Source organism: Theropithecus gelada, chromosome 6, assembly GCF_003255815.1.
Source record: "Theropithecus gelada isolate Dixy chromosome 6, Tgel_1.0, whole genome shotgun sequence".
Taxonomy (NCBI): Eukaryota; Metazoa; Chordata; class Mammalia; order Primates; family Cercopithecidae; genus Theropithecus; species Theropithecus gelada.
The window spans coordinates 66808397-66879751 of NC_037673.1; the positions used below are offsets into that span (position 1 = coordinate 66808397).

Below are 71355 nucleotides of genomic sequence, written 5' to 3' on the forward strand. Positions count from 1 at the left end.
TTGTGTTATTGGTTCCAACAATTCCATCTTTCCTTTTTTTTTTAGTTTTTTTAACTGCATATTTGACACTATCTTTTCCTTCCTGCCTTCTTTTTGATTACTTACTTTCTACCATTCTGTGTTTTTCCTCACTAGTTTGAAAATTGTATACTTTGTTTTTATTCTTTCATTGGTTACCCTAGAAATTACAACAAACAAAAATTACAACAAGAAATTACAACAAGAAGAATTTCTTTTTTTTTCTTTTTTTTTTGAGACAGAGCTGGAGTGCAGTGGCACGATCTCGGCTCACTGCAAGTTCTGCCCCCCAGGTTCACGCCATTCTCCTGCCTCAGCCTCCCAAGTAGCTGGGACTACAGGTGCCTGCCACCATGCCCGGCTCTTTTTTTTGTATTTTTAGTGGAGACAGGGTTTCACTGTGTTAGCCAGGATGGTCTCGATCTCCTGACCTCGTGATCCACCTGCCTTGGCCTCCCAAAGTGCTGGGATTATAGGCATGAGCCACCACACCTGGCCAACAACAATTTCTTAAGTCCCCTAGAAAGTAGAACCTGAGGCAAAGACGAAAGTATTGTTACTTTATTAGGAAGGGGCAGATCTAGGGGGGTGAGAGTGTGGAAGAAAAGGGAAAGCAAGGCAAGGAAAAACGTGATGCATTGCGTTACTGCAGTGGCTGGACTTCATGACAAGCTGTGACGAGATATAGGAGCCTCCCAGCAAGTGTGTTCACTTAGAGTGTGGGGCTTCTCCAGAAGGTTTATAAGGAGAAACTGCCCCTCTGAGCAGTCCGTTGAAGGGAGGAGGGAGAAGTAACTTACTCTTCTTAAGTTCTTCCATTTCCCATTGATCCTAGTTTGCCCACAGGGCTGTGTCATATCCTTTGGTAACTGCTCAGGAAGCCAGATCTCGTGCTCAGTGGTGTGGCATTGCATCCGCCTCTAGAAGGATTTCTCAATACTTTATAACTTCCTCATGTTTGTGGCCATGTCTGTGTTCAGCTGTATCTCTAGAATGGCTGGCAAATTCATAGCATGAAATGATTTCATGAGTGGTGACAAAGAAAGGGTGCAGTCAGCCCTTGGGGAGTGGGTGAGTGGAACCCCAGTCTGGAGGCCATTAGTGGGTGGCAGAGTTTAGGAGAAAAGGTAAGAAGTTTCAGTCCTTGGGCCCTGTAGTAAGGAGAAAAACGGTACAGGAGGTTGTCACATTTCTGAGAAGTAGTCTTAGAGTGCCCTAGTACCCGCTTTGGATCCAGTTCTGTAAGGGCAGAGGATTCATTATTTCCAGGTAATCTAAGTCTGTTCTGGGGAGAAGTATTACAAGATGGACTGGGAACTCAGCTGGGATCCTGAAGGGATTTAAATTATTGATTTCACCTGACTGAATTGCTATTTGTGTCACACCTCAGGACCCTGGAAACAATACACAATTTGCCCATTCATTCATTTATTAATTCACTCAACAAACTTGTACATCTGCCGTAAGTCTGACACAATCCTAGTTATCAGGAATGTAGATACTCAAAAGAAGTAAACCTAACCTCATGCATCTGTGAATCTCCCCATCTGAAAAGACACAGCCTTGTAAAGAAGCTTGTGTGAAAGTGCTAACGACATGCCAGGTGTTGTGGGGATGCAGGAGAGGCGTGGTAAAGTGGGTTGGGAGGCAGCTCAGATGTCTAAAGGGGTCAGGCAGACAATGCAGATAAGTGAAAGGGGGCCAGTTGATGCACAGTGGGGACATCTGGAAGGCACCCATCCCATCTAAAGGAGGCAGCCTCTGAGAGGCTGGGGATCAGGGATAGAAGGGAGATGTACTTTTCACTGTAGATCCTTTTGTATCTTTTAAATTTTGTTACTTAATTCAGAAAAACGTAAAAATAAAGATTTTAAAGTGAGGTAACCATTATTTGGCCCCAGCCTATTTTTTTCTTCCGGGAATGATACTTAAACTAAAAATTGGAATTTTTTTTTTTTTTTTTTTTTTTTTGACAAAGCCTTGCTCTGTTCCCCAGGCTGGAGTGCATTGGTGCAATCATGGCTCACTGCAGTCTCGACCTTCCAGACTCAAGTGATGGTCCCACTTCAGACTCCCTAGTAGCTGGGACCACAGGTGTGTGCCACTGTGCCTGGCTAATTTTTAAAAAAGGTTTTTTTTGTAGAGACAGCGTCTTCCTATGTTGCCCAGGCTGGTCTTGAACTCCTGAGCTCAATTACTCTGCATGCCTCCATCTTCCAAAGTGTTGGCATCATAAGCTTGAGCCACCATGCCCAGCCGTAAAAACTGAATTTTTAAAGTGAATTCTCCCAAGTTTGAGATGTTGGCATCTAATTTAGAAAAACACAGAGGCTAAATATCTTCAGGCCACCAGTTTACAAACTTTGGCCTGGCCTGTCTCTTCTATCACTTATCATCAGGGCAGATATTCTTATAAGTTTCAGGTGTTATACTTTCCTGGGATATACTCCTCTTAGGGGATTATTTATTTATTTTTTGTTTTTGTTTTTGTGACAGAGTCTCGCTCTGTCAACCAGGCTAGAGTGCAGTGGCACAATCTTGGCTCACTGCAACCTCTGCCTCCTGGGTTCAAGTGATTCTCCTGCCTCAGCCTGCTGAGTAGCTGGAACTACAGGCGTGCACCACCATGCCTGGCTAATTTTTGTGTTTTTAGTACTGACAGGGTTTCACCATGTTGGCCAGGCTGGTCTTGGAACTCCTGACCTCAAGTGATCCACCCACCTGGACCTTCCAAAGTGCTGGGATTACAGGCGTGAGCCACCGTGGCCGGCCTTAGGGGATAATTTAGCTTAGGTTTTTTGTGTTTCTGTTTTAAATTTAAATTTTTATTTTTTTGAGGCAGTATCACTCTGTCTCTCAGGCTAGAGTGCAATGGCACAATCAACTCACTGCAGCCTTGAATTCCTGGGCGCAAGTGATCCTTCCAATTCAGCTTCTCCAGTAGCTAGGACTACAGGCGTGCACCACTATGCCTGGCTGATTTTTTTTTTTTTTAAGAGAGGGACTCTTGTCGTGCTGTCCAGGCTTGTCTCAATTCCTGGCCTCAAACGATCCTCTCTCCTAGGCCTCCCAAAGTGCTGGGATTACAGACTACAGACGTTAGCCACTGTGCCCAGCCTAGTTCAAGTTTTAAGCACTAAGAATTGACCTTTGGAGGACTAGGGATCTTTTAAGGATCTCTACAGTCAGTGACTCTAAATGTAGTGTTTGGATCAGTAAGTAGCATTAGCATCACACAAGAAGTCATTAGAAATGCAAATTCTTGGCCGGGGGCGGTGCCTCACGCCTGTAATCCCAGCACTTTGGGAGGCTGAGGTGGACAGATCACGAGGTCAGGAGTTCGAGACCAGCCTGACCAATATGGTGAAACCCTGTTTGTACTAAAAATACAAAAATTAGCCAGGCGTGGTGGAGGGCACCTGTAATCCCAGCTACTCAGGAGGCTGAGGCAGGAGAATCACTTGAACCCGGGAGGAGGAGGTTGCAGTGAGCTGAGATTGCGCCACTACACTGCAGCCTGGGCAACAGAGTGAGACTCCATCTCAAAAAAAAAAAAAAAAGCAAATTCTTGAGCCCCATCACAGGCCTGTTGAATCAGAAATTCTGAGGATGGGTCTGGCAGTCTTTGCTTTAACAAATCCTCCAGGTGGTCACGATAAATGTTGAAGTGTGAGAGTTACTGCCTGTAATCCCATTACAGAGGTACGTAGGTAACTTAAAAACAGGTCCTGATAAAAGAATTCTACTAAACTTAAAAAACAAATTCAGGTAACCTTATTAAAAAACAAATCTCAAACATGGAATTATTTTTTCACTTTTTTTTTTTTTTTTTGGAGACAGTCTTGCTCTATCGCCCAGGCTGGAGGGCAGTGGCGCGACCTCGGCTCGCAATTTCCATCTCCCAGGTTCATGCCATTCTCCTGCCTCAGCCTCCCGAGCAGCTGGGACTACAGGCGCCCGCTACCATGCCCAGCTAATTTTTTTTGTATTTTTAGTAGAGACGGGGTTTCACCATGTTAGCCAGGATGGTCTCAATCTCCTGACCTCAATATCCACCCGCCTCGGCCTCCCAAAGTGCTGGGATTACAGGCATGAGCCACTGCGCCCAGCCTTTTTCACTTCTCTTAATGCTCTGTAAACATTAGTGTATTTATATATGTAGTTAGAATTTTTAAAAATCAATTTTATTGAGTTATAATTAACATACAGTAAAAATGCTCCCATTTTGAGTAATTCCATGCCTTTTGACAAGTGTTCTGTACCCATGCCACGACCACCACAATCGAGAGAGAACATCTTCATCATTCCAGAAGGGCTCCTTTGCGGTCAGTATTCCTGAGGAGTTCCAGCCGCCGGTGACATTGATCTGTTTTCCGTCACTGTAGATGAGATTTGTCTGTTATATACAATTTTTAAAAATTAAATATGTATGGCTTCTTTTGCTTAGCATGATGTTTTTGAGCTTATTCAGTTGTTGCATATATCAATACTTTGCTTCTTTTTACCACCTGTATTTCATTTATGGATACTTTGTTTATCCATGTGTTTATCCCCAGTGGACACTGGGCTGTTTCTGATTTTTTGGTTATTATTATGAATAAAGTTGCTATGAACATTATTGTATAAATCTTTGTGTGTTCATGTGTTTTCATTTTTCTTGGGTAAATATGTAGGAATAGGACGGGCGCGGTGGCTCACGCCTGTAATCCCAGTACTTTGGGAGGCCAAGGCGGACGGATCACAAGGTCAGGAGATCAAGACCATCCTGGCCAACATGGTGAAACCCCGTCTCTACTAAAATACAAAAAAAATTACCTGGGTGTGGTGTTGCGCACCTGTGGTCCCAGCTACTTGGGAGGCTGAGGCAGGGTAATCGCTTGAACCCAGGAGGTGGAAATTGCAGTGAGTCAAGATCATGCCAGTGCACCCCAGCCTGGCAATAGAGCAAGACTCCATCTCAAAAACAAACAAACAAACAAAAAATTCTAGTCTGTATGGCAGCATAACATCAGGTAAAAGTACAGACTAGCCAGATCACCTGGTTAACCTTAACCTCTATGTGCTTGAGTTTCCTTATCTGTAATATGGAGATATAGCAATAGCTGATTTGGACTGTTAAAGGAATTAAGTGGACACATGTAAAGTGCTTAGAATTGTCCCTGGCAAGTAGTAGGCTGCAATATTGTGATATAATAAATATATATATTTGATCTTCATCCAGTTCCTGGCACGGATCTCCAGAAACCCTTGTAATTTCCTGAGTGACAGGGGTGATAGAAACATCTTTTATTAGAATACTTGGTCTTGGTTCCTGACACAAGAGCTTCTAAGGCCTTTGGAATCTCCAGATGATAAGAGTGTATGACAATGAGCTAACTGGTGGCTGGGATCCTTTAGACAACTTCAGGATGGCGGCTATGCCCTGAAAGACTAAGGCATGATTGGAGGTCTGGGACTTGCAGCCCCACCCCTTGACCTCCAGAGAGGGTAAAAGGGCTGGAGATTGACTAACCACCAATGGCCAGTAATTTAACCAATCATGCCTAAGTGATGGCACCTCCATTAAAAAATAAACCGCAGGTTTGGAGAGCTTTTGGTTTGGTTAACCCTAACTACATACCAAGAAGGCGATGCACCTCAAACTGCAAGAAGCCAAAAGGTCCTGTGTTCACCAGGGACCCTTCTGGACCTTGCCCTGTGTACCTCTTCAACTGCCTGTTCATCTGTATCCTTTACAATAAATCAGTAAACATAAGTACAGTTTCTGAGTTCTGTAAGCCATTATAAGAAATGATCAAAACTGGGATTTTCCTTTCGGAAGCCCCTCTCTCTCGCAAGGGAGAGAGCTGTTCTCCTTTTTCTTTTGCTTGTTAAACCTCCGCTCCTAAACCCACTCCTCGTGCGTATCTGTGTCCTTAACCTTCTTGGTGTGAGACGACGAACCCCGGGTACTGACCCCAGACAACAATGCCACTTCATATTGGGGACTTCGTCTGGGATTCCAAGGTGTATTCACTGGAAAGGTGAGTAGAGGAGCGGACCTCAACTCTGTCCTTTGATTTCGAGGCTCTGGGCCTCCATTTAGAATCAGACCAAACCAAATACTGGGCCCCCTTCTGCTTCTGTGAATGGGAAAACTGCCTTCAACAATTAGCCGTTTAAAAATGATGGGCGTGCCTGCCGGCCTTACAAGTCTCGGGGGACAGGCTTGCTGGGGAGAACATGGAGAACCCCCAAGTACCCACGGGCTGCTGGGCATATTGGCCATGTTTGAACCAGTTTCCTTTCACGGAGGACCAAGCCCTCGTGTGGGGCTGGAAGAGGTCCTGGAGCAACGGAGGATTTCTGGCTGGGGCTGTCTCCTGGTGCCATCCGAAGGCTTCTGGACTCACCCCAGCCTCCGACCACTCTAAGGGGTGTGGGCAACAGGACCTCCAACTTTCCTATCATAATTCCCTCATTTCCTGTCCACGACCACCGTGTCTCCTATCCTCCCTCTGTATGCAGTGCTGCGGGAGTTTTACAGTTCAGGGAATAATCTTGTTAGGCAAGAACAAGGAATGCTGTAGTAACCGGGGATATAGCACAGGGGCATGCTGTTGTGATTTTCTAGGAACAGAGGGTCTCCTCCCCCACCACAGTGAGCATCACTCTCTGCCCCTGCTCTGGAAAGCACATGGCATGTCAAGGTCACTCTGCCCTTTGTCATAGTAAGATTCGGGTGGGGTGACCAGCCTTCCCCTGGCGCTATGTAAACGTCACACCTGGTCAAACCAACCTGTGGGCTGTAGGCAAATCAGACACCGCCTCCTCAGGCCTGCCTATAAAACTGGTGCAGTCCACCGCGGGCCGGATTTTCCTTTCGGAAGCCCCTCAGAAGGGAGAGATCTGTTCTCATTGTTCTTTCTTTTGCCTATTAAACCTCTGCTCCTAAACTTCCCCAACCCCCAAGAAAGAAATTATTGAACCTGAGGGGGTTGCAGATGCCCTTGATTTGTAGTGAACTTGGACAGAAGTGTGGGTACCCTGGGTTTCTAATAGTTGTGGCTGGCATCCGAAGTAGGGGGCAGTCTTGGGGGCTGAGCCCCTAACCCGTGGGGTCTGCACTAACTCTGGTTACTTAGCATCAGAATTGAGTAAAATTGTAGGACACTCAGCTGCTGTCTGCGGAGAATTGGTTGGTGGAAAACTCATATATTTGATGTCAGAAATGTGAGTAGAGAAATGGTTTTTCCTTTATAGACGCTATGTAAATTTTAATTCGTGTTTTTGGTAATACACAATATTGCTGATTCTTAAAAGTATAAACCCAGGAAAATTAAGAAAATAGGAATGTCAAGTCCAACAGAGCTTACAGGTAAAAAAAAAAATAAAACAGAAATGGGACCAGTAGCACAGAATATTTTAACACATTCTTGGAAAGCAGAAACTAAACGGACTAGTAGTCATGAAGGAAGCAGCCCAAGGAAACCGCTTCCTGAGTATGGAGTCTCCTATGAGAGACTATCTGCCCTATGAAGAAGCTTGGAGTAACCGTGGACATGATGTCAGGTAGGAAGGAGCGCTGGAGTGACATGAAGGGCTGAAAATTGAGGGACTAATTGGAAGCCTGTGCGTGGGACAGTCAGTTCCCTCTACCCCATGATCAGAATATTTGACACACAAGTGTTTACCCTGGGGCAAAAAATTAAGTCTTCCCTGCTGCCCCCAAAATTGAACACATTGCTTTCTCTTAGCTGACCTGGAGAACCAGTGTGGGCAAAGTTGACACTATGAAAATAACAGAAAAGAAAGAGCTGTGGGAAATTTTAATTGCTGAAATTTTAAACTACGGTTGGAGAGCTGGAATATAAAGGAGAGGACAGCTGGGTGTGGTGGCTCACATCTGTAATCCCAGCATTTTGGGAGGCTGAGGCCGGCAGACCACTTGAGCCCAGGAGTGTGAGACCAGCCTGGGCAACGTGGTGAGTCCCCCATCTCTACACGAAATAAAATTAAAAATTAGCTGGGCATGGTAGCACATGTCTGTAGTCCCAGCAACTTGGGAGGCTGAGGTGGGAGGATCACTTGAGCCCAGGAGGTGGTGGCTGCAGTGAGCTGTGATTGTGCCATTGCACTCCAGCCTGGATGACAGAGCAAGACCCTAAGAAAGTAGGAAAATAATATATGGGGGAAAAAAAGTGATCAATTAATTTCTCACCTAAACAGTGGGAATACCAAAAGAGTAAAAAGAGAGTAACAGACAGTAGGAACTTACCAAAGAAATAATAGAAGGTAATTTCCCAGGCTTGATGGGAGACCCAAGAGTTCAGATTGAAAAGGCCCATTGAATACCCAGCCCAATGAATGTAGAGAGATCTACACTTAGGAGAAAAGATCCTAAAAGCTACCAGAAAGATAGAAACTGTTACTGTAACAGAAATAAGACACGAGCACCTTAACTGTTAACCAATCTCAACAAACTAGAAGAAAGGCCGGGTGTGGTGGTTCATGCCTATAATCCTAGCACTTTGGGAGGTCGAGATAGGAGGATCGCTTCAGTCTGGGAGCTTGAGGCTGCAGTGAGCTAGGATCGTGCCACTGCACTCCAGCCTGGGCGACAGAGTGAGACACTGTCTCAAAAACAACAGAAACAAAAAAACTAGAATAAAATACTTCTGGTGTGAGACTCCGTAGGTTTCATTACTCCCCTTGGGTCCTGATTGGATCCTGTTGACTCAAGACCTTAGAGCATTTACTGTTAACATCTATGACTGCGCAATTTGTTTTGCGTTTCAGTTCCTTAAATATTTTCTCACTGCCTCCTATTAAAGGAGGAACAGAGCATTTGTACTTCAGCCTCGTACTTTCCTTCCCCTGGCCTGCATTCTCCTCCATTAGACTAAAACTGGATAAACCTCAGGTAAGTAAATTACCATCTGTGGCAAAGGTGATTTTCTTCTACACCTAAACCTATGGCCCCTTCTTTGTCTTGCTATTATTTCTCTCTTTGGAGGCAGAATGGTATGGAGGAAACAGGACAGACACTGGAGTCACACAGACTTGGATTTAAATCCTAGCTCCATGGCACAGTTACCTCAGTGGCACTCTTAGCACTGTAGTCAAAGAATATTAGCCTGGAAAGGACCTTGGAAATTACTTCTCCTCCCCCAGAAACAGCCTCTAGACTGGCATGATTGACCACCAAGCTTTGTTGTGTCAGACAGGATCGATGTCTGCTGGTCTGCTGCAACCCTGTACTCATTCATCTCTGGGGACACCTGAAGCCTTGGTGCTGTTCCTTGGCCAAACCTAAATGAAATGTACTAGTCAGTGATTAATAGAGTCCTGTGCTGGGGTGGGAGACAGATCAGGAAGCAGCCTGTGTCTTGTTTCTTTCTTTCTTTTTGGAGATGAAATCTCATTGGCTTTGAACTTCTGGGCTCAAGTGATCCTCCCACTTCAGCCTCCCAAGTAGCTGGGATTACAGGTGCATGCCACTGCCCCAGCTTGACTATACCAGCTTGTTTCTGGTTTTGAGCCCTGGTATGCAAGCTAGTGTTGGCTACCTCATCAGAGGAGTATAAAAGAGCCTCAGATGAGGTTACGGTTCTCCTGAGACCAAGGTGTCTTGCATGTATCTAGCTGGTTCATTACTTAAAGATGAAGCACATTTTCCACATCCTTTGTGTCTGCAAAAGGACCCTAGGAACTGGGCCTGGTGTTTCACTTGACTTTTGGTTTGTTGGAGGTTTTGTTTGTTTGTTTGTTTGTTTTTTAATCTATCCTTTACCTTTATTAAAGCCTTAGGTGAGTATACTATGAAGAGTCCTCTGAGTCTTTTCAATTATCCAAACCTGTGTAATTGATGACGAGGGTACTGTGAATAGGATCATTAAATTTTTGTTTGTTTGTTTTTGAGACAGGGTCTTACTCTGTCGCCCAAGTTGAGTGCAGTGTCTCGATCATGGCTATATAGCCTCAACCTCCTAGGCTTAAGAGATCCTCGCACCTCAGCCTCCCGAGTAGCTGGGTCTACGGCACACATCATCACAGCTGCCTAACTTTAAGCAAAATTATTTTTTTGTAGAGATGGAGTCTCACCATGTTGCCTGGGCTGGTCTCAGACTCCTGGGCTCAAGTGATTTGCCTGCCTCGGCCTCCTAAAGTGACGGGATTATGGTGTCAGCAGCTGCACCGGGCCCGAGATTTTTGTTTTGTTTTGTTTTGTTTTTTGAGACAGGGTCTCACACTGTTGCCCAGGCTGTAGTGCAGTGGCACTGAAGCCTGAAACCTCTGCCTCCTGGGTTCAACCAATTCTTATGCCTCAGCCACCCGAGTAGCTGGGATTACAGGCATTGCACCACCACACCTGGTTAATTTGTTTGTATTTTTAGTAGAGATGGGGTTTCGCCATGTTGGCCCGGCTGGTCTTGAACTCCTGAACTCAAGTGATCTGCCCGTCCCAGCCTCCCAAAGTGCTGGGATTACAGGTGTGAGCCACTGCACCTGGCCCCCCAGTTTTTTACTTTATAATTTAAATGATAGCTAAGGCTTTGGGAGAAAGATGAAAAGTGGGGAAGATTTAGAGCCACCGGTGCCAGGCTGGTTGCTGGGGAATCCCTGTTTGAATTTGCTGAAGTGCTACAGCTCTCAATGGGAAGAAAGGGATGGCAATGGAACTTGAATGTGGTTGATGCAGAGCAAGAGGAAATAGTTAAATAGATTTAAAAAGAAATCCAGACACAGAGGAAGTCAGCCAAGAATCCAGTTCCCTAGCTGGTTAGGCTGCTTTGGCAAAAATGAAAGTAACTAAAAAAGAGCCCTGCGTTGCCAAATCCACCAAGTTCCTTCTGTAAAGGGAAGGAACATGATGCCAAAGGGGAGTTGGGCAGATATTTCTTCTAATGGGAATGTGACCCTCATCTGGTAGATAATTACCAAAGAAACTACAGTGGGAGGGCATCAAGAGACAACTGAAACAGGGAACTACACAAGAGTTAAGTTGCCTGTGGACTGACAGAGCTTCCTGCAGAACCACTGCTGGACATGATATACATGAATGACAAAGGAGCTCTTTTCCTTGTATTAGGTACTGTCAAATGTACCTTCAAATGAATGTACATGTATACGAGGTGTGCTTGGTCTTCATTAGCTGAATTCGTTGAAGATCTTCAATTAGCTGCAGCTTTTGCCGGAATGTGGTTAGCTGGGCAAATTCCAAATCGGTTGAGCTGGACAAAGGTGGGAGTACATAAAACATATCTTGTAAGGGGGAACTGCCCAATTACACCCATAATTATTAGATGAAATACTCCCTAGAGGTGACTGAAACATTGAGAATGCAAGCAAGCACATTGGGATTGGTTCTGTGATGAAACTAAGGTATCCCTTAATTTTATCTCTTTGACTTAAGTGATGATTGATGCTGTGATAAGAGGGCCTCCACCTTTGTGGACTTTTTGTGTGACCCTACTACTGGGGAAGCAGGATGAAGTGAGAGGCTGTTGAAGACTTACTAGCTCCTTTGCTCCAAATTGTGCTGAATGATGAACAGATTAATATCATTCAAAAGAAAGGAGGCCAGGTGTCATGGCTCACACCTGTAATCCCAGCACTTTGAGAGGCTGAGGCAGGAGGATCGCTTCAGCCTAGGAATCTGAGGCTGCAGTGAGCTAGAATCATGCCACTGCACTTGTACTACAGCCTTGGCAACAGAGTGAACCCTTGTCTCTTAGAAAAAAAAAAAAAAAAGGAAAGGGCTGCGCATGGTGGCTCATGCCTGTAATCCCAGCACTTTGGGAGGCCAAGGCAGGCGGATCACCTGAGGTCAGGAGTTTGAGACCAGCCTGGCCAACATGGTGAAACCCTGTCTCTACTAAAAATAAAAAAAATTAGCTGGGCATGGTGGCATATGCCTGTAATCCCAGCTACTCAGGAGGCTGAGGCAGGAGAATTGCTTGAACCTGGAAAGCGGAGGTTGCAGTGAGTCAAAATTGCACCACTGCACTCCAGCCTGGGTGACAGAGCGAGACTCCATCTCACTTTGTTGCCCAGGCTGGTTTCAAATTTCTGGGCTCAAGCAATCCTCCCGCGTTAGCCTCCCAAAGTGCTGGGATTACAGGTGTGAGCCACTGTGCCCTGCCAAGATTTCTAATGTATCCTAGTCTTGATGAATTAAACAAATAAACCTTTAGGATGATGCAAAAGCAGAATCTACAGTCGCTTTAGAGCAGTGTGGTGTAAAGAAAAGGGTAGCAGAGTTTCTCGGTGCTATGGGACCTAAGGACATTTACATTGGTGTGGATAAAATGCCCGGAGTGGTGAAGAACTTTGTTGTCATCATTGGACCATGGTGCGTAATGTATTGTTCTACCTGCTAATAGAAAATTAAAGGGCAATTAACTTAATTAGTTTAATATGACAATGCAACTGTAATGGAAAATGGGCCATGTGTGGTGGCTCATGCCTGTAATCCCAGCACTTTAGGAGGTTGGGGTGGGAGGATCACTTGAGCCCAGGGATTTGAGACTAGCTTGGCCAACATAGGGAGACCCCCCCAAACACCCTCCACACCCCGTCTCTATAAAAAATGGTGGTGTGCTCCTATAGTACCAGCTACTTGGGAAGCTGAGGTGGGAGGATCGCTTCAGCCTATGAGGTTGAGGTTGCAATGGATGGTGATCAAGCCATTGCACTCCAGCCTAGGTGACAGAGCGCGACCCTGTCTCAAGAAAAAAAAAAAGTGAAAAATGTCCATACAAAAACTTGTACACTAATGTGCACAGCAGTATTTATAATAGCCAAAAAGTGTAAACAATCCACATATCCACTGGGTTGAGGAATAAAATATGGTATATATAATAATAAAATGTGGTATATCCACATAATGAAATATCATTTGACAATGAAAAGGAATATGAAGTACTAAAACATTACAACATGGATGAATTTGGCTTCCTTTTTTTGTTGTTCTTTTTCTTTTCTTTTTTTTTTTTTTTTTTTTTTTTGAGACGGAGTCTCGCTCTGTTGCCCAGGCTGGAGTGCAGTGGCCAGATCTCAGCTCACTGCAAGCTCCGCCTCCCGGGTTCCCGCCATTCTCCTGCCTCAGCCTCCCAAGTAGCTGGGACTACAGGCGCCCGCCACCGCGCCCGGCTAGTTTTTTGTATTTTTTAGTAGAGACGGGGTTTCACCGTATTAGCCAGGATGGTCTCGATCTCCTGACCTCGTGATCCACCCGTCTCGGCCTCCCAAAGTGCTGGGATTACAGGCTTGAGCCACCGCGCCCGGCTTTATTTTCTTTTTTAAGCACCTCTACCAACATGAACGTTTTGCTAAGTGAAAGCAACCAGACACAAAGGACCACGTATTGTTTGATTCAATCTATATGAAATGTCCCCAGTAGGCAAATCTATAGAGACAGAAAGTAGCATAGTAGTTGCCTAGGGGTAGGAGGGTAATGGGAAAAATGGAAAGCAACTGCTAATGGGCATAGCGTTTCTTTCTGGGGGGATGAAAATGTTCTAAAATTGATTGTGGTGATGGTTCTGCTTCTTTATGAATACGCTGAAATCTATTGAACCGTACATTGTATTTACTTTTTTTAGAGACAGAGCCTCACTCTGTTTCCCAGACTGGAGTATAGTAGTGCCATCATAGCTCTCCACAGTTTCATACTCCTGGACTCAAGAGATCCTTCCACCTCAGCCTCCCGAGTAGTTAGGACTACAGGCACGTGCCACCGTGCGCAGCTAAGTTTTCATTTTCTTTTTAAAAAATTTTTTTAGAGACAGGGTCTAGCTATGTTGCCCAGGCTCATCTCAACTCCTGGCCTCAAGCAATCCTCCCACCTTGGCCTCCAAAGCACTGGGGTTATAGATATGAGTCACCACACCCTGAGTTGTTCATTTTAAATGGGTGAACTTTATGATGGGTGAATTACATTTCTTTCTTTTTTTTTTGAGATAGAGTTTCACTCTTGTCACCTAGGCTGGAGTTTAGTGGTATGATCTTGGCTCACTGCAACCTCCGCCTCCTGGGTTCAAATAATTCTCGTGCCTCAGCCTCCTGAGTAGCTGAGATTATAGGCATGCACCACCATGCCCAGGTTTTTCTTTTTCTTTTTTTTTTGTATTATTAGTAGAGATGGGGTTTCACCATGTTGGCCAGGCTAGTCTTAAACTCCTGGCCTCAGCCTCCAAAGTGCTGGGATTATAGGCGTGAGTCACCATGGCTGGCCCCGAGTAGCTGGGACTACAAGCACGCGCCACCACCCCCGGCTAATATTTTTGTTTGTTTCTTTGTATTTTTAGTAGAGATGGGGTTTCGCCATGTTGGCCGGTCTGGTCTCAAACATCTGACTTCAGGTGATCCACCCACCTTGGCCTCCTGAAGTGCTGAGATTACAGGCATGAGGCATTACTCCCAGTGAATTATATTTCAATATAATTCAATGATGCAATATAATTGCGTAATTGTTGTAATTTCTCCCTGATGTATTATTGGAACGGATACGACATCTGAATGGGGATGCCTTTGAGGAAAGAGATTTCATAAAATGAACAGTGTGTGGCATAATCGTGGCTTACTGTAACCTTGAATTCTTGGGCTCAAGTGATCCTCCTACCTCTGCTCCCCAAGTAGCTGTGCCACCACATCTGGCTAATTTTTGAAATTTTTTGTAGAGACAAGGGTCTCACTAAGTTGCCTAAACTGGCCTCAAACTCCTAGCCACAAACAATCCTCCCACCTTGGCCTCCCAAAATGCTGGGATTACAGGTGTGAGCCACCACATCGGGCCACTTACTTTCTATTTGATTCCTATTTCAGAAGAAAATCGTAACCAATTTGCATTTGTGTGAAAAGGCCACCAATGTACATTTAAGGTGCTCCCACAGGACATTTAAATTCTCTTGCTTATTGCTGCAACGTAATGAGGAACAACTTAGATTTGATTTCACTGGAAAATAATGTATCTTTTTTTTTTTTTTTGAGATGGAGTCTTACTCTGTTGCCCAGGCTGGAGTGTAATGGCAAGATATCGGCTCACTGCAACCTCCGCCTCCTGGGTTCAAGTGATTCTCTCGCCTCAGCCTCCCAAGTAGCTGGGATTACAGGCACCCACCATCATGCCCGGCTAATTTTTTATATTTTTGTAGAGGCAGGGTTTCACCATGTTGGCCAGGCTGGTCTTGAACTCCTGACCTCAGGTGATCTGCGCACCTCGGCCTCCCAAAGTGCTGGGATTATGGGCATAAGCCACTGCACCTGGCTAATACTATGTCTTATTATATTGATGATATAATGTTAATCTCTCAATCCAAATATCCAGCTAAGACTGAATTGGAAGTGCTTGTTAATCATGTAACTACCAGGGAGGGGCTGATTACCTGGCTAAAATGCAAGGCTTAGTATAAATGGTAAAATTCTTAGAAATTACTTGGGCTAGGCTGGATGTGGTGGCTCATGCCTGTAATCCCAGTGTGGGAGCCGAAGTGCCACTGCACTTCAGCCTGGATGACAAGAACAAGAGTGGGAGGCCAAGGCAGGCGGATCACTTGAGGTCAGGAGTTGGAGACCGGCCTGGCCAACATGGTGAAACCCTGTCTCTACTAAAAATACAGAAATTAGCCGGGTTTGGTGGCATCTGTCTGAAATCCCAGCTACTCAGGAGGCTGAGGCAGGAGAATTGCTTGAACCCGGGAGTCAGAGGTTGCAGTGAGTCAAGATCTCGCCACTGCACTCCAGCCTGGGTGATACAGTGAGACTCTGTCTCAAAAAAAAAAAAAAAAAAGAAAGAAAGAAATTACTTGGGCTAGAGCCACTAGAAACATTCCCAAACATCCAAAATTAAGTTGCTACCTACAAGACAGAGGAAAAAGGCACAAAAATTGGTTCAATTTCTTAGTTCCTGGAGAAATCACCTACCACATTTGGGAATTTTATCAACCCTTATTCTCTTTTTTTTTTTTTTTGAGACGGAGTCTCGCGCTGTGTCACCCAGGCTGGAGTGCAGTGGCGCGATCTCGGCTCACTGCAAGCTCCGCCTCCCAGGTTCAGGCCATTCTCCTGCCTCAGCCTCCGAGTAGCTGGGACTACAGGCGCCCGCCACCACGCCCGGCTAGTTTTTTGTATTTTTAGTAGAGACGGGGTTTCACCATGTTAGCCAGGATGGTCTCGATCTCCTGACCTCGTGATCCGCCCGCCTCGGCCTCCCAAAGTGCTGGGATTACAGGCTTGAGCCACCGCGCCCGGCCCTTATTCTCAAAGTTAAGACGGAATGGGGAGCTAATTTATATGGAGCCTTGAAAAATGAACAAATGGCAGACTCTTTGGGAACTTCGAAGAGATTCCTTTGGGGCCATAGCACCTCAGTGTTCAAATGATGTTAGCAGTGTCGGCAACCGACTCACGCTCATGGAGCTTCTTACCAAACCTGTGACTGCCCCTCAGGGATGGTCATGGGGATTTGGGACTAGAAAGTTACCTGAGGCTTCCGGCAGGTATATGTCCTCTGAAAAACAGTCATTGGCCTGTTACTGGGCTTTAATGGACTGCTTCTATAATGGAAGGACATAAAATTATTTTGAGATCTGAAAACCCAGGACAGAGAACATTCTGGGCGAGAACCAGGACTCTGACAATATGAAGGACTTCATTTCACCATTCTCCAGAGCAATTTGGTGACATATATAAAAATCTTGAAAAATATACATATGACTTGACTCGAATTCTCTTGAAACTTTGTTGTGAGGAAAAAATAATGACTGGAAAAACACTTTTTGTTATAGGATACTCAGTTATCCTATAACATTTGTTTATACAGAGAAAAATGGCAACAGCCTGAATGTCTTAAATGAGGAGATTCATGAAGCCATTAAGGAGTAATTTGCAGATATGTATTTATTAATGTGATATTATATATATATATACATACACACAGAATATATATATAGAGAGATTACATATATATGCATATATATAAAGAGACACATGTAGAGAGATGGGATCTTGCTGTGTTCCCCAGGCTGGTCAAACTCCTGGCCTTAAGCAGTCCTCCCACCTTGGCCTCCCAAAGCACTGGGATTACAGGCATGAGCCATCTCCCCTGGCTATAATTATAGTGGGACATCTGCAGCTTTGGCACAGAGCACTGGGACTTCAAACTGAACACAAAATAATGATTTTTAAAAACTGAGTAATTTGATCAAATCATTGCTGCCAGGCTATCCAATTTTGTGTATGTTTTTCTTTAATGTAAATGGTAAGTATATGCTCGTGTTACCACATTGTGTCCATAGCTAATGTCTGGAAAGCTTCGTGAATGGAGGCAGATCGGTGTCTGTCCTGTTGGTTGCTAGATCCCCAGTGCCTAGCACAGTACCTGATATATAGGAAGTGCTTAGTAAATAGTTGTTGATTAAGTAGACGAATACTGATGTTTCATAATTTTCCCAACAATTTCTCTTTTGCGTTGAAATTTCAGGCATTCCTTTAATTCCTGGTTTCTTCAGAAACAGTGGGAAATGCTCTTCTAAGAAAAATCTTACTCTAAGGGATCAACCTGCTTTATTTCCCTTTTCAGAAAATGGCCACCCAGCAGGAAGCCTCTGATGAGAGGATCTCCCAGTTTGATTACGATTTTCTGCCAGAGCTGTCTGCTCTTCTGGGCATAGATGCAGTTCAGTTGGCAAAGGAAATGGAAGAAGATCAGCAGAAAGTGCAGGCAACAATGCGGAAAGGCTACAACTCTCAAATGCGCAGTGAAGCAAAAAGGTTAAAGACTTTTGTGACCTATGAACCGTACAGCTCATGGACACCGCAGGAGATGGCGGCTGCTGGGTTTTACTTCACTGGCGTAAAAGCTGGGGTTCAGTGCTTCTGCTGTAGCCTCATCCTCTTTGGTGCCAGCCTCAGGAGACTCCCCATAGAAGACCACAAGAAGTTTCATCCAGACTGTGGGTTCCTGCTGAACAAGGATGTTGGTAACATTGCCAAGTACGACATAAGGGTGAAGAATCTGAGGAGCAGGCTGAGAGGAGGTAAAATGAGGTACCAAGAAGAGGAGGCTAGACTTGGATCCTTCAGGAACTGGCCATTTTACGCCCAAGGGATATCCCCACGTGTGCTCTCAGAGGCTGGTTTTGTCTTTACAGGTACCTTGAAATTATTCTCTGAAGTGTTTCTCTGGCGTTTTAAGTTTAGGTTTCATTTTTCAATTACTTTTGCAATATTTGGCTAAGCTTTCTTCCCTGGTTAAATGTGTTATATTAGGTATAAGGTCTAGTTTATCAAAATTCAACGTCAATATTTTTATTTTTGCTCATTTTATATTTAGTACAGCCTGTGTTAATTTGCCAAATATACATAAAATAAGAAAGTTACTTCTCCTTAAACTTGGACCTTAGAAAATACTGGCTGTATTCTTAAGGCCCTGAAAAGATTAAATAACTCATGTGGTCATCCTGATATCAGTCTCCTCACCCATCCTCCCTCTACTGCTCTTACAAGATCTTTCTTTGATTCTTCTCATTGCTGCAGTATTGGAGGGTTTTGTTTGTTTGTCCTAGCCCTGCCCTGGGGGTTATGATACGTAAATGAGAATTCTTACAATAACAATGATCATTTACTGAGTACTGTACCTACTTTATGCTAGGCATAGAGTGAGTACTAATTCTTATCCAATGAATTTACCTCTTTCTCTCCCATTTCACAGCTGAGTTCATGGAGGCTCAGAGAGTTTACGAAACATGCCTATGTTTCTACCGAAATGTCATGGCAAAGCTAAAACATAGGTTTTCTAATTGCACATTACTTCAGCTGGTCCTGGTGTTAGTCGGCTTCCCTATCACTTTGACCCTGAGAGCTCAAAGAGCAACATACCAGCTCTGGGAGGCAGCTGGGGAAGGATATTGAGTTACACAGCTTAGGGTTCTGTACCTGGAGTGCGGCCGTGGTGGAGGGGCCCATTTCGGGTGGTGGGACTGTGGATGGAGACTCAGGCCAATAAGATCGGGAGTGCACAGACACGCTGGAGCATGTCTTGCTCCTGCACAAAACAATCAACTCTGTGTACATACCCTCTGGTGCCACTGCCAGGCAATCTAAATATTTTCCTTCATATATAGGTAAACAGGACACGGTACAGTGTTTTTCCTGTGGTGGATGTTTAGGAAATTGGGAAGAAGGAGATGATCCTTGGAAGGAACATGCCAAATGGTTCCCCAAGTAAGTAGATAATTTTTGCTTCAATTTTTCTTTCTTTCTTTTTTTTGAGACAGAGTCGTGTTCTGCCACCCAGGCTGGAGTATAGTGGCATGACTTCAGCTCGCTGCAACTTCTGCCTCCCAGGTTCAAGTGATTCTCCTGCCTCAGCCTTCTGAGTAGCTGGGATTATAGGTGCGCACCACCAAGATAGGCTAATTTTTGTATTTTTAGCCCCTTAAGATTTTTAATTTGTAGATTTCCTCTTTATCCATCTCTTTTTTCTTGTCGCTTATTTGTTAAAGAAGCCATGTAATCTGTCCTGTAAAATTCCGTCTACTCTAGATTTAGCAAATGTGTTCCTCTGGCATCATCTAACATGTTCCTCTACCTTCTGCATTTCCAGGAACCTGACACTTGGATCTAGCAGTCTGGTCAGACTCAGACTCTATTTTCTTTCTCCTTCCTTCCTTCCTTCCTTCCTTCCTTCCTTCCTTCCTTCCTTCCTTCCTTCCTTCCTTCCTTCCTTCCCTTTCTTTCTCTCTTTCTCTCTCCCTCTCTCCTTCCTTCCTTCCTTCCCTCTCTTTCTTTCTCTCTTTCTCTCTCCCTCTCTCCTTCCTTCCTTCCTTCCCTCTCTTTCTTTCTCTCTTTCTTTCTTTCGACAGTCTCACTCTGTTGCCCAGGCTTGAGTGCAGCAGTACCATCTTGGCTCACTGCAACCTCTACCTCCTGGGTTCAAGTGATTCTCCTTCCTTACCCACCCAGGTCTGGGATTACAGGTGCATGCCGCCACACCTGGCTAATTTTTGTATTTTTAGTAGAGATGGGTTTTCTCCATATTGGTGAGGCTGGTCTCAAACTCCTGATCTCAGGCAGTCCACCTGCCTTGGCCTCCCAAAGTGCTGGGATTATAGGCATGAGCCACTGTGCCTAGCCTCAGATCCTATTTTCTTTAACAAATATTTGTCACACATCTACTACATGCAAAGTTGTTGGTTGGATGCTAAATTAACCACAAACCTGGGCACAGTTATTTACATTTATAAGTCATCTTGCACATGGACAGCCATGCCCACAAAAGTGAATGGAGGCCTAGCACGGTGGCTCATGCCTGTAATCCCAGCACTTTGGGAGGCCAAGGCATGTGGATCATTTGAGGTCAGTAGTTTGAGACCAGCCTGGCCAACATGGTAAAACCCTGTCTCTATTAAAAATACAAAAATTGGCCAGGCGTGGTGGCAGGCATCTGTAATCCTAGCTACTTGGGAGGCTGAGGCAGGAGAACTGCTTGAGCCTGGGAGGCAGAGGTTGCAGTGAGCTGAGATCGCACCACTGCACTCCAGCCTGGTCAACAGAGCAAGACTCCATCTCAAAAAAAAAATGGTTGGGCACTGTGGCTCATGCCTGTGATCCCAGCACTTTAGGAGGCCAAGGCAGGCAAATCACTTGAGGCTAGGAGTTCAAGTGCTGAACTCTTCTCTCCCCTCTCTCCTCTCCCATCTCCCCTCTCCCCTGGCCAACATGGTGAAACCCCATCTCTACTAAAAATACAAAAATTAGCTGAGCGTGGTGGTGCGTGCCTGTAGTCCTAGCTACTTGGGAGGCTGAGGCAGGAAATTGCTTGAACCCGGGAGGCAGAGGTTGCAGTGAGCTGAGATCACACCACTGTGCTGCAGCCTGGGCAACAGAGTGAGACTCCATCTCAAAAGAAAAAAAAGGGAATGGATATCTTTGGTATGTTTTGATATGTTATGTGGGAAAGCAATATGCACAATAAGTGCAGTGTGAGACTTTGAAAATGTTTAAGACCACTAAACTGTACATGGAGTTGTTTGAAAATACATAGAAAAACTTATGAAAATATATAAACCAAACTGTAGATACTTCTGGATCTGGATTTGTCAGGGGGTGAAGTAGTGACAGATTTTCACATTTATTTTGTTCATTGCTGTCTTGTTTAAATTTTTGGAAACAAGTATATATTACTTTTGCAGTTGAAAAGAAAGTGAGGAGATTAGGAGGGAGGAAGTAAACAAGGGAGGAGAGGGGAAAGAGAGGCAGGAAGAGGAGAAAGTTAGACAAGCAGATGAGATGGTTATAGGGACAAATGAAGCTAGACTTTTGAAATCATTTGATAGTCACTCTGGCTCCTTGACGAATCAAAACAGCCCCCCAGGCAGTCCTTGTCCGAGCTGACAGTGCGCCATTTATGCGTATGTAACAGTGAACAGCAGCCCTGGCTGGAGCACAAGCCACTGCTCGTGGGCACCTGTCTCAGCTCGGACCTCAGCTCAGGCTTCACTTAGCCTCAGGGTCACTGTGTTTAGTGTCGCTGGGTTATACACTGGACAAGTGCCAGTGGCACCATTCACACATTATCACATTATCATGTGACTAGCACCTACTAGAGCCACACATCCTGTCTGGAGGGTCCTTCATGTGCCTTCTCTAACATAGGACGGAGGGTAAGGTAATAAGTACAGGGAGGGGAGACAGCAGTCCAGCAACCACTCCTAGAGCAGGAAGGAGCTCAGGCTGTCAAACAAGGGCAGGGGGTAGTGCAGAGGCTTAGGAGATAGAGCCAGGCTTGAATCTGCGGCTACCTGACTACCAGACCCTAGACAAGGGACTGACCTTGTCTGAATCTCATATGTAAAATGCAGTGTCAACCTAAAAAAAAAAAAAAATTAGAGAAAGATATCCCAAAATATGTCAAATTTATTCAGGAATAAGAAAAGAGGGTTATGATTTGGAATGCACTATGGTAAACCCCAGGCACGTGCAGTGAGGGTAAAGGGAAGTTTTCTTGGCAAAAGGGAGAAGTTCACATAAGCTCCTTAGAAACAGAGTTCATAGCAGTGCATGGTAGCTCATATGGGTAATCACAGCTATGTGGGAGGCTGAGGCGGGAGGGTCGTTGGAGGCCAGGAGTTTGAGAACGCCCTGGGCAATATGACAAGGCTCCAGTTTCTTGAGAGAGAGAGAAGAGAGGGGAGAGGGGAGAGGGGAGAGGCGAGAGGGGCAAAGAGAATTCCTTGGTTCTGAAGGCTCAAAGCCAGAGTTGTTGTGTGTTCATTGGTGGAGATGCCATTCCTGGGCAGGTGTTCTTTTGAGAGCATCTCATCTCATCTTATCTTATCTGAATTGCTGCAGTCCTAAAGAATGTGCAGTGATAAACCTTGTCATAGAAATATGTGCATACATGCAAGCAATGCAAAGCAGGAGATGTGTGACAGGTGTGAAGGGATTTTTATGGGATTCTTAGAAAGTCTTTGGAACCATTCCTATCTTGGACATGTAAACCTGAACCCCATTCCGTCGCGCCTTCCCAGCCCTATTTTGTGTGGGTCTGACAAAAGTGATTTCATCTTGGTATCTGCAACTTCCACAGCAGATAATAATATACAGCTTGTCTGGTGGCTGTAAGGATGAGAAAAAAAGTATATGGATCAAATGCTTTGTAAAAATTACCATGTAGCCGGGCGCGGTGGCTCAAGCCTGTAATCCCAGCACTTTGGGAGGCCGAGACGGGCGGATCACGAGGTCAGGAGATCGAGACCATCCTGGCTAACAAGGTGAAACCCCGTCTCTACTAAAAAATACAAAAAACTAGCCGGGCGAAGTGGCGGGCGCCTGTGGTCCCAGCTACTCAGGAGGCTGAGGCAGGAGAATGGCGTGAACCCGGGAGGCGGAGCTTGCAGTGAGCTGAGATCCGGCCACCGCACTCCAGCCTGGGCGACAGAGCCAGACTCAATCTTAAAAAAAAAAAAAAAAAAAAAAAAATTACCATGTATAATGTGAGGATGACTGATGACCAACTGTTTTGCCTTTCATTTGTTTGTCCTCATAAGCATATGGTCAGTCAATAAAATTTAAGAGCTGGAATTAGAGCAAGAATCCCCAAGTTTCTTGCTGGTTACTCTGTTTTTAGCTTTTTGGGCTTTAATTTGTTGCTTCTTTTATAAACTCTCAACAAAATGAGTATACCCTAACACTTTTTAAAATGTGGCACTCCATAAATGTAAGCTGATTTTATGGTAATTTTTTGAGGTACTGAGTTCCTCCTCAATCCATATAAATCATGAGAACAGGGAACCACCCCGTGCATTGTGTACCATATGGATTATGTGCAGACTTAGGGCAATCTTTGGAAAGATTTTTACACCTGAAAACTGGGGACCCTGGCTGCCTATCACATAGAATCGTGACCCTGGGGAAATATACAGATCATCTGATGGCATCCATGTTCTCCTGTGATTTATTTAAGAGAATGATGGCAAGGTTGGTCACACCCCACTGGTGGAAGAGCGGGGACTAATGCTCCAGCCTTTGGGTTCACAACCCATTCTTTGCTACAGCACCATAGAAAGAAAACTGAAATTTGAATTAGAGGGATTTTTTTTTTTTTTTTGAGACAGAGTCTCGCTCTGTCGCCCAGGCTAGAGTGTAGTGGTGCAATCATGACTCACTGCAAACTCTGCTTCCCAGGTTCAAGTGATCCTCCTGCCTCAGCCTCTCAAGTAGCTGGGATTACAGGTGGCTGCCACCATGCCTGGCTAATTTTTGTATTTTTAGTAGAGATGGGCTTTCACCATGTTGACCAGGCTGGTCTCGAACTCCTGGCCTCAAGCAATCCACCTGCCTCAGCCTCCAAAAGTGCTGGGATTACAGGCATGATCCCCCATGCCCAGCTGAATTGGAGGAATTTTTAAAAGTTAATTTTAAAACTGCTTCTCTTTTATGGGAAATGAATGTGTTTTTAAAATGGTATTCAATATGCTCTTTTTTAAAAAAATCAAAAATTATAAATTAACATCCATTACTTTTTCTTTTCTTTTTTTTTTTTTTTTGAGACAGAGTCTTGCTCTGTTGCCCAGGCTAGCATGCAGGGGCGTGATTTCGGCTCACTGTAACCTCCACCTCCCAGGTTCAAGCGATTCTCCTGCCTCAGCCTCCTGAGTAGCTGGGATTACAGGCACCTGCCACCACAGCCAGCTAATCTTTGTACTTTTAGTAGAGACAGGGTTTCATCATCTTGGCCAGGCTGGTCTCGAACTCCTGATCTCGTGATCCACCTGCCTCAGCCTCCCGAAGTGCTGGGATTCCAGGTGTGAGCCATCATGCCTGGTGCCTAATATACATTACTTTCTAATGCATGGTAATTTTTTGTTCGGTAGATAAATATATTATTGTTATTTTATTTTTATTTTTATTTTTATTTTTTATTGTTATTTTAAAAAGATTTTTTGTATTTATTTTTGAGACTGGGTCTCAGTCTGTTGCCCAGGCTGGAGTGCAGCAGCCTGATCGTGGCTCAGTGCAGCCTCTACCTCCCCAGGCTCAGGTGATCCTCCCCGCTCAGCCTCCCGAGTGTCTGGTACAACAGAGGTGTGGCACCATGCCCCGCTAATTTTTGTATTTTTTGTAGAGATGGGGTTTCGCCATGTTGCCCAGGCTAGTGTTGAATTCCTGGATTTGAGCCACTGCATCTGGCCTATTCTTTTAAATGTAGTTCTCTTTACTGCCAGTAGCTTTCATATAACCCCAGGTACACCACTGCTTAATTCCAAAAATCAAAAGCTCCATCCTATATTTACTGTAAATCAGTCTCTTTGATTGTATTGTATATTTTATTTCAAGAAAAAAGTTAATCTGAAGATTTAATTTTAAATAACTACATATGTTGTCACTAATAGAAATAAAAAATAATTATATGAGAATAATGGTAATTCTCCTCAGTAAGTTTTGTGGTAAATTTTTGGGCAATTTTATTGAAGTATAATAAAATTCAACAATTCAGTACGTTTTTATAAATGTTCATCGTGATATAGGACAGCTCTATCACAGTATTGGGGTAAATTTTAATTATATTCATTAATTACAGATGTGAATTTCTTCAAAGTAAGAAATCCTCAGAGGAAATTGCCCAGTATATTCAAAGCTACAAGGGATTTGTTGACATAACGGTAATGTAGAACAGCAATTTTTTTCTCAAGTCTTTGGATTACCTACAAATGTCTGACTCTGAAGGGCGTAGGCATTCTTTTTATGTCATGGGTTTTATTTCTTTCTTCCTTTCTCCTTTCATTCCCCTGGCTCCCATCTTCAAAGTGAAACAATATCACATTCACTTGCTGACCTAGAGCCTTTTTCTTTTTCCAGAGCTGGCTTCTGATGGGCTCTGCTTGCCTTCCTGATAGTCTTCCCCTCTATGAATGAATCCACTTGTCCCAGCTTCCCTCTGCTGCCCCATCTGCACGCTTGCTATGATCTCCTGACCTATGCGCTGTCACCCACAGTGGGCCGCAGAGCTGGCTCTTCCCAACTGGCTAACTATCCTGTATCAGTACCAATTTCCTAGTGGAGAGTGATGGGAAATTGAATCCAAACTGGCTTAAATAAAAATGAGAATGTATTGATTAACATGACTCAGAAGACCAGAACTCTAGAGAGAACATGGCCTGACAGTGGGGGAAGAGAGGTGTTTCCCCAAAAAGAAATTGGGTGCAGCTTTCCCAGAAGAGTCAGTTGCTCAACATATAATACCCTGATGAATTTAGATACCATTCTATGTCTCTTACTTCCTCATTTGTCAAAGTACATCTGTGATATCTAAATGCAAGTCTGTTTTCAAGGTCAGTTTCTGGAAACAGTGACCCTGAGAAGGCTTCCTACTGAGTAGGCATAAACATTCACAGCTTGCATGCATGCGTGTGTGTGTGTGTGTGTGTGTTTGCTTGCTTGCACTGCATAAAAACAATTGCAACATCAACAGAAATCAAAATTAAAGGGATAATTCTCCTACGACCCTGCCATTCCAGCCAATGAAACTCTTCATTCTGGGGAAAAGTTCCTTCAGTTCTTGTTCACAGATAGGTATATACTTCATAAGTCGAACAATCAGGCCAGGCGCAGTAGCTCACGCCTGTAATCCCAGCACTTTGGGAGGCCGAGTTGGGCAGATCTCTTGAGATCAGGTGTTCGAGACCAACCTCAAGACTTCCAACATGGGCCGGGCGCGATGGCTCACACCTGTAATCCCAGCACTTTGGGAGGCCAAGATGGACAGATCACGAGGTCAGGAGATCGAGACCATCCTGGCTAACATGGTGAAACCCCATCTCTACTAAAAATACAAAAAATTAGCCGGGCGTGGTGGCGGGCGCCTGTAGTCCCAGCCACTCAGGAGGCTGAGGCAGGGGAATGGTGTGAATCCGGGAGGCGGAGCTTGCAGTGAGCCAAGGTCATGCCACTGCAGTCCAGCCTGGGCGACAGAGCAAGACTCTGTCTCAAAAAAAAAAAAAAAAAACTTCAACATGGTGTCTGTCTCTACTAAAAATACAAAAAAAAAAAAAATTAGCTGGGTGTGGTGGCACATGCCTGTACTACTCGGGAGGTTGAGGCAGGGGAATCACCTGAACCCAGGAGGCGGAGGTTGCAGTGAGACGAGAATGTGCCACTGCACTTCAGCCTGGGCAACAGAGTGCGACTCTGCCTAAAAAAAAAAAAAAAAAAAAGACAACAACTTGAATTTTAATTTCCCTCAGGCAGAACATTTTGTGAATTCCTGGGTCCAGAGAGAATTACCTATGGCATCAGGTAAAACCTCAAACATTTTCCAAAGGCTTTGCTTGTTTATTTCTTCTTTTGATTTTTTTGTCCCTATCTCTTTTTGTCTTTTTTCCCCCATTTGTTCTGAAGCACACTCTAGACATCATTCCATCTGTAACTGTGAAGGGACAACTTGAACACTGATACTTGCAATATCAAAGCCTACTGGTCTCTTTAATTTGTGCCGCAGCAATAGAGACATAGAAAAAAAAAAAAAAAGACTAAAGCCTGCTGGTCTCACCCTGTGCTTTTTATTCAAGCTTATTGCAATGACAGCATCTTTGCTTACGAAGAACTACGGCTGGACTCTTTTAAGGACTGGCCCTGGGAGTCAGCTGTGGGAGCTGCAGCACTGGCCAAAGCAGGTCTTTTCTACACAGGTGAGTCAGTAAGTTGTGACCACTTGCTTGCTTAACCTTTAATTCCCACATACACTTGATGCTCCTGGGCTTGCATTTAGCTACACTCAGCAATCTCCACTAGCTTCAGCATTTCTTTTTCTTTTCTTTTCTTTTTGCCTTGGAGACAGAGTCTCACTCCGTTGCTGGAGTGCAGTGGCACAATCTCGGCTCACTGCAACCTCTGCCTCCCAGGTTCAAGTGATTCTCCTGCCTCAGCCTCTGGAGTAGCTGGAACCACAGGCGTGTGCCACCATACCCAGCTACTTTTTTGTATTTTTAGTAGAGACGGGGTTTCACTGTACTAGTCAGAATGGTCTCGATCTCCTGATCTCGTGATCCGCCCACCTTGGCCTCCCAATGCTGGGATTACGGGCGTGAGCCACCACGCCAGGCCTCACTTCAGCATTTCTTATAGATTCTTTTTCTTTTCTTTCTATTTTTAGAAACATGGTCACCCAGGCTAGAGGGCAGTGGTGAGATCATGGCTCACTGCAGCCTGAACCTCCTGGGCTCAAGCAATCCTCCTGCCTTGGCCTCCCAAAATGCTGGGATTACATGTGTGAGCCACTGCACCTGACACAGATCCCTTTTCTTTCCTGCATCATAAATCCTCTCCCAGTTTTCGATTCCTCCCTTAGGTGGTAAACCTTCACATTTGAAACCTTAAGGTATGGACTAACAATGAATACAAGTATTCTATTTGTGATCATCATCGTGTCTTTTCTTTCTACACGTTACTCTCCTCACCTCTTGTTCCCTGACAAGGTGCTCCCAGAAACTGTCACAGGACACTTCTGCTTATATTTCTTTAATCAGAACTTAATTGGATGGGCCAGGTATGGTGGCTCACACCTGTAATCCCAGCACTTTGGGAGGCCGAGGTGGGTGGATCACCTGAGGTCAGGAGTTCGAGACCCGCCTGGCCAATATGGTGAAACCCCGTCTCTACTAAAAATAGAAAGAATTAGCCAGACATGGTGGGCGCCTGTAATCCCAGCTACTTGCGAGGCTGAGGCAGGAGAATCATTTGAACCTGGGAGATGGAGGTTGCAGTGAGTTGAGATCATGCCATTGCACTCCAGCCTGGGCAACAAGAGTGAAACTCCGTCTCAAAAAAAAAAAAAAAAAAAAAAAAGAATTTAGTCAGATGGAGATGACCATACCTAGCTATAAGAGGAGCTGGGAAACCTAATCTTTTTCCTGGGTGGCAATATGCCCAGCTGAAAATTGGAATTTCTATTAGTATGGAAGGATTTGAGATAGTAAGAACATGGATAGCAATCTTTGCCACATTCTGCCTGCAGGAGAAACTCAGGAAATTCATTTTCATGATTCCTAAACATGCAGCGTCTTCCACCAGATTGTGACATTTTCTCTTTAGCTGCTGGTCATTAGGAAGCACCTCTGCAATCCACAAATGATGGGCTGGTTCCTCTCAGCTAAATCTCTACCTGAGATACACGATGATCAGGGAAACATTCCTGGGTACCTTGCTGGTCTTGCTCAGACCAAACACATGCATAAGTTACAGTGGAGGTTAATGCAGATCTTTAACTGAGAGATCAAGTAACTGTCACAAATATCACAGAGCAATACAGAGAAAGAGAATATAGTTGTCACTCTACCTAGCAGACATAGTCCATTGGGAAAAAAAAAAAATCTGACTGCCTCACCATCTTAAGCCTTTGGAAAGAGTGTTTGCCATTTCTCCCTACTCTACCGTGTCTGCCTCTTGTCAGCCTTCCGCAAGACCCCTCTGACCAGTGTCCTCGCCCTCTTCCTTTCCAGTCCTCCACCTCTCCACACAAATCCTAATCATCTCTCACCCTTTTCAGATCTTGCAAGCTTTAGGATCTCATACTTCTGGGAGGCTTTCCTCTGCCCCAGCTTTCCCAGAGTGGAAGGAAGATGAGAAATGCTCTTTTTCTAGTTTGATCCTTTTGCAGAGCTAAATACCAGTTTCTTTCCAAAGACATATAATCTCACAAAGAGACTTAATCCTATTTCTGGTGTAATAAACCTGGCAATAATGTGGTAAGATGCAATTAATTCTTCATGCATTCACTTACATAAGGGTTGCTAGATTTGCTGATTTTTTTTCCTTGAGCTCTAAATATACTCTTTCCGATTCATTCATTAAACGAATACTGACTGAGTGCCACGTGAGTGCCAAGCACTCTTCTAGGTTCATGTCATTCATTAGTGAGCAAAAACCTCTACCCTCATGGAGCTTATTTTTATTCTTATTTTTTGAGACGGAGTTTCACTCTTGTCACCCAGGCTGGAGTGCAGTGGCGCTATCTTAGTTCACTGCAACCTCTGTCTCCTGGGTTCAAGCGATTCTCCTGCCTCAGCCTCCTGAGTAGCTAGGATTACAGGCATGTGCCACCACGCCCAGCTAATTTTTGTATTTTTAGTAAAGACAGGGTTTCACCATGTTGGCCAGACTGGTCTCAGACTCCTGACCTCAGGTGATCCGCTGGCCTTGGCCTCCCAAAGTGCTGGGATTACAGGCATGAGCCACTGCGCCAGCCCCCTCATGGAGCTTCAATGCCAGATTCTGGTTGCCAATCTGTTGGTTGATCAAAGGAGAATGGAGCAGAGGGATGGTGCGCATCAAAGTGCATGGTGCATAGGAGCATTCAATGACTACTTGCTGGTTACCCCGTTGGTGGACAGAGTCTTATATAGAAAATTGCCTCACTGGTAACCAGCTTCTGACTGTCACAAAACCCAGCTGGAGACTGACACTATTACAGGTCTGGTGGTTATTGGACATTAACATGTGGGCATGTGAATGGACAGATGCCCACGCCAGTGGCACTGATCAAGTTTCCTTACTTTTAGGTATAAAGGACATCGTGCAGTGCTTTTCCTGTGGCGGGTGTTTAGAGAAGTGGCAGGAAGGTGATGACCCATTAGACAATCACACCAGATGTTTTCCCAAGTGAGTGGAATGAATGTTAACTATCTGCGACTTTGGATGCACTTCAACAGTTTGGTTTTTCTCCTCCCCCCTCATTTCCTGCCTTATTTTATCTTTAGATTGAGTCTTTATCTACTCCTCTGATTCAGGCTATGAAGGATGAGTCTTCGTCTTTCATCCCTTTGCTCCATGACCCCCTTCCTGTACTAGCCTTTGCCTCTTTATAGTTATGGCATAGTTTTGGTTAGATTCATATTTTCTTTTTTTTTTTTTTTTTTTTTTGAGACTGAGTCTGGCTCTGTCGCCCAGGCTGGAGTGCGGTGGCCGGATCTCAGCTCACTGCAAGCTCCGCCTCCCGGGTTCACGCCATTCTCCTGCCTCAGCCTCCCGAGTAGCTGGGACTACAGGCGCCCGCCACTTCGCCCGGCTAGTTTTTTGTATTTTTTTAGTAGAGACGGGGTTTCACCGTGTTAGCCAGGATGGTCTCGATCTCCTGACCTCGTGATCCGCCCGTCTCGGCCTCCCAAAGTGCTGGGATTACAGGCTTGAGCCACCGCGCCCGGCCTTAGATTCATATTTTCACATTACATGTTTACATTATCATGACTATATAAATGCTATGCAGAGCTGAAGCTTGTGGTAAATTTTTATTTATTTTCCTTTCCTGTACCTCCTTTATTTTCTTTAGGAAGTAGTAACTGGCCTGTTAGTATGTTTGCTTATTTTTTTTTCCTGAGGTAAAATTCACATAGTAACCATTTTATTTATTTATTTATTTATTTATTTATTATTTTTCGTGACAGGGTCTCTCTCTTGCCCAGGTTGGAGTGCAGTGGTGCAGTCATGGCTCACTGCAGCCTTGACCTCTCTGGCTCAAGCAGTCTTCCTCGCTCAGCCTCCCAGGTAGCTGGGAATACAGGCACGAGTCTCCACACCCAGCTAATTTTTTTTTTTTTTTTTTTTTTTTTTTTTTTTTAGAGACAGGGTCTCCCTATGTTGCCCAGGCTGGTCTCAAACTTCTGGGCTCAAGCAATCTTCCCATCCTGGCTTCCCAAGGTGCTGGGATTATAGGCGTGAGCCACCATGCACCGCAATTAAACTATTTTAGAGTGTACAATTCTGTGGCATTTATCATAGTACATTCACAATGTTGTGCAACCACCCCTTCTATCTAGTTCCAAAAAGCTTTCATCGCCCCCAGAGAAAACTCTGTATCCATTAAGCAAGCCCTCCTTATCTCTCCACCCCACTCCATGCCCAGCCCCTGGGATACACCAACCTAATTGGTGTCTATGGATTTATTTGTTCTGACTATTTCCTCTATATGGAAGCATACAGTTTGACCTTTTGCATTTGGATCTTTCACTTGGCATATTGTTTTGAGGTTTATCCATGTTGTAGCTTGTATAAATACTTCCTTTTTTTTTTTGAGACGGAGTCTGGCGCTGTCACCCAGGCTGGAGTGCAGTGGCCGGATCTTGGCTCACTGCAAGCTCCGCCTCCCGGGTTTACGCCATTCTCCTGCCTCAGCCTCCCGAGTAGCTGGGACTACAGGCGCCCGCCACCTCGCCCAGTTACTTTTTTTTTGTATTTTTTAGTGGAGACGGGGTTTCACCGTGTTAGCCAGGATGGTCTCGATCTCCTGACCTCATGATCCGCCCGTCTTGGCCTCTCAAAGTGCTGGGATTACAGGCTCACCGCGCCCGGCCAGTACTTCCTTCCTTTTGTGACCAAGTAATATTCCATACGGATACACTACATTTTATTTATCCATTCATCTATTTGCAGATATTTGGGTTGTTTCTACCTTTTGGCTACCATGAGTAATACCGATAGGAACATTTGGGTACAGGTATCTGTTGGAGCATGTAACTATATTCAATTCTTTGGGGCATACACCTAACAATGAAATTGCTAGCTATATAGTAATTCTATGTTTTAACTTTTTTTTTTTCTCTCAGACAGAGCCTCACTCTGTCACCCAGGCTGGAGTACAGTGCTGCGATCTCAGCTCACTGCAACCTCCGACTCCTGGGTTCAAGCGATTTTCCTGCCTCATCCTCCTGAGTAGCTGGGATTACAGGTGCCTGCCACCACGCCCGGCTAATTTTTTGTATTTTTATTAGAGATGGGGTTTCACCATGTTGGCCAGGCTGGTCTCAAACTCCAGACCTCAAGTGATCCACCCGCCTTGGCCTCTCAAAGTGCTGGAATTACAAGTGTGAGTCACCACACCTGGTCTGTTTTAACTTTTTGAGGAACTGCTAAACTGTTTTCCACAGTGTTGCACCATTTTAAATTCCCACCAACAATGTATGAGGGTTCCAATTTCTCATCAACTTTTCTGTTTTTAAAAAAATTATAGCCATCTGCTTAATTTTTATGTACATTGCTTATTTTTGTTTCTTGAGAGAATATTCACATATTAATCATTTCATTTATTTAAGTAAATAAAGATGAACACCAGCTCATCTTTAAATTATCCCAAATGTTTAAATCTCCTCTTAAGTCATCCAGACCTACCAGATATCTCATTATTTTCATTTCCTGAAAGAGTCATCATCATATTTGTCTTTTTTTTTTTCTTTGAGATGGAGTCTTGTTCTGTCACCCAGGCTGGAGTACAGTGGCATGATCTCGGCTCACTGCAACCTCTGCCTCCCAGGTTCAAGCAATTCTCCCTGCCTCGGCATCCCAAGTAGCTGGGACTACAGGCGTGCACCACTATGCCTGGCTAATTTTTGTATTTTTAATAGAGATGGGGTTTTGCCATGTTGGCCAGGCTAGTCTGGAACTCCTGACCTCAGGTGATCCACCCGCCTCAACCTCCCAAAGTGCTGGAATTACAGGTGTGAGCCGCTGCGCTTGGCCCATTTTCATCTTGAAGTAGTCATCCATAATTTTCATCTTCTTGAATGAGTTTCCCTGGAAATCTTCTGGCCTGCTGGATTATGAACAACTTGTCCTATAATCATCCTGGGATCCAGGGATCTTTGTTCACAGGCATCCTGGAGATTATCTCCTCTGTTGTATCTCCCAGATCTAATGTCATCCTCTTCTTGGTTCACTCACTCATTTTGGTGGAACACTTCAGAGTTCACTGGAAAAGACTGCGTAAGAAATACACATTTTTAGTTGTACATAATGCATATATAGACATATAGATCTATCTGTATATATGTTTTCCCTGTATTCTCACACTTACTTGATAGTTTAGCTAGGTGTAGAATTATAGGTTGGAAATCATTTTAATTGTAAATTGTAGAAGCATTGCTACATTTCCACTAGCTCCTAATGTGCTATTGAGAAGTTCCATGCCTTTCTGATTCTCAATCCTTTGATTGCAAACAACGTTTTTTTGTTTTTTGTTTTTTTTTCCTGCGCTGGAAGTTTTTAGAAAAATATCTGTTCTAAAATTTTATGAAAAAATATTTCTTTTCTGTGAATCTTTAAACTTAATTTTTTTTACCCATCAAACTCTTTAGAAATGTTTAATTGCAAGAAGAAATTTGTGTTTTCACTATGTAATTAGTAGGAGTTTTTTTTTCTTAGAAATGAATATGAACACATACAGATTTTAAAATGAATGCTTCCTGCTCATTTGTATAGTGGTAAAAACAAAAATAAAATAAAATTAATACTTCCATCTAATTTTATTACCTTGAAGGTGTTTTGACAGCAGCAGTTAACCTCATTTTTCTTTCTTATTTGGGCTTAGTATGTAATAAATTATTGTGAACAATGGAGACATTCTACTTAATTCTTGGAAGGATAAGCTAGGATGCAGTCTAGTTTTATTTAGAACTTACTCTGGAATCTATCAACTCCCTTTTATACTATCATTATTATCATTATTTTAGTGTTTTGTTGTTGTTGTTGTTTTTGAGATGGAGTCTCGCTCTGTCACCCAGGCTGGAGTGCAGTGGCGTGATCTTGGCTCACTGCAACCTCTGCCTCCCAGGTTCAAGCGATTCTCCTGCCTCAGCCTCCCAAGTAGCCGGGACTACAGGTGCCTCCCACCACGCCTGGCTACTTTTTTGTACTTTTAGTAGAGACAGGGTTTCACCATGTTGGTCAGGCTGGTCTTGAACTCCTGACCTCAAGTGATCCTCCTGCCTCAGCCTCCCAAAGTGCTGGGATTACAGGTATGAGCCGCCACACCTGGCCTTTAGTGTTTTTATTTTTAAAGAGACTGGGTCTTGGCTCTGTCACCCAGGCTGGAGCAAGTGCAGTGGTGCAATCCTAGCTCACTGTGGCCTCAAATTCCTGGGTTCAAGTGATCCTCAGCCTCCCCAGTGGCTAGGACTACAAGCACGTGTCACCATGCCTGGCTAATTTTTTTAAATTATTTTTTTTTTGTAGAGATGGAGTCTTGCTTTGTTGCCCAGGCTGGTCTCAAACTCCTGGCTCCAAATGATCCTTCTGCTTCAGCCTTCCAAAGTACTTGGATTACAGGCATGAGCCACTGCTCCCAGCCAACTCCTTTTTGGATTTTTACTCTTCCTTTGCCTCTTTTAAAAAAACTGCAAACCAGTATGTCTCCAAATGAGTGCCTAAAATTTTTATGTATGCTTTAAAGAATGGATACAAAGCAACCTATGAACCTACTACTAAAGTCAAGAAATTTTACATTATCAATGCCTTAAAAGACCCCCGTGGCCAGGTGTGGTGGCTCACGCCTATAATCTCAGCACTTTGGGAGGTTGATGTGGGCAGATTGTCTGAGCTCAACAGTTCCAGACCAGCCTGGGCAACATGGTGAAACCCCATCTCTATTAAAAAATAGAAAAAATTAACTGGGCGTGCCTGTAGTCCCAGCTATTAGGGAGGCTGAGGCAGGAGAATGGCTTGAACCTGGGAGGCGGAAGTTGCAGTGAGCTGAGATGGCGCCATTGCACTCCCAGGCAACAGAGCAAGACTCCGTCTCAAAAAAAAAAAAAAAAAAAGAAAGAAAAAAAACAACTCTGCATGCCAACCACCCCCTAATTCTGATTATATCCTTGTCCCTCCAATCCAGGTAAACATGATGCTCAGTTTTGGGTTAATTATTCCCTTGCTTCTCTTTGTGGTTTTACCAACTGCATATATATCCTTAAACATATTTAGCTTTGTCTATTCTTGAAGTTCAGATAAGAAGCATACTGCATGGTTCTTCTTGTAATTGGCTTGTTTTCCTCCACGCTGTTTTTGAGTTTCATCCATATTTATATGTACTACACAGTTGTAGTTCCCTTGTTTTCATTGGTAAATAGTGTTTTTATGTTACGAATATATAATTTATTTTACTGTTGATTAACCTCATGTGTTGTTTTCAGAGTGTTGCAAATTCAAATAATGCCCTGTGAACATTCTTGTACATATTTCCCAGTGCTCATGTGTGTTTCTCTAGGATATATAACAAAGTAAAGAATTGCAGAGTCACAGAGTTTGCGGATGTTCAACTCCACTAGATAATGCAAAGTTTTTTCCAAAGTGGTTGCACTGATTTACATTCCCACTGGCCTAGATGCATTTCTATTGATTTGCTTCCTCACTAACTTGGTATTGCCCAAATTTTAATTTTTGTCAATGTAATTACTAATAATGTTAAACTTATTTTCTTCTTCCTCCTCCTCCTCTTCTTCTTCCTCCTCTTCCTCTTCTTCATCCTCTTCCTCTTCATCTTCTCCTCCTCCTTTTCCTTCTTCTCCTCCTCCTCTTCCTTCTCCTCCTCCTTCTCCTCTCCTCCTCCTTCTCCTCTCCTCCTCCTTCTCCTCTCCTCCTCCTTCTCCTCCTCCTTCTCCTCCTTCTCCTTCTCCTTCTTCTTTTTCTTCTCCTTCTTCTTCTTCTTCCTCCTCCTCCTCCTCCACCAGACAGAGTTTCACTCTGTCACCCAGGCTAGAATGCAATGGCACCATCTCGGCTCACTGCAACCTCCACCTCCCTGCAACCTCCGTCTCCCAGGTTCAAGCGATTCTCCTGCCTCAGCCTCCCTGGTAGCTGGGATTACAGGCATGTGCCACCACGCCCGGCTAATTTTGTATTTTTAGTAGGGACGGGGTTTCTCTGTGTTGGTCAGGCTGGTCTGGAACTCCCAACCTCAGATGATCCATCCGCCTTTGCCTCCCAAAGTGCTGGATTACAAGCTTGAGCCACCACACCCGGCCATTGAGCTTATTTTCATATTTTCCTGCAAAATAGTCTTGTTCTTTCTCTTCAAGAGTGTGTCTTAGCAATTTTTTTGCCCTTTGGTCTTTCATATTCCAGAGAATATATTAAATATCCCAAGCAGGCATGGTAGTTCACACCTATAATCCCAGAACTTTGGGAGGCTGAGGTAGGAGGAGTGCACAAGGCTAGGAGTTTGAGACTGGCCTTTGCAACACAGCTAGACTCCATTTCTATAAAAAACATTTTAAAACAGGGTGTGGTAGCATGCATCTGTAGTCCCAGCTACCTGGGAGGCAGAGGCAGGAGAATCGCTTGAGCTCAGGAGTACAGGTTGCAATGAGCTATGATTGTGCCACTGGACTCCAGCCTGGGTGACAGAGTAAAACTTTGTCTCTAAAAAACAGAAATATCCCTCTTTATCCCTGATAGTATTTTTTAGGCCTTTATTAGTTTTTTTCATGTTACATCTTTTAGATCATTTTATTTTTAATCTCTCTGTGACTACATTTAAAGTGAATTCTTGTTTTTTCCTTTTCCTTTTTGTGGGTAACGGAGTCTCACTATGTTGCCTAGGCAGATCTCAAACTCCTGGGCTCAAGCTGTCCTCCCACCTCTGCCACCCTAAGTGTTGAGATTACAGGCATGAGCCACTGCACCCAGCCTTAAAGTGACTTCTTATAGGCAACAACACAGGTGGGGTCTTTTATTTTATTTTTTATTTTTTTATGAGACAGATTCTCGTTCTGTTGCCTGCGCTGGGTACAGTGGTGCAGTCTTGACTCACTGCAGCCTGGACCTCCCAAGCTCAAGCAATCCTCCCACCTCAGGCTTCTGAGTAGCTGGGACTATGGGCACTTGCCAGCATACTTGGCTAAGGTTGTTCATTTTTTTGTAGAGACAAGGTCTCACTATGTTGCCCAGTCTGATCGCAAACACCTAGCCACAAGCAATTCTCCTGCCTTGTCTTCCCAGAGTGCTGGGATTACACGTGTGAACCACTGAACCCAGCAGGTCTTGCTCTTTTTTTTGAGATGGAGGTGTGAGCCACCACATCCAGCCAGGTCTTGCTTTTTTAAGAGTCTGACAATAACTGCTTTCTAACTGGAATATTTAGAATGTTTAAATTTAATGCAATTATGAATATGGTTGGATTTAAACCATTTTACCATTTGCTTTCTATTTATTTCATCACTCCTTTGTTTTTCTTTTCCTGACTTTCTAGGGTTTAGGGTTTTTTTTTTTTTCTTTTTTCTACCCCCTCCTTGAGTATTTTTTTAGTAGTCCATCTTATTTCTGTCAGCTTATTAGCTATTCATCCTTATTTTACCTTTTTACTACTTGCTGTAGAGTTTACCATATGCCTATTTAACATATCACAGTCATCTTCAAAAAATATTATAACAGCCGGGCACAGTGGCTTATGCCTGTAATCCTGGTAATTTGGGAGGCTGAGGCAGGCAGATCACTTGAGGTCAGGAGTTCCAGAGCAACCTGGGCAACATGGCGAAACCCCGTCTGTTCTAAAAATACAAAAGTATTGGCTCGGTGTGGTGGCGCACACCTGTAATCCCAGCTACTCGGGAGACCGAGGCACGAGAATTGCTTGAACCCGGGAAGCAGAGGCTGCAGCAAGCTGAGATCGTGCCACTGCACTGCAGCCTGGGTGACACAGTGAGACTCTGTGTCAAAAAAATATATAACCTTGACATAAAATGTATGAACCATACAATAGTATATTTTCATTTCTCCCCTCTCATCCTCTGTGCTTTTGTCATACATTTCATTTCCATGTACTTTAATAAATATTACAATATAATGTTATATCTTTGCTTTAAACAATTTAAGTACATTTTTACAATGGAAAATGTCTTCCATTTTTACCCTGTTAGTTATCATTCCTGTACTATTCATTCCTTTGAGTAGAACCAAATTTCCATCTGCTATCATTTTCCTTTTAACTGATGTGCTTCCTTTCACTTTTTTTTTTTTTTTTTGAAATGGAGTCTTGTTCTGTCTCCCAGGCTGGAGTGCAGTGCCACAATCTTGGCTCACTGCAACCTCTGCCTCCCGGGTTCAAGTGATTCTCCTGCCTTAGCCTCCTGAGTAGCTGAGATTACAGGTGCCCACCACCATGCCAGGCTAATTGTTGTATTTTTAGTAGAGATAGAGTTTCACCATGTTGGCCAGGCTGGTCTTGAACTCCTGACCTCATGATCTGCCTGCCTCAGCTTCCCAAAGTGCTGGGATTACAGGGGTGAGCCACCGCGCCCGGTCCCTTTCACATTTTTTGTAGTGCAGTTGTGCTGGCAACTAACTTTATTTGGCATTTGTTTGTATGAGTAAGTTTATATTTTACCTTCCTTCATGGTTATTTTCCTTGATGGGCCTATTAAAATATTTTTTTTCTTTTGTAAGCCACTTCACCCCTCCCCTGTGGGTCTGTTTTTATTTGCCTCTACGTGGCTGACTTTGGATAGAAACATTAAAAGTTCTACTTGTTGTTTTTCTGAAGCTATGCTTCTATTTCTGGACTCATCGCCAAGTCACTTGAAGGCAATACAAATGAAGTATCTGGGCCAGATGCAGTGGCTCACGCCTGTAATCCCGGCACTTTGGGAAACTGAGGTGGGAGGATACCTCGAGCCTAGGAGTTCCAGGCCACCCTAAGCAACATAGTTAGACCCTGTTTCTACAAAAAAAAAAAAGAATTAGCCTGGCATGGTGGCACGTGCCTGTAGTCCCAGTTACTTCGGAGGCTGAGGTGGGAGGATCACTTGAGCCTGGGAGTTGGAGGCTACATTGATCCTTGATCGTGCCACTAGCCTCAAACCTGGCCAACAGAGTGAGATCTTGTATCAAAAAAAAAAAAAAAAAAAAAGTATCTCTTTGCTTTATTCCTGCTCTCCTGTGATTCTGCAGCATGGAATGGGCCACTGACTTACTCACATGTATAGTTCTCATCTGTCCATTTTAATAATTGCAACTAGGGATCTTTTTAAACTTTCTCTCTTGTTCTTTAAGCATACATCAAACCTGAGTTTACAGGGTATTTGCATCCTAGTTTCACGAGATTGGCAAATAGTTTTTAGAGAGTATGTTTGTGGCCATTCTTTTGTTTTGATACTGATGGAGAGTTTCTTTTTTAATTTTTTGTTTGTTTAAGACAGGGTCTTCCTCTGTCACCCAGGCTGGAGTGCAGTGATGCAGTCACGGCTCACTGTAGCCTCAGCCTCCTGGCCTCAAGCGATCTTCTTGCCTCAGCCCCCCAAGTAGCTAGGACTATACATACATGCCACCCCGCTAGCTAATTTTTAGAGGAGATCTCTCTATGTTGCACAGGTTGGTCTGGTCTTGAACTTCTGGCCTCAAGCGATCCTCCTACTTCGGCTTCCCCAAGTGCTGGGATTACAGGCATGAGCCATTGCACCTGGCAATGGAGTGGTTTGTGGTTGGTTGGTTTTTTTCTGTTTGTTTGTTTGTTTTTGAGACAGAGTTTCGCTCCTGTTGCCCAGACTGGAGTGCAATAGCGCAATCCTGGCTTACTTCAACTTCTGCCTCCTGGGTTCAAGCAGTTCTCCTGCCTCAGCTTCCCAAGTCGCTGGGATTACAGGCATCCACTACGATGCCTGGCTAATTTTTGTATTTTTAGTAGAGATGAGATTTCACCATGTTGGTCAGGCTGGTCTCAAACTCCTGACTTCAAGTGATCCACCCGCCTCAGCCTCCCAAAGTGCTGGGATTACAGGCATGAGCCACTATGCCCGGCCTTGTTTGTTTTTTTGTTTTGTTTTGTTTTGAGACAGAGTCTCACTCCATCACCCAGACTGGAGTGCAGTGGCACAATCTCGGCTCACTGTAACCTCCGCCTCCCGGGTTCAAGCCTGTAGTCCTAGCTACTTGGGAGGTTGGGGCACAAGAATCACTTGAACTGGTTAATTTTTGAATTTTCTTTTTAATAGAGACAGGGTTTTGCCATGTTGGCCAGGCTGGTCTCAAACTTGTGGCCTCAAGTGATCTGCCCGCCTTGGCCTCCCAAAGTGCTGGGATTACAGGCATGAACCACCTCACTCACAGAGTTTTTTTTTTTTTTTTGAGACGGAGTCTCGCTCTGTTGCCCAGGCTGGAGTGCTGTGGCCGGATCTCAGCTCACTGCAAGCTCCACCTCCCGGGTTCCCGCCATTCTCCTGTCTCAGCCTCCCGAGTAGCTGGGACTACAGGCGCCCGCCACCTCGCCCGGCTAGTTTTTTGTATTTTTTAGTAGAGACGGGGTTTCACCGTGTTAGCCAGGGTGGTCTCGATCTCCTGACCTTGTGATCCGCCCATCTCGGCCTCCCAAAGTGCTGGGATTACAGGCTTGAGCCACCGCGTCTGGCCACTCACAGTTTTTTGTTTTTTTTTTTTTAAATAAATTTTTATTTGAAATTATTTAGATTTACAGAAAAAGTGCAAAGTAATACAAAGAGTTCCTATATATTGCCATACCCAATTTACCCTAATGCTAACATCTTACACTAGCATGATATATTTGTCAAAATCATCAATGTACCAATTCATATACTGTACATTACTATTTACTAAAATCCAGATTTTATTTGGATTTCACCAGTTTTTCCACTAATGTGGTTTTTTGGTTCCAGAATTCATAGTTGGTTTTTTTTTTTTTTTTCTATTTTTGATTCTTTAAGTTCATTTTTCTTGGTTGCATGGAAAAGTGTTAAATATGCACTCATTCCACCAAATTCCCTTGATATCTTTACCATTACTTATAAACCATTTATGTTTCTCTTGCAGAGTGCCACAACCTAAATGCCTTATCTGATGACACTGACAGAGAAATCACTGGAAATAATAGTTTTGTACTTAATTCTTGTCACTAAAACTCTAATAGTGTTTTTAAAAACCTAAATACAAGGCCAGACGTGGTGACTCACACCTATAATCCCAGCACTTTGGGATGCCTAAGGAGGAAGATTGCTCAAGGCCAGAAGTTGGAAACCAGAACAGCCTGGGCAACATAGTGAGACCCTCTCTCTGACAAAACAAAACAAAACAACAAAAAAATCTAACACAAATACTTAAATGCATACAACTATTTTTATAACTTTTAACTTTTACACGTAGTTGTCCATTTCTCCAAAATATGAAGTCCCCTGTGGAAGTGATTCCAGACCTTCAGCGCCCTGGTGAAGTTTGTGAATTACCGGTAATGATCACCACCATCTTGTCTGTTTTAGTAGCACATGATCATGTAATTGAAAACTGTTTTGAACAGGAATGTCTCATCATAAATAAGTTAATAAATTCTACAAAAATCTACTAAACACCTATTATGTTCTAGGTACAGATTGGGGAAATCACAATAAACCAGTCAGGCACAATACCTAGCTTCGTGAAATGTATAGTCAGTCTCTTCTACTTTAAGGCCTAGACTCTTTTAGACTTTGTTGATTAGCATCCAGACTAAATGAATCATCTCTGGATCTTCATTTGGAGGGCAATAAGGCTGGATTTGCTACTTGGCCTTTTTAGGGGTTGAGAAGATGTTACTTTAACAAAAGCAAGTGCCCAAGAAAATCATAAACCCAGGTAATAGGCTGACCACTTTAAGCTGAGAAATCCTACATAGTTTTCTGGAATATAAGCCACTACTAATGTAATGCACACACATACCACCTTATTTTGAGGCTGTGTGTTAGGTATGTTATGTTTATCATCCCCCCACCCCACACACACAAACCCACTTGCTATTCACTTGATTCATTTTTTATGTGAATTGAAAAATGGTACTAAAGAAAAAAGTTTAGGGATATAGAAATAGCTTTTTTTTTTTTTTGGAGACGGAGTCTCACTGTGTCGCCCAGGCTGGAGTGCAGTGGCTGGATCTCAGCTCACTGCAAGCTCCGCCTCCCGGGTTTACGCCATTCTCCTGCCTCAGCCTCCCGAGTAGCTGGGACTACAGGCGCCCGCCACCTCGCCCAGCTAGTTTTTTGTATTTTTTAGTAGAGACGGGGTTTCACCGGGTTAGCCAGGATGGTCTCGATCTCCTGACCTCATGATCCACCCATCTCGGCCTCCCAAAGTGCTGGGATTACAGGCTTGAGCTACCGCGCCCGGCCAGAAATAGCTTATTTTTTAAGGAAGAAACATAACCTTTCTAAATCCCAGATGTGTAATATTGAAAATGTGGTTAACCAAGGACAGAGGGTACACCTAATGACTTTTGAGGATCCTTCTTGCTCTAGACACTATGATTCTCATCACTTGAATAGTATTCATCTATGGATTGTATCATATATGAACTACTGAGGAACACACACTCTTGCAGATATTTGCAGATTATTAATTGCTTTATATTTGGAGCACCCTTCCCTTCAGTCAGCATAAATATTTGAGGGTGGGCTGTGTTTAGAAGATGTTTAGTCCCCAGTGATTATAACATGATGCACCACCCTCCTATATAAATTTTGATTTAAGAAAGGATTTTATTTTCCAAAGGAAACCACAAGTGAAAGCCATCTTGAAGATTCAATAGCAGTTGATCCTATAGTGCCAGGTAAGAACTTTGAAGTAGCATGTAGGATTATATGTATGTGTAAATATGTTTGTATACAGGGCAGTTGCAAAAAAAGAGTATTTATAATTGTTCAAAGAGCTTCCAAAGAGGAACAGCATTTGCAACAGTGTCGTGTATGAGCAAAAGTCAAGGTTCTTGTGGCTTCTCCAGAGTGCAGGCAGGACCAAACTGATAGTAGGCAACGTGTCTCAGGTACAAGCAAACCAGTCCTTAGAAGCACCAATCAGCAAGCTTCTTTCCTGAGATTTTTATTTTTATTTATTTTATTTTATTTTATTTGAGACAGGGTCTTTGTCACCCAGGCTGGAATGCAATGGCAAGATCACGGCTCACCGCAGCCTCGACCTCCCAGGCTCAAGTGATCCTCCCATCTCAGCCTCCCCAGTAGCTGGGACCATAAGCATGTGCCACCACACCTGGCTAATTTTTGTATTTTTTGTAGAGACAAGGTTTTGCCATGTTGGCCAGGCTGGTCTTGAACTCCTAGGCTCAAGCAATTCACCTGCCTCGGCCTCCCAAAGTGCTGAGTCACTTTGCCTGGCCTCTTTCCTGAGATGTTTTAAATGGGAAACTATAGGATACCATGGTGCTTATGATAAGCACACATTATGTCTAGGTCCCTGTTTCAAGTGGGGCACTTTGGACACGTGCTTCCCACATTCTGATTTTGTGCCAAAACCTATGAGATGATCGCAATGTGGGAATCGTGGATGGCTGTGGAAAGTCCTAACACATTTGTAGTAGACAGGCAGAATCATGGAGTGAAAAGGGCATGGTGTTGAGACTGAGGGAGATGTGACTATGCATCCCCGTTGTTTCCCCTTTCTTTTCTCTACAGAAGTGGCACAGGGTGAAGCCCAGTGGTTTCAAGAGGCGAAGAATCTGAATGAGCAGCTGAGAGCAGCTTATACCAGCGCCAGTTTCCGCCACATGTCTTTGCTTGATATCTCTTCCGATCTGGCCACGGACCACTTGCTGGGCTGTGATCTGTCCATGGCTTCAAAACACATCAGCAAACCTGTGCAGGAGCCCCTGGTGCTGCCTGAGGTTTTTGCCAGCTTGAACTCTGTCATGTGTGTGGAGGGTGAAGCTGGAAGTGGAAAGACGGTTCTCCTGAAGAAAATAGCTTTTCTGTGGGCGTCTGGATGCTGTCCCCTGTTAAACAGGTTCCAGCTGGTTTTCTACCTCTCCCTTAGTTCCACCAGACCAGATCAGGGGCTGGTCAGTATCATCTGTGACCAACTCCTAGAGAAAGAAGTATCTGTTACTGAAATGTGCATGAGAAACATCCTCCAGCAGTTGAAGAATCAGGTCTTATTCCTTTTAGATGACTACAAAGAAATATGTTCAGTCCCTCAAGTCATAGGAAAACTGATTCAAAAAAACCACTTGTCACGGACCTGCCTATTGATTGCTGTCCGTACAGACAGGGCCAGGGACATCCGCCGATACCTAGAGACGATTCTAGAGATCAAAGCATTTCCCTTTTATAATACTATCTTTATATTACGGAAACTCTTTTCACATAATATGACTCGTCTGCAAAAGTTTATGATTTACTTTGGAAAGAACGGAAGTTTGCAGAAGATTCAGAAAACTCCTCTCTTTGTGGCGGCGGTCTGTGCTCATTGGTTTCAGTATCCTTTTGACCCATCCTTTTATGATGTGGCTGTTTTCAAATCCTATATGGAACGCCTTTTCTTAAGGAACAAAGTGGCAGCTGAACTTCTCAAAGCAACTGTATCCTCCTGTGGTGAGCTGGCCTTGAAAGGGTTTTTTTCATGTTGCTTTGAGTTTAATGATGATGATCTCACAGAAGCAGGGGTTGATGAAGATGAAGATCTAACCATGTGCTTGATGAGCAAATTTACAGCCCAGAGACTAAGACCATCCTACCAGTTTTTAAGTCCTGCCTTCCAAGAATTTCTTGCGGGGATGAGGCTGATAGAACTCCTGGATTCAGATAGGCAGGAACATCAAAATTTGGGACTGTATTATTTGACACAAATCAACTCACCCATGATGACTGTAAGCGCCTACAACAATTTTTTGAACTATGTCTCCAGCCTCCCTTCAACAAAAGCAGGGCCCAAAATTGTGTCTCATTTGCTCCATTTAGTGGATAACAAAGAGTCATTGGAGAATATATCTGAGAATGATGACTACTTAAAGCACCAGCCAGAAATTTCACTGAAGATGCAGATAATTAGGGGATTGTGGCAAATGTGTCCACAAGCTTACTTTTCAATGGTTTCAGAACATTTACTGGTTCTTGCCCTGCAAATTGCTTATCAAAGCAACACTGTTGCTGCGTGTTCTCCATTTGTTTTGCAATTCCTTCAAGGGAGAACACTGACTTTGAAAGTACTTAACTTACAGTACTTTTTCGACCACCCAGAAAGCTTGTCATTGCTGAGGAGCATCCACGTCTCGATAAATGGCAAGAAGACATCACCCAGATTCGATTCTTCAGTCCTAGAAGCATGTTTGGACAAATCACAGGCACCAACTATAGATCAGGACTATGCTTCTGCCTTTGAACCTATGAATGAATGGGAGCAAAATTTAGCTGAAAAAGAGAATAACGTAAAGAGCTATATGGCTATCCAGCGCACGGCACCACCAGACCTTAGTACTGGCTATTGGAAACTTTCTCCAAAGCAGTACAAGATTCCTTGTCTGGAAGTCCATGTGAATGATATTGATGCTGTAGACCAGGAGATGCTTGAGATTCTACTGACAGTTTTCTCAGCTTCACAGCGCATCGAACTCCATTTAAACCACTGCGGAGGCTTTATTGAAAGCATCCGCCCAGCTCTTGAGCTGTCTAAGGCCTCTGTCACCAAGTGCTCCATAAGCAAATTGGAACTCAGCGCAGCCGAAGAGGAACTGCTTCTCACCCTGCCTTCCCTGGAATCTCTTGAAATCTCAGGGACAATCCAGTCACAAGGTATACCTGTATATATTTTGGATGACTATTCTGATGTGTAATTTCTTTTTCTTACTTTAAGTGGTTGAAAACTTCTGAGGCCATGAAAGCATGAATGCTTATTGACAGAATAGATATAAAATAAACCTTCACTAATGTTTTTTTGACAGTAGCATGAATTAGTGAAAAGTCCCTGAATAATTGAATGGTTTTCAAATAACTTAGATAAAATGAATAAAATATTTATATTAAATTATTGAAGGGGCCGGGCGCCGTGGCTCATGCCTATAATCCTAGCACTTTGGGAGGCCGAGACGGGCGGATCACAAGTTAGGAGATCGAGACCACCCTGGATAACACAGTGAAACCCCGTCTCTACTAAAAATACAAAAAAATTAGCCGGGCGTGGTGGTGGGCACCTGTAGTCCCAGCTACTCGGGAGGCTGAGGCAGGAGAATGGCATGAACCCGGGAGGCGAAGCTTGCAGTGAGCCGAGATTGTGTCACTGCACTCCAGCCTGGGCGACAGAGCGAGACTGTCTCAAAAATAAATAAATAAATTATTGAAGGCTCTTAATAAAGACATGAATTATTTGTTATTACTAAAAGAATTAGCTATATGTGAGATGATGTTTAGAAATTACCTTCACCCTAGCTGCCTAAAGGAAGAAAGACCTATAGTCCCTGGGAAATAAATAAATTAATGGGAAATAACATCTTCACCTATTTGTGTCTTAACTCCTCTAAGCACTATTTGATAGTTTTCAGTGTAGACTTTACCCATCTTTCATTAAATTTATTCCTAGATACTCATATCTTTTGAATGTATTGTAAATGTCATTACAAATATGTTTTCATTTTCTAATTGTTGCTAGTATTGCTTTGGTCTTCAGCAGTTTGACTGTTACCTGCCTAGGTGGGCTTTGCTTTTTATATATCTTGCTTGAGGTACACTGAACTTTCTTGGGATGTGTGGGTTGACATTTACCAAATTTAGAAAATTTTTCATCTTTTTTCAAGTACTTTTTTCTTATGGTAAAATACACGTAACAAAACTTACATTTGAATCATTTTAAGTGTACAACTCGGTGGCATTAAGTGCATTCACTATGTTGTACAACCATCACCACTATCCATCTCCAGAACCTTTTCATCATCCCAGACTCTACCCATTAAACAATAAATCTCCGGGCCGGGTGCGGTGGCTCACGCCTGTAATCCCAGCACTTTGGGAGGTTGAGGAGGGTGGATCGCCTGAGCTCAGGAGTTAGAGACCACGTCTCTACTAAAATACAAAAAATTAGCTTGGCATGGTGGCATGTACCTGTAGTTCCAGTTACTCGGGAGGCTGAGGCATGAGAATCACTTAAGCCTGGGAGGCGGAGGTTGCAGTGAGCCCAGATCACGCCACTGCACTCCAGCTTGGGCTACCTAGTGAGGCTCCATCTCAAAAAAAAATAATAATAAAAATAAAAAAATCTTCCCTCCCACCAGCCCCTGATAACTTCTCTTCTGTTTTCTGTCTGTATGAATTTGCCTATTATCTAGATATTGCAACCTCCGTCTCCCAGGTTTACATGATTCTCCTGCCTCAGCCTCCTGAGTAGCTGGGATTACAGATGCACACCACCACACCCAGCTGATTTTTTTTTGTATTTTTAGTAGAGACAGGATTTCACTATGTTGGCCAGACTGGTCTCGAACTCCTGACCTCATCACCTGCCCACCTCAGCCTCCGAAAGTGCTGGGATTACAGGCGTGAGCCACCACGCCTGGCCGAAATGCTATATTTCTGTGAGTCTAAAGAGTAGCACAGGGCTTCCCACACAGTACGTAATCAGTAAATGCTGCAAACAGCAATATCTCCATATGTGTACTCTGTAAAAAAAATGTTTTATGGTATGTGGAAGGTTTGCATGTGAAAATAGCTGGATGAATCAAAATGACAGTTTTAAAATGTCCATTCAGAACTCTTTAGATTAATAATGGGAAACTGTGTGCTGTTTTCCAGACCAAATCTTTCCTAATCTGGATAAGTTCCTGTGCCTGAAAGAACTGTCAGTGGATCTGAAGGGCAACATAAATGTTTTTTCAGTCATTCCTGAAGAATTTCCAAACTTCCACCATATGGAGAAATTATTGATTCAAATTTCAGCTGACTGTGATCCTTCCAAACTAGGTAAGGATGGCACTTTAATATGCTTGTTTTTTACATCGGTTGGAAAAGCTACTTGGCCAATAATTTACTTAAGAGTTAAAGTTCCTGTGGTTCTAAGGGTGTAGCCTGTATCCATGGTAAATTGTGAGGAATAGCACTCTTTCTCATTAAGAAAGCAGAGCGCTATTTGTAATTATTGAGCCTTTACTACACACTAGGAAGTGTCCTAAGCACTTCACAAATATTAACTCAGTCTTCATACTCACTCTATGAAGTAAAGTACTATTACTAATGCTCTTTTGTAGCTGGGAAAACTGAGACATAAAGAGATTAAGTAATTTGTAATATCCAGCTAAGGAAATGTAGATCTGTGACTCAAATAGAGGAATATTGACTCTAAAATCTGAGTTTCTTAATCCCTAATATAGGCCGGGTATGATGGCTCACGCCTGTAATCCCACCACTTTAGGAGACCGAGAAGGGCAGATCACTTGAAGTCAGGAGTTCGAGACCAGCCTGACCAACATGGTGAAACCTTGTCTCTATTAAAAATGCAAAAATTAGCTGGCATGGTGGCATATGCCTGTAATCCCAGCTACTTGAGAAGCTGAGGCAGGAGAATTGCCTGAACCCGGGAGGCAGAGATTGCAGTGTGAGCCGAGATTGCGCCATCGTACTCCAGCCTGGGGAACAACAGCGAAACTTGTGTGTGTGTGTGTGTGTGTGTGTGTGTGTGTGTGTGTGTGTACGTATATACATCGAAGCTGGAGGTGGTAGTTATATTTGTCAGCAATTTTTGCAACAAATTTAGGTTTTGCTTCAGAGTTGTCATTCCTTTTATGTTTCTTTTTCTTTCTTTTTTTTTTTTTTTTTGAGATAGAGTCTCACTCTGTCGCCCAGGCTGGAGTGCAGTGGCACCGTGTTGGCTCACTGCAACCTCCGTTTCCTGGGTTCAAGCAATTCTCCTGCCTCAGTCTCCCAAGTAGCTGGGATTACAGGCATCAACCACCAAGCCTGGCTAATTTTTTAATATTTTTAGTAGAGACGGGGTTTCACCATATTGGCCAGGCCAGTCTCAAACTCCTGACCTCAGGTGATCCGCCCGCCTCGGCCTCCCAAAGTGCTAGGATTACAGTATTCTTTGTGTAGTATTCTTTTTTTTTTTTTTTTTTTTTTTGAGACGCAGTCTTGCTCTGTTGTCCAGGCTGGAGTTTGGTGGCACGATCTCGGCTCACTGTAACCTCTGCCTCCTGGGTTCAAGTGATTCTCCTACCTCAGCCTCCTGAGTAGTTGGGATTACAGGCGCCTGCCACCCACGCCCGGCAAATGTTTGTATTTTTAGTAGAGACAGGGTTTCACCATGTTGGTCAGGCTGGTCTCGAACTCCTGAGCTCAGGTGATCCACCCGCCTCGGCCTCCCAAAGTGCTGGGATTACAGGCGTGAGCCACCGCACCTGGCCTCTTTGTACAGTATTCTTATTGTGCAAATGTCATGTACAAACTTAGAGTTATTAGATGTTAAAGCTGAAGGTGATGCTACTGAGTCAATGCCTGTATTTTATAGAAGAGAAAACTGTTATCCAAAGAGGGTCAATAATGTGTCAAAATTCACATCAGTTGTTAGTTGCAGAACCTGAACCCAAGTCCAGTGACCTGATTCTTAGATCATGACATCGTGGTAGCTGGTTTTAAGTCAGTATTACTGAAACAAAATAATAAACTACTTGGCTAATTTTGATAGAAATTTGCAGTATTTTCTAATTTCTGAAAATCCTCGATCTTTTACAGTAAAATTGATTCAAAATTCTCCAAACCTTCATGTTTTCCATCTGAAGTGTAACTTCTTTTCGGATTTTGAGTCTCTCATGACTGTACTTGCTTCCTGTAAGAAACTCACAGAAATTAAGTTTTCGGGCTCATTTTTTGAAGCCGTCCCATTTGGTAAGAGTTATATTATTACAATTGTGGTTTAAGATGTTTCTATGGACACAGAGTCATATTAACCACTCTTTAAAAAGAGCCATATTTTAAGGCTGGGTGTGGTGACTCATGCCTGTAATCCCAGCACTTTGGGAAGCTGAGGCAGGAGGCTCGCTTGAGGTCAGGGGTTTGAGACCAGTCTGGGCAACATAACAAGTCCTCCATCTCTGAAAAGTTTTTAAAAAATCAGTTGGGCACAGTGGTACCTGTAATCCCAGCTACTAGGGAAGAAGGCAGGAAGATTCCTTGAGCCCAGAAGGTTGAGGTTGCAGCGAGCTGTGATGGTACCAGTGCACTCCAGCCTTGGTGACAGAGACCTTGTCTCTTTAAGAAAAGAAAGAAAAAAAGAGAAAAATTGTTTCTTAAATAATAAAGTATATGTGTTTCCAGAATTTTCTTTTTTACCTTTAAGTTCAGTTGGATTTGAAATTTCTAGGCCGGGCGCGGTGGCTCAAGCCTGTAATCCCAGCACTTTGGGAGGCCGAGACGGGCGGATCACGAGGTCAGGAGATCGAGACCATCCTGGCTAACACGGTGAAACCCCATCTCTATTAAATACAAAAAAACTAGCCGGGCGAGGTGGCGGGCGCCTGTGGTCCCAGCTACTTGGGAGGCTGAGGCCGGAGAATGGCGTGAACCCGGGAGGCGGAGCTTGCAGTGAGCTGAGATCCGGCCACTGCACTCCAGCCTGGGTGACAGAGCGAGACTCCGTCTCAAAAAAAAAAAAAAAAAGAAATTTCTAGAATTTTAATGACATTTCTAGTTATCAGAATTATTTTCTGAGCAAAAATTTGTTTTATCTACTTAGTCATATGAATTCAATCCGAATTATTACATTAATTTCTAATTTCTTCATTTTAAAGATGTTACGCTTTGCTGTGAGAGATGTAGCGAACATAACTAAATTTTTATTTTCCCTTTCATAGTTGCCATTTTGCCAAATTTTATTTCTCTGAAGATATTAAATCTTGCAGGCCAGCACTTTCCTGATGAGGAAACATCGGAAAAATTTGGTATGTTTACAAAATAGTGCTTTTTACGTACTCTTATTCTCTTTCTGCCCAGAATCCTTTTTCTCCTATTTTTAGTTAGCCACAAGGAAGTAAGATATGTATTAGCTACCCTTGCTACTAGAACGAAGCGATAGTGATGCTCAATTTCTGCCCACCAAATGCCTTCACTATAGTTTTACCTCCAGACTTGATCTCATTCAAAGCAGAATGACTTCTTAGAGTACATATTTGGTCATTATAGCACTATGCAATTTCATTGTCAGGTATCTGTTCCAAATATAAGACCTCATAGTTTCAAAAGTTACTAGAATATAAGTAAAAATCTATCTTTTAAGGTTAAGAAAACTCAATATGTGAAACCCTATGTTTCATAAAATGATAGCTATAGAATTTAAATACTTTTTGATTTTTCAAAAATGATTATGAAAGTAATGTATGCTCATCGAAAATATTCTAACAGGAAAAAAAAATAAAGTGAGGCAGTGGAGACAGGAACTGTAGAGCTGTGCTATTCAAAGTGCTTCTCAAACATAAGCATGCATAAAGATTGCCAGGATCCTCCTCTTCTCTTCCCTTCCTTTGGAGGTAGCTAGGTGGGTGGGGGCTGAGGTGGCAGAGGTAGGATCAGGGCCAAGGGGATGGCTGGCATACATCACAGGTTGATTAAGCAAATAATACTGTGAGTATAGCCAGGTGCAGTGGCTCATGCCTGTAATCCCAGCACTTTGGGAGGCCGAAGTGGGTGGATCACCTGAGGTCAGGAGTTCAAGACCAGCCTGGCCAACATGGTGAAACCCCGTCTCTACTAAAAAATACAAAAATTTGCTGGGCGTGGGGGCACATGCCTGTAGTCCCAGCTACTTGGGAGGCTGAGGCAGGAGAATCTCTCAAACCTGGGAGGCAGAGATTGCAGTGAGCCAAGATCAGGCCAGTGTACTCTAGCCTGGGTGACAGAGCAAGACTCCATCTCAAAAACAAACATACAAACAAAGAAACAAAACAGTGAGTATAACGAGAGCCACATTTCCTCACAGTTGGAAAAGGAATTTACTAATACTGAAAGGTGAGGCTAGAACGAGCTTCGAGGTATTGGATTAGAATTGGAAATATTGGTCTGGCCTCATGGTTTTTTAACCTATGAACATACATAAATAGATACCTCTGTATATATACACTGATCTCCACATGTCTGTAGATACACACATACATATTTCTCAGTTCAGTCAATGGAGAGACTAGAAGGTACTGCAGTAATAATGAACACACCAAGTGCCTAGATACTGATTTCTAAATCCTGTCCTTCCTTAAAGGAACCAGGGTCCTTGCAAAATTGGCTGATTCAAGAACTGAGACAGGGAAAGAAAATAAGCCTGGGACATCAATATATTTCCATGCGTGAGGCCTCAGAAGTTAACTTTCTAATGATCAAATGATCTATAGTGTGCCATGCTAGGAAGGAGTCAAAGTGAAAAGGAAGGTTCTAAGAGTGGTGGACTGTGAGGCTTTAGGGCTGGGAGGCTGGTGCAGAATCACTGAGGATGACAGTGGGAGGTGGAATGGGAAAGGAGGTGGCTGAAGGCATTGCAGAGCTAGGAAAGGAAACTGCAGGTCAGGAAAAGCTTCATTCTAAATGAGGAAATGGAGATTTAACTGGCAGCCTGGACTTCAGTGCAGGAGAGATTGGTTGGTAGGGGGTGGTGGAGGAATTGTCTGGAGGAGCCAGGAAGACGAAAGCATGTGCCGGCCCTTCTCTTGCCCTGGGAGAGCAAGAGGAATGGCCTCTTTGCTACATGGAGTTTCCTGGACTGTGCATGATGTTTAGACCATGCATGATTTTCAGATTACTGTTGCACAGGAACAAAAAGTACAAAGAGAATAGCTTTTTGGTCTTTTCTGACAGCCTACATTTTAGGTTCTCTTAGTAACCTGGAAGAATTGATCCTTCCTACTGGGGATGCAATTTATCAAGTGGCCAAACTGATCATCCAGCAGTGTCAGCAGCTTCATTGTCTCCGAGTCCTCTCATTTTTCCAGACGTTGAATGACGACAGCGTGGTGGAAATTGGTGAGCTAGTGTTTCAGCTTGCATGGAAGCCAGTGGTATAGCCAAGCTTTCTGCTGCAACATGTCTATATAAACATTTGTCCCTCTAGACATTTTCAACCCACTTCCTCATTTTCACTATCATACTGTCCCTTCTAGTGTCCTTCTTGGATTTAGGCGCATTCTGGTCAGATTTGGAAGTACAAAAAGGTCTCCCATTTGTGGATATACAAGCCCTCAAATCTGTGTTCTTGTCACCTGGTGTTTCAGACACCTGGTCACATACCCTCCTAAGTACTCCTTTTTAAAACTGAAGATGAATACACACACAGGAGAGTACAAAAATCATATATGTACTGCTCACTGAATTTTCTTTTCTTTTTTTCTTTTTTTTTGAGACGGCGTTTCGCTCGTTGCCCAGGCTGGAGTGCAATGGCATGATCTCAGGTCACTGCAACCTCTGCCTCCTGGGTTCAAGCGATTCTCCTGCCTCAGCCTCCCAAGTATCTGGGATTACAGGTGCCTGCCACCACACCCGGCTAGTGTTTGTATTTTTAGTAAACACAGGGTTTCACCATGTTGGCCAGGCTAGTCTCGAACTCCTGACCTCACGTGATCCGCCCTCCTTGACCTCCCAAAGTGCTGGGATTACAGGCATGAGCCACCGTGCCCAGCCTAGAAAGGTCTTTTACTTTGCTTTTGAAATATATTTTTTTCAGTGAGTATAGACTTCTATTTTTGGCACGTATTTTCTCTCACATCTCTAGCTTCCATAGTATCTTTTGTTTCGGCGGCTGTCGTCTTTTTGTTGTGCTCTTGAAGGTGAGGTATCTTTTCCCCCTCCTTTGGTGGCTTTTAAGATTATTTCCTTTGTTTTCTTTTGTGGCAGTTGCTATGAACTTGTGTACCCCCCAGAATCCATGTGTTGAAGCCCTAACCCCCAATGTGTTTGTATCTGGAGATAGAACATTTTAGGGCATTTTGTGATGGCCACCTGAGCAGACAACAGCAGCAGGTGCACGCTAATGTGTCCTGGTGGGTTTTCTTTGTATTTACTCTGCTTGTGGTTTCTAGAACTGATTGGCTCTGTGCTTGATGTCTTTTATCGGTTTTGGGAAGTTCTTGGCCAATATGCATATAGCTTCTGCCCGGTTCTTCTCCTCCATTCTTTCTCTGCTCTTTTTGCATATAGCAGAATGACTCAACCTAATTTGGAACCAGGGGAGCCCTTTTTTAGGAACTGAGATTTTCTTTTTCTTTTGTTTTTTTTGAGGCAGAGTCTTGCTCTGTCGCCCAGGCTGGAGTGCAGCGGCGGGATCTCGGCTCACTGCAACCTCAGCCTCCTGGGTTCAAGCGATTCTCCTGCCTCAGCCTCCTGAGTAGCTGGGACTACAGGCGTACACCACCACACCCAGCTAATTTTTGTACTTTTAGTAGAGACGGGGTTTCGTCATGTTATCTAGGCTGGTCTCAAACTCCTGACCTCAAGTAATCTGCCCACCTCAGCCTCCCAAAGTGCTGGGATTCCAGGCATGAGCCGCGGTGCCTGGCCTGAGGAATTGAGATTTCTGTCGAGACCTGAAGGAAGAATGACCCAGACATAGTTGGTAGAGGAGGGATTGAGACATCATTTCAAACAGAGGTAATCACTTAGGTCACAGCCTGGAGTTAAAGAGAACCAGATGTATTTGAAGAACTTGGGGGAAAAAAAGGAATATGTGGAGCAAAAGGCAGGAGTGAGTTGTCAGAAAAAGACTGGAGAGGAAAGTCAAAGCCCAAATGGAGAGGCTTTGCTGGGTGTGTTACAAGGGCTGGATCTCATTTTCTTACTGCTCAGCACTGTTATGTTATGTTATCTAAAAAAAAAAAACCTAAAAACCAATGACAACTTACAGCCTTTTTTCTTAAAGGCCTTGTTTCTTCCTCCTTATGAGGAAGAATTTAATGACATTAAATTTTATGGTCTCTCTCATCCTCATTTACTATAAATTATTTGTGTTTTATTCTTCTCACTACATTAGGTCAAAGCCTTCCTTAGAACTTGACTCTCACACAGATCTCTTGAGCCAGTAACCCCTGTCCCTCTCCCTCCTGACAGCGGGTGTTTTCTCTTCCCAGCACCCAGCAGAGTATGCCTGGCCCACAGTGGGAACTCAATAAATATCTGTTGACTGAACAAAGCAAGCTTACTTTTCTGTAGCTTCTTCTGAGGGACAGCTGAGAGGCCACTGTTTGCCAGTAGTCAGTAATGCTTAAACTTTACCTGTGGGAGACAGCATTCAGACACATCACGGAACTGGCTAACCACACAATAGGAAGTGGACGTTATGCTGAAACAGGGGAAAGAAGGGAATGCATGTGGAAGACCTGAGTCTGTCTTCAAGTCCCTCCAGAAGTGTCCTTCATGTGGGGGAATGAGAAATATCTCTTGAATGTTACTGAAGATACCTATTCAGGACATAGCTGAAGACATTTTCTCAGTACCTCTGTTCTTTAACCTCAGTCAAGCTACAGTCATAGATTCTAGATTGAAACCAAACTTAACCTTTGCCCAAGTTAGAAAAAAAAATGAGGTTTAGCAATTAAAAACAAAGCTGGGCATAGTGGCTCATGCCTGTAATCCCAACATGCTGGGAGGCCAAGACAGAAGGACTGCTTGAGGCCAGGAGTTTGAGACAAGATTGGGCAATATAGCAAGACCTTATCTCCATAAAAAATTGAAAAAATTAGCCAAGCATGGTGGCTAGTCCTGAGTAGCTAGGACTCAGGAGGCTGAGGCGGGAGGATTGCCTGAGCCCAGAAATTCTAGGCTGCAGTGAGTTATAACTGAACCATTGCAACTCCAGCCCAGGCAACCAAGTGATACCCTGTCTCAAAAAAAAAAATTTTTGGCCGGGCGCGGTGGCTCAACCCTGTAATCCCAGCACTTTGGGAGGCCGAGGCGGGTGGATCACGAGGTCAGGAGATCAAGACCATCCTGGCTAACATGGTGAAACCCTGTCTCTACTAAAAATACAAAAAAAAACTAGCCGGGCGGGGTGGCGGGCGCCTGTAGTCTCAGCTACTTGGAGGCTGAGGCAGGAGAATGGCGTAAACCCGGGAGGCGGAGCTTGCAGTGAGCCGAGATCGCGCCACTGCACTCCAGCCTGGGCGACAGAGCGAGACTCCGTCTCAAAAAAAAAAAAAAAAAAAAAAAAAAAAAAAAAATTTTTTTTTAAACCCCAAAACGAAACAACAAAAACTCTGCTCGGTACCCATTCCAAAGTCTAGTCAACCTGTGTTCATTGAGAACACAGGGTGTGCCCAGCTTCCGTTTCCTTCAGAGGCTTTCGTCTCAAACAGGAGGGTCCCTTCTGGGCAACAGAAATAGGGCATAGCAGTAGACAGTCAGATGACATGGCTTTAGGAATGTCACACCCCCTTCTCTATAAAAGGGGAAGACATAGTTGCCACAATTTCTGAAGTCCCTTGTAATTTAGTCTGGATTTTTCTTTTTCGTTTGTGTTTTTTTGTTTTGTTCTGTTTTTCTGTTTTGTTTTTTTAGACGGAGTCTTGCTCTGTCACCCAGGCTGGAGTGCAGTAGTGGGATCTCGGCTCACTGCAACCTCTACCTCCCAGGTTCAAACTGATTCTCCTGCCTCAGCCTCCCGAGCAGCTGAGATTACAGGCATGTGCCACCATATCCGGCTGATTCTTGTATTTTTAGTAGAGACGGGGTTTCACCATGTTGGCCAGGCTGGTCTCAAACTCCTGACTTCAAGTGATCCACCCACCTCGGCCTCCCAAAGTGCTGGGATTACAGGCGTGAGCCAGTGTGACCGGCCAACTTAGTCTGGTTTGTAGGCACGATGTGACCTCCTGTGAGACCAAAAGAGAAGCTCATATTTGTCCAGGATGGAGAAACTCTCAGCACAATGGCGTCGGTGCTTTAAGACTTGGCTGTACTTCTTTGGTTTCTGCTTCTCCCTTATATTTTTGCCAGGTGCTTCTTTATTAACCCATCAGCTCTTTGAGTTTTTTAAGGAGATATTTTTAAAATATTACATTAAGCTGGGCACAGTGACATGTGCTTGTAATCCCAGCTACTTGGGAAGCTGAGGCAGGAGGATCACTTGAGTCCAGGAGTTTGAGACCAGCCTGTGATGGCCAGGCGCAGTGGCTCACACCTGTAATCCCAGCACTTTGGAAGGCCGAAGCAGGTGGATCACAAGGTCAGGCGATCGAGACCATCCCGGCTAACATGGTGAAACCCCACCTCTACTAAAAATACAAAAAATTAGCTTGGCATGGTGGTGGGCGCCTGTAGTCCCAGCTACTCTGGAGGCTGAGGCAGGAGAATGGCGTGAACCTGGGAGGCAGAGGTTGCAGTGAGCCGAGATTGCACCACTGCACTCCAGCCTGGGTGACAGAGCAAGACTCCATCTCAAAAAAAAAAAAAAAAAAAGGGAAAAAGAAAAAGAAAAAGAGACCCACCTGTGTTAACCCAGCAAGACCACATTTCAAAAAACAAAATTATATTGAGCACTTCCTACTAGTAGTGGTGGTGGGAGAGGAGGCTGGTTAAAATAACCTAGTCCACCATTATTGAAATGGAAGTCCTTATGATTCTATTTTCATAAATATTTTGTTTTTGTAGCCAAAGTAGCAATCAATGGAGGTTTCCAGAAACTTGAGAACTTAAATCTTTCAATCAATCACAAGATTACAGAGGAAGGATACAGAAATTTCTTTCGAGCACTGGACAACATGCCAAACTTGCAGGAGTTGAACATCTGCAGGCATTTCACAGAGTGTATCAAAGCTCAGGCCACAACAGTCAAGTCTTTGAGTCAATGTGTGTTACGACTGCCAAGCCTCATTAGACTGAACATGTTAAGTTGGCTCTTGGATGCAGATGATATTGCATTGCTTAATGTCATGAAAGAAAGACATCCTCAATCTAAGTACTTAACTATTCTCCAGAAATGGATATTGCCGTTCTCTCCAATCATTCAGAAATAAAAGATTCAGCTAAAAACTGCTGAATCAATAATTTGTCTTGTGGCACATTGAGGATGTAAAAAAAGCTGTTCAATTAATGCTAAAAACCAACTTATCCAAAATTATTTTATTAAATATTGCATACAAAAGAAAATGTGTAAGGCTCGCTAAAAAACAGAACAAAACAAAACAAAAAACAGTCCTGCATACTCACCACCAAGCTCAAGAAATAAATCATCACCAATACCTTTGAGGTCCCTGAAAAATCCACCCCAGCTAAAGGTAAACCCTTCAATCAAGTTGATACAGCTAACACTCTATTGTCCATGGTCAACAGGGAAGGGGTTGGGGACAGGTCTGCCAATCTATCTAAAAGCCACAATATGGAAGAAGTGTTCAATTTATATAATAAATGGCTAACTTAATGGTTGAATCGGTTTCATACATGGATGAAATGAGTTTAACACAGGATCCACATGAATCTTCTGTGGGTCAAGAGATATTCCTTAAGCCTTGCAGAACCTGTTTTCTACATTGAACTAGCTTTGGTACAGTAGAATTAACTTACTTTCCCTTTATCCACTGCCAGTGTAAAGAGGAAACAGGGGTTAGGGAAAAATGACTTTATTCCAGAGGCTTTTCAGAGTTCAACATATGCTATAATTTAGAATTTTCTTATGAATCCACTCTCCTTGGGTAGAAAATATTTTATCTCTAGTGATTTCATAATATTATTTCCATATCATAGTATTTCATAGTATTATATTTGATATGAGTGTCTATATCAATGTCAGTGTCCAGAATTTCATTCCTACCAGTTAAGTAGTTTTCTGAATGGCCAGAAGACCATTCTAAATTCATGATACTACTATAAGTTGGTAAACAACCATACTTTTATCCTCATTTTTATTTTTAGTAAGAAAAAACTCAATTCTCCTCCCCTTGCCCAAGTATGAAATATAGGGACAGTATGTATGGTGTGGTCTCATTTGTTTAGAAAACCACTTATGACTGAGTGCAGTGGCTCACACCTGTAATCCCAGCACTTTGGGAGGCTGAGGCGGGCGAATCATTTAAGGTCAGGAATTTGAGACCAGCCTGGCCAGCATGGTGAAACCCCATCTCTACTAAAAATACAAAAACTAGCCAGGTGTGGTGGCACATGCCTGTAGTCCCAGTCACTAGGGCAGCTGAGATGCAAGACTTGCTTGAACCCGGGAGGCAGAGGTTGCAGTGAGCTGAGATGGCGCCACTGCATTCCAGCCTGGGCAACAGAGTGACACCCTGTCTCAAAACAAAAAACAAAAAACAAAACCACTTACATTTCTAGCTACATTAAGAATTTCTGAATATGTTAATGAGCTTGTGGTAACCGTTTATCATATCAGAAAGTATATGTATACCAAAACATGTTGAACATCCATGTTGTACAACTGAAATATACATAATTTTAATTTGTTAATTATACCTAAATAAAACTGGAAAAATATTCTGGAAGGATGTATCTAAAAATGTTAATAGTGGGTACCTCTAGGAAGTGGGCCTGGAAGCCATTTTTAGTTTTCACTCTCTCCCTTTCTGTATCGCTTTTTGTTTTACTAGTGCCTGCATTATTTTTCTATTTAAAACAAAAATAAATCTAGTTTAGCACTAAAACATTAACTGGAGCTACCTCTGGAGGGCAAGAGTACTAGAAGGTGGGATGGATAGTCTTCTTGCTTGTCTGATTTTATATGTAATACCTTTGTAATTAGAAAGGTTGTTAAGCATTATATCTGAATCCAGTCAGGAGAGAGAAACCACACAGCAATTTGAATGGGGAAAGTTTAATATACAGATGCTCGGCCGGATGCAGTGGCTCACGCCTGTAATTCCAGGGAGGCCAAGGTGGGCAGATTACTTGAGGTCAGGAGTTTGAGACCAGCCTGGCCAACATGGTGAAATCCTGTCTCTACTAACAATACAAAAAAAATTAAAAAAAAAAAATAGCCAGGCATGGTGGTGTGCAACTGTAGTCCCAGCTACTTGGGAGGCTGAGGCAGGAGAATTGCTTGAACCCAGGAGGTGGAGGTTGCAGTGAGCCGAAATTGTGCCACTGCACTCCAGCCTGGGTGACAGAGCAAGACTCCATTTCAAAAAAACTAAAAATAAAATAAAAATATACAGATGCTCCTCAACTTACAACAGGGTTATATCCTGAAAAACCCATTGTAAGTAAAAATATCGTACGTCAGGCATTTAATACACCTAAACTACCGAACATCATAATACATGAAAAACTCTTAAGATTCCATGCAAATTATTTGTTCAGAGCTTCTTCTAAGGGCTTTTAGTTCAAGCAGGGGTCAGTAAAGTATGGCCCTGGACTGTCCAGCCCTCAAGCTAAGAATGGTTTTCACATTTTTTAAAGCAACAGAGACTATCAGTGGCCTACAAAGCTAAAATATTTACTCTGTTCTTTTTTTTTTTTTTTTTTTTTTTTTTTGAGACGGAGTCTTGCTCTGTGCCCCAGGCTGGAGTGCAGTGGCGCGATCTCGGCTCACTGCAAGCTCCGCCCCGCCGGGTTCACGCCATTCTCCTGCCTCAGCCTCCCAAGTAGCTGGGACTACAGGCGCCCGCCACCTCGCCCGGCTAATTTTCTTGTATTTTTAGTACAGATGGGGTTTCACTGTGTTAGCCAGGATGGTCTCAATCTCCTGACCTCGTGATCCGCCCGTCTCGGCCTCCCAAAGTGCTGGGATTACAGGCTTGAGCCACCGCGCCCGGCCTTACTCTGTTCTTTTACAGAAAATGAACTACTTTTATGACAAAATACTTTTGAATCATAAGCTCATCACATCCTTTATTCTAGTTTACATCAGTCTTCATAGGACTCCCAAGTCATCCCTCATTGACCCAACACCTGTCCTCATGGTTGTAAGCCTTCCCTCCCTTCCTCCATCCATCTCTTCCTGTCTCCCTTTCTCTTTCCCTCTCTCCCTTCCTTCCTTTTCTTTCTTTGATAAAGAAAAGAGGTTTAGATGACTCACGGTTCTGCAGGCTTCACAGGAAGTATGGTGCTGGCATCTGCTCGGCTTTTAGGGAGGCCTCAGGAACTTAAAATCATGGTGGAAGGTGAGCACACATGTCACATGACAAAAGCAGAAACAAGTGAGAGACAGTGGGGGCGCAGGTTCCATACACTTTTAAATGACCAGATCTCATGAGAACTCAGTATCAACACAAAGATAACACCAAGCCATGAGGGATTTGCCTCCATGATCCAAACACCTCCCACCATGCCCCATCTCCAACACTGGGGACACAATTCAACATGAGTAGAGACAAATATCCAAACCATATCATTCCACCTCTGGCCCCTCCCAAGTCTTATGTCCTTTTCACATTGCAAAATACAACCATGCCTTCCCAACAGTCCCCCAAAGTCTTAACTCATTCCAGCATTAACTCAGAAGTCCAAAGTCTCATCTGAGACAAGGCAAATCCCTTCCACCTATGAGCCTATAAAATAAAAAACAAATTATTTACTTCTAACATACAGTAAGGGTTCAGGGGTTGGGGAAATATTTCCATTCCAAAACGGAAAAATCTGCCAAAAAAGGGGGCTACAGGCCCCATGCAAGTTCAAAACCCAGCATGCCAGTCATTGAATCATAAAACTCCACAATGATCTCCATGTGGCACGCTGATATGAGGATTGGGCTCCCAAGGCCTTGGGCAGCTCTGCTCCTATAGCTTTGCAGAGTTCAGCCCCTGAGGCTGCTGTCACAGGCTGGAGTTGATTGCCTGTGGCTTTTCCAGGTGCAAGGTACAAGCTGCTAGTGGCTCTACCATTCTGGAGTCTGGAGAACAGTAGCCCTCTTCTCACAGCTCCACTAGGCAGTGCCCCAGTAGGGACTCTGCATGGGGCCTTTAACCCCACATTTCCCCTCCACACTGCCCTAGTAGGGGCTCTCTGTGAGGGCTCTGCCCCTGCAGCAAACTTCTGTTTGGACACCCAGGCTTTTCCATACATCCTCTGAAATCCAGGCAGAGGCTACCAAGAATCCACCATTTTTGCATTCTGTGCGCCTGCAGGCTTACCACCTAATGGAAGCTGTGAAGGCTATGGCTTATGCCCTCCAAAGTAACAGCCCAAGCTATACCTAGGCCCCTTTGAGCCCCTGCTGGAGTTGGAGCCATCTGGATGCAGTGTTCTGAGGATGCACACAGGGCCCAGCTCAGGAAAACATTCAGTCCTCCTAGGCCTCAGGGCCTATGATAGGAGGGGCTGCCCCATAGGTCTCTGAAATGCCTTTGAGGCCTTTGCCCCATTGTCTTGGATATTACCACTTGGATCCCTTTCAGTTATGCAAATATCAACAAGTGGTTGCTCCACAGCCTGCTTGAATTCCTTGATGAGAAAGTGTTTTCTATTTTTTACCACATGGCTAGGCTGCAAATTTTCCAAACTTTTAGGCTCTGTTTCCTGTTTAAATGTTAAAGTTCCAACTTTAAGTCATTCATTTGCTCCCACATCTCAGCACAGGCTGTTAGAAGCAGCAGGCCACATCTTGAATGCTTTGCTGCTTAGAAATTTCTTCTGCCAGATACCCTAGGTCATAATTTTTAAGTTCAAACTTCCACAGATCCCTAGGGCACAAACAGAATGCAGCCAAGTTATTTGCTAAGGCATAACATGTGACTTTTGTTCCAGTTCCCAATAAATTACTTGTTTCCTTTTGAGACTTTGTCAGCCTGGACTTCACTGTCCATATCACCATCAGCATTTTGGTCACAACCATTTAACCAGTCTCTTAAGAAATTCCAAACTTGGCCAGGCGTGGTGGCTCACGGTTGTAATCCCAGCACTTTGGGAGGCCGAAGGAGGTGGATCACGAGGTCAGGAGATCGAGACCATCCTGGCTTAATATGGTGAAATCCCGTCTCTACTAAAACTACAAAAAATTTTAAAAAATTGGTGTTGGGCGCCTGTAGTCCCAGCTACTTGGGAGGCTGAGACAGGAGGATGGCATGAACACAGGAGGTGGAGCTTGCAGTGAGCCAAGATGGCGCCACTGCACTCCAACCTGGGCGACAGAGAAAAAAAAAGAAGTTCCAAACTTGCCGGGAGTGGTGGCTCACGCCTGTAAACTTAGTGTCAGGCCTCTGAGCCCAAGTCAAGCCATCGCATCCCCTGTGACTTGCACATATACTCCCAGATGGCCTTAAGTAACTGAAGAATCACAAAAGAAGTGCAAATACCCTGCCCCACCTTAACTGATGACATTCCACCACAAAAGAAGTGAAAATGACCGGTCCTTGCCTTAAGGGATGATATTGTCTTGTGGGATTCCTTTTCCTGACTCATCCTGGCTCAAAAAGCTCCCCCACTGAGCACCTTGTAACCCCCACTCCTGCCCACCAGAGAACAACCCCCCTTTGACTGTAATTTTCCTTTACCTACCCAAATCCTATAAAACGGTCCCACCCTTATCTCCCTTCACTGACTCTCTTCGGACTCAGCTCGCCTGCACCCAGGTGAAATAAACAGCCATGTTGCTCACACAAAGCCTATTTGGTGGTCTCTTCACACAGACGCGCATGACACTTAGCACTTTGGGAGTCGAGGTGGGTGAATCACTGAGGTCAGGAGTTCAAGACCAGCCTGGCCAACATGGTGAAACTCCATCCCTACTAAAAATACAAAAATATTAGCCAGGCGTGGTGGCGCATGCCTGTAACCCCAGCTACTTGGGAGGCTGAGGCAGGAGAATTGCTTGAACCTGGGAGGCAGAGGTTGCAGTGAGCCAAGATCACACCACTGCACTCCAGCCTGGGTGACAGAGCAAGACTCCACCTCAAAAAAAAAAAAAAAAAAAGTTCCAAACTTACCCTCATTTTCCTGTCTTTTTCTGAGCCCTGCAAACTCTTCCAACCACTACTCACTACCCAGTTCCAAAGCTGCTTCCACATTTTCAGGTATCTTTATAGCAATGCCCAACTTCTTGGTACCAGTTTTCTGTATTAGGGCATTCTTATACTGCTATAAATACCTGAAACTGGATAATTTACAGAGGTTTAATTGCCTCATGGTTCTGCAGGCTTTACAGGAAGCATGGTGCTGCCATCTGCTTGGCTTCTAGGGAGACCTCAGGAAGCTTACAGTCATCGTGGAAGGTGAAGGGGTAGCAGACACATCACATGGTAAAAGCAGGGGTAAGTGAGAGAGATAAACTCCTGCTTTTTGGTCACATATATATCGTAACCTGCTCCAACTCCCTAAATCCTTCCACTGTGTCCACATGGGTAGAATCTCCTATATCCACAACTTATGTCAACATTCCTTCTACCTTCTTGATCTAACTCCTTATTCTCAGGCTTTTTTTTTTTTTTAACCATGACCCACGATTAATAAATTTTCCATCAAAACGCCATACGCACATACATGCATACACATATGCGTATACACAACTGAAGTTCCACAAAACAAATCTTACTAAAATAAAGCTATATCCGATGATTTTATTAACATCCAAATAAATGAAAATTCAGAAATACAAAGTTCCGTGAAAGAGTTGTTTATATGCACTGTCAACTGTTCGCGTATTCTTATGTTCTCTCCCTCCAGGATTTTACCTCCTCCATTCCACCAAAACAGCTCTTATGAGGGTCACCAATGAGCTCCACATTACTAAATTCGTGAATACTTCTCAGTCCTCACTTTAGTTGACCCGTTAACAGCCTTTGACCTATTGGTTTTCATATGGCCCATCATCCCCTCTTCCTCAAAACACTGCCTTCATTTGGCTTCCAGAGCATCCCTCTTGATTTTCCTAACTCACTGAGAGCTCCTTCTTAGTCTCCTGCACTGTTTCTCTTCATATCTGATCTCTAACCACTGAGAGAACCCCAGAGTTCTCCTCTGACGTCTTCTCTATTTGATTGCACCTCCTCAGCTATCTCTTGTAGTTGAATAGCTTTAAATTCTATATCTATACTAACTTCTACATTTCCACCTCTAGCCCAGACCTCTCCTCTGAACCATATTTTTATTTTAATAATAAAAGTATTATTATTTTTAATAATAAAAATATTATTATTTAAATAATATTTAAATAATAATAAAATAATAATTTTAAAAATAAAATTATTTTATTTAAATAATAATAGGAGTCTCACTTTGTTGCCCAGTCTGGTCTTGAACTCCTGGGCTCACATGATTCTTCTGCCTTGGCCTCCCCAAGTGCTGAGATTACAGGCATGAGGCACTGCACCTGGCCTGGACTCTATTCACATCCAACTTCTATTAATGGGCATCTCAATTTTCACATGTTCAAAACCCAACTTCTTTCCTGCCACAAAAGTACTCCTTATGTAGACCTCCATCTCATTAAATTCTGACTTTATTTTTCCAGATGCATAAGCCAAAAATCTTGGAGTTATACTTGACACTCCTCTTTCATACACCACATGTAATCAATCTACTGGAAAATCCTGGTGGCTCCACTTGGAAAATATACTCAGATCCAACCACTGCTACCCACACTGGCTCTAACTAGTCAGCCTGCTTCCTCCATTGAAACCTATAGTGTATTTTCAACACAGCAATCAGAAGTCTCTTTGTGTAAGTCAGATCATGCTATAACTTGGGTTCAAAAGCTTTCAACAATGGACTCCCAACTTAAAGTAAATGCTGAAGACCTTACTGTCGCTGACATATGGCCTGATCCTTGACTATCTCTCTTAGCTCCATCTCCTTAATCTCTCCTCCTTACTTCCACTCCAGCCACGATTAACTCCTTGTTGTTCCCCAAACATGTTAAATACACTTGTGTCTTAGGGCCTTTGTACTTGTTATCTCCCTCGCCTGGGATACTCTTCCTCTAGTTGTACCTAGAACAGCTGAATCATCGCATAATTGCTAAAAGGACAAGTGACAATGTGACAATGTTCTTTCATCTTTTATGCTTATACACCAGAATTTACTTGAAAAAGTTTGTAAGGGGACAAGTATGGAAGACAGATACGTATACAAGGTAATAGGAAGGTAAAGATGATGTGAAAAATGAAAACCAATCCACTGAAAGTCATTCTAACTGGTATTTATAAATGTAAAAACAAAAATGTTTTGCTGTTATGTAACAAAGAATATAGCCATCATCTATCACTTCAAAAAACTATAAGCCCTTAAGTTTTCAAAAGTATTGCAGTTTGCACGGGTGTCGTGGCTCAACCCTGCAATTCCCAGCACTTTGGAAGGCAGGAAGATCACTTGAGGCCAGGTGTTCAAGGCCATCCTGGGCAACACAGTGAGACCCTATTCCTACAAAAAATAAAAATAAATTAAAAAACAAAAAGTATTGCATTTTGATCAAGTGAGTTCATGAAGAATAAAAATAATAAGGTAGAACATGGTAGAGATGCATTTGAAATCCAAAATCAGTATTTATAAGGTAGGTATGTTCCAGATTCATGCATAACGAACAGTTGCTTTCAAAGGATGTAATGCCTTTTAGGTATACATAAACATTCAAAACTGGTAAAATATGGGAAAAAATTTGGGTCTCCTATATTTGGATTCTCATTAAAATTGGTAGCAAAGTTGATTTTTGCCATCCCTTTATTCTTCTGTAAATCGTTTATAAAATGACTTGAGGTAGTTATGTTCTATAAGGTTGCCACAAACACGCAAATTAGTGAATACTTAGCCATTGTTCCTAAGAGAAATACAGGTTCCTGTAAGCCTTTGGTCACATTTTCTTCAACTTATGAATACATAACCTTGTTTTATATCTGTTTCTGTTTAAAGACACATTACTTAATAAATATAGACCTGGCAGGGTAGCTCATACCTGTAATCCCAGCACTTTGGGATGCCAAGGTGGGCGGATCACTTGAGGTCAGGAGTTCAAGACCAGCCTGCCCAACATGGTAAAACCCACCTCTACTAAAAATACAAAAATTAAGCCGGGTGCAGTGGTGGGCGCCTATAATCCCAGCTACTGGGAAGGCTGAGGCAGGAGAATCGTTTGAACCTGGGAGGAGGAGGTTGCAGTGAGCCAAGATTATGCCACAGAACTCCAGCCTGGGCGACAGAGTGAGACTCCCTCTCAAAAAATATAATAAATAAATAAATATTGATGACTCATCATCATCTAAGTCCCACTCAACAGTACTAAACTCATGCCGAAACAAAGGTTATCTAACATATGTATTCTCTAAGGCACCTCACAGCCCGCATGCGCCTCGGAATACCATACTATATAGCACTTCAGCACAATGCTTGGGAATCACTTTGAACAGTAAAACCCCAAACAGAAGGCACAAAAATGTGAAAAATGTAGAACTATATAAACTGCTTTTGAAAAGGACACTTGTTTATAGTAAGAAAGCTAAACAAAAAACATTGTTCAACCCCAGCTGGGAATATCTGGGTAAGGTTCTCAAATTTTTCACCTCTGTGTATGTCCATGAAAACCCATGAAACTGCCATGAGTATTGATATTAGGTTACAAATAAATTTTAGCAAGTAGGTACCTTTACAAATACAGATTCCACAAATGATGAGAATTGACTGTAAATAAAATTTTATAAGCAAAAACTCTGAAAATAAAAACAAATACCTAAAATGGTAACGGGAAGACCATATAAACAACAAAAAATTAAAAGTTCTTAAACACACGAAAAGGTGCTGAACTCTCAATAAGATAAAAATTTATAAATATGAGATAATCATTTTTATTCAATTGACAAAGATTCAAAGGTTTGATAAATTATTGGCTATTTTGTGGGAAACAAACTCTCCATGTTGGTATAAATATAAATTAATATAACCTCTACTGAGAACAATTTAGCAAACATTTATTAAAAATTTAAATGTAGGTCGGCTGCGGTGGCTCACCTGTAATCCCAGGACTTTGGGAGGCCAAGGCGAGCAGATCACAAGGTCAGGAGTTCGAGACCAGCCTGGCCAACATGGTGAAACCCTGTCTCTACCAAAAAAATACAAAAATTAGCCAGGCATGGTGGCGTGCACCCGTAATCCTAGCCACTCAGGAGGCTGAGACAGGAGGACTGCTTGAACCCGGGAGGTGGAGGTTGTGGTGAGCTGAGATCACGCCATTGCACTCCAGCCTGGGTAACAGAGCAAGACTCCATCTCAAAAAAAAAAAAAAAAATTTAAATGCAATATCCTCTTCAACACAGTAGTTCTAATTCTAGATACTTAATCCTAAAGATGCGACTGTACTATTAAATAGCAAATGATTAGAAACAAATTAAACTGTCATCCACAAGAGCTCAATTCATTAAGCATGGTACACATCTATCTATAAGAATATCCTGTAAGTGCTTAAAAGAATAAGAGTTTTAAATACTGATATGGTGTGTTCTCTAAGATATATTGGCAGAAAAGCACTTATCTATTAAAGAACATTGTATGAATTGCCTCTAAAGATAAAAAATTTTAAAAGTTCAAAAAGGGTAATGATGATACATCATGATACAATTTAATTAGTGTTTTTTTTTTTTTGAGACAGTCACTCAGTCACCCAGGCTGGAGTGTAGTGGTGTGATCTTGGCTCACTACAGCCTTCGCCTCCCGGGTTCAAGTGGTTCTCATGCCTCAGCCTCTCCAGTAGCTGGGATTACAGGCGTCCACCACCATGCTGAGCTAATTTTTTTTTTTTTGTATTTTTAGTAGAGATGGGGTTTCCACCATGTTGGCCAGGTTGGTCTCGAACTCCTGACCTCAGGTGATCCACCCACCTTGGCCTCTCAAAGTGCTGGGATTACAGGTATGAGCCACTGTGTCTAGCCTTAATTACGTTTTAAAAAATTCACAATAAATGTACACACAAACATTTAAAAAATCACAAAAGGGTACACTGAAAAGTATACAGAAGGGCTGGGCATGGTGATTCATGTCTGTAATCCCAGCACTTTGGGAGCCTGAGGTGGGAGAATGGCTTGAACCCAGGAATTCGAGACCAGCTTGGGCAACATAATGAGATCATGTTGCTACCAAAAAAAAAAAAAAAAAAGTGTACAGAAGCAGAGTTGCTCGTTGTTTTGTTTGCTGCTTTTGTTTTGTTTTGTTTTTTTGAGACAGGGTCTCAGTCTGCTGCCCAGGCTGAAGTGCAATGGTGTGAACATGGCTCATCACATAGCCTTAACCTCCTGTACTCAAGTGATCCTTTTGCCTTATCCTCTCCAATAGCTGGGACTACAGGTATGCACCACGATGCCTTGCTAATTTTTTTATTTTTTGTAGAGTCAGGGGTCTTGCTTTGTTGCTTACACTGGTCTTGAACTCCTGGGCTCAAGTGATTCGCCCGTCTCAGCCTCCCAAAATGCTGGGATTACAGGTGTAAGCCACTGTGCCTGGCCCAGAGTTGTTCTCAGTAACTTTTTTTTTTTGAGGCGGAGTCTCGCTTTAGCCCAGGATTGAGCACAGTGGCGCGATCCTGGCTCACCACAACCTCCACCTCCCGGGTTCAAGCAATTCTCCTGCCTCAGCCTTCCGAGTAGCTGGGACTACAGGCGCGTGCCACCATGCCCGGCTAATTTTTGTATTTTTAGTAGAGACGGGGTTTTACTATGTTGGCCAGGCTGGTCTGGAACTCCTGACCTCAGGTGATCTGCCTGCCTTGGCCTCCCAAAGTGCTGGCATTACAGGTGTGAGCCACCGTGCCCAGCTGCTCTTAGTAACTTTTGGAATTTGATGTCTAAATTGAATCCATTATTTCAAACAACACAAGACTTAAGTTCATAAAAACATTTTTAAAAACTTAACTCTGGGTCAGGCGTAGTGGCTCACACTTGTAATCCCAGCACTTCGGGAGGCTGAGGCGGGTGGATCACCTGAGGTCAGGAGTTCGAGACCAGCCTGGCCAACATGGCGAAACCCCGTCTCTACTAAAAATACAAAAATTAGCCAGGCTTAGTGGCACATGCCTGTAGTCCCAGCTGTTCGGGAGGCTGAGGCAGGAGAATTGCTTGAACCTGGGAGGCAGAGGTTGCAGTGAGCCGAAATCATGCCAGTACACTCCAGCTTGGGCAAGAGTGAGACTGTATCAAAAAAACAAAAAAAAAGTTAACTCTGTAGTTTATTTCTGTTAATGGCAAACCTGCAGAAAAGCTAAACTTAGATGTCTCAAAGTAATCTCTGTCTGATCCCTTAATGAAGGATCTCTTCAAACACAGCAACTTGTGCCTGTCTTCTGAATGTAGGTACAGCTATGGCTTAGAACAGACCATGTAATTTTCATCTAGATTCCTTACAACCACAAGGACAACTGTTACAGTTAAAGCCAGAGAACTAGCTCAGTTTTGACTTTATTACTAGGATAAGTCCAGTCAGGTAGTGTGGTGGCTTTGATGTCTTCTGTCTATATCTAAGGGGGAAGCCGCTTCATTATTCGATATTAAGATAAATAGGGCCTCGGTCAAACACCATTATGATGAACTCAACTTTCAAAGCCATTTACCTAATGTAGGATTTATTAAGTCTTCTTTAAAATTTGCAAGAATTACAACTAATGCCTAACCTGTCATGATGAATTAAAGACTGATCCAAAAATAACTGACATTTCTCTTCCATTTGCTCTCTTCTTTGACAATCCCACCAATCTATGCTCTAAGTTCATCCTCGACTTCCAAAAACTGCCAGATATTGTAGACACCATGAAGAATAAGATGTAGTACCTTTCTTCTAATGAAAGAGGAAATACAGATATAAACAATATATAAACAATAAACATAATATGTGAAAAGCTATGTATAGAAATAGAGAAGCCAGGCGCGGTGGCTCACGCCTGTAATCCCAGCATTTTGGGAGGCCGGGGTGGTCAGATCACTTGAGGTCAGGAGTTTGAAATCAGCGTGGCCAACATGGTGAAACTCCATCTGTACTAAAAATACAAAAATGAGCGGGGTGTGGTGCCACATGCCTGTAATCCCAACTACTCACGTGGCTGAGGCATGAGAACCTCTTGAATCTGGGTAGCAGAGGTTGCAGTGAGCTGAGACTGCGCCACTGCACTCCAGCCTGGGCAGCGGAGTGAGACTCTGTCTCAAAAATAAACAAAAATAAGAATATGTAAAGATACGAAAAATGTGACATTAAGTGGGAATACACATGCACATACACAAAACGCTATGGTGGCATCCATATCAAAATATGGGCCAAAGGGCAAAATAATATGCAAAAAACAAATACAATCACAGATACATAGCTAATTTTAAAAAAAATATTAAATATTTTTATTATATCCTTTTAAACATACAGAAGATAGAAAAAAACAGTACAATGAACAGCCATGTCCACCAGTTAGATTCTGTAACATTTTGCCACATATGCATCGCATCACATTTTGTTAAACCATTTTAAACATTTTAAGACGTTCTAA

The 71355-nt window shown here is 43.4% G+C and overlaps 2 protein-coding genes across 7 annotated transcripts in view; one reads left to right on the plus strand and one right to left on the minus strand.

Annotated features, from left to right (window-relative positions):
• The first annotated feature begins 5243 nt into the window (after window positions 1–5243).
• Window positions 5244–59451, plus strand: NAIP (NLR family apoptosis inhibitory protein). Of its 3 annotated transcripts, XM_025387686.1 has the most exons (17): window positions 5244–5743; window positions 5953–6041; window positions 8797–8920; window positions 17582–18152; window positions 19125–19224; window positions 25085–25166; window positions 26748–26799; window positions 27072–27191; window positions 30060–30159; window positions 41410–41491; window positions 42784–42841; window positions 43701–45812; window positions 47802–47969; window positions 49737–49889; window positions 50855–50941; window positions 52842–53006; window positions 57621–59451. In XM_025387686.1, the coding sequence occupies exons 2-17, from the start codon at window positions 5986–5988 to the stop codon at window positions 57983–57985; spliced, it is 4395 nt and encodes a 1464-aa protein (XP_025243471.1). In that variant the 5' UTR covers window positions 5244–5743; window positions 5953–5985; the 3' UTR covers window positions 57986–59451. The 3 variants fall into 3 exon arrangements, with proteins under 3 accessions (XP_025243471.1, XP_025243473.1, XP_025243472.1); XM_025387688.1 differs by lacking the exons at window positions 5244–5743; window positions 17582–18152; window positions 19125–19224 and having other exon boundaries at window positions 5986–6041; window positions 8797–8906; window positions 25069–25166; window positions 57621–58113; XM_025387687.1 differs by lacking the exons at window positions 5244–5743; window positions 5953–6041; window positions 47802–47969 and having other exon boundaries at window positions 8813–8920.
• An 11735-nt stretch (window positions 59452–71186) lies between these two features.
• SMN1 (survival of motor neuron 1, telomeric) overlaps window positions 71187–71355 on the minus strand; it is a 33739-nt gene continuing 33570 nt past the window's right edge. For 2 of the 4 annotated variants that reach the window (XM_025389223.1, XM_025389221.1), the window contains one exon: window positions 71191–71355. This exon is cut by the window's right edge and continues 406 nt beyond it. The gene's annotated coding sequence lies outside the window, so the exon portion shown is untranslated. The other 2 variants (XM_025389224.1, XM_025389222.1) reach the window with 2 other exon arrangements.

Coding starts and splice junctions, on each gene's coding strand:
- NAIP (XM_025387686.1), top strand. CDS start 5,986: ATGCCACTTCATATTGGGGACTTCGTCTGGGATTCCAAGGTGTATTCA. Junction 6,042..8,796: donor AAGGTGTATTCACTGGAAAG/GTGAGTAGAGGA, acceptor TTTGCGTTTCAG/TTCCTTAAATATTTTCTCAC. Junction 50,942..52,841: donor GGAAACATCGGAAAAATTTG/GTATGTTTACAA, acceptor CTTTTCTGACAG/CCTACATTTTAGGTTCTCTT.